General features: G+C 46.0%; 3 protein-coding genes across 7 annotated transcripts in view; 1 reads left to right on the forward strand and 2 right to left on the reverse strand.

Moving 5' to 3' along the window:
- Positions 1-3,672: 3,672 nt before the first annotated feature.
- On the reverse strand, positions 3,673-19,814 carry LOC124470514 (phospholipid phosphatase-related protein type 4). Of its 2 annotated transcripts, XM_047024431.1 has the most exons (7): positions 19,438-19,814; positions 14,667-14,852; positions 10,683-10,812; positions 10,208-10,403; positions 8,274-8,331; positions 7,194-7,367; positions 3,673-7,035 (listed from the first exon to the last, which is right to left on the reverse strand). In XM_047024431.1, the coding sequence occupies exons 1-7, from the start codon at positions 19,513-19,515 to the stop codon at positions 5,437-5,439; spliced, it is 2,421 nt and encodes an 806-aa protein (XP_046880387.1). In that variant the 5' UTR covers positions 19,516-19,814; the 3' UTR covers positions 3,673-5,436. The 2 variants fall into 2 exon arrangements, with proteins under 2 accessions (XP_046880387.1, XP_046880388.1); XM_047024432.1 differs by lacking the exon at positions 14,667-14,852.
- An 11,095-nt stretch (positions 19,815-30,909) lies between these two features.
- On the forward strand, positions 30,910-55,761 carry LOC124470190 (phospholipid phosphatase-related protein type 5-like). 2 transcript variants are annotated; one of them, XM_047023960.1, is made up of 6 exons: positions 30,910-31,329; positions 38,599-38,731; positions 42,211-42,461; positions 47,624-47,800; positions 51,966-52,103; positions 55,380-55,761. In XM_047023960.1, exons 1-6 carry the CDS (start codon positions 31,099-31,101, stop codon positions 55,407-55,409), a joined length of 960 nt encoding a protein of 319 aa, XP_046879916.1. In that variant the 5' UTR covers positions 30,910-31,098; the 3' UTR covers positions 55,410-55,761. The 2 variants fall into 2 exon arrangements, with proteins under 2 accessions (XP_046879916.1, XP_046879915.1); XM_047023959.1 differs by lacking the exon at positions 55,380-55,761 and having other exon boundaries at positions 51,966-52,318.
- An 11,551-nt stretch (positions 55,762-67,312) lies between these two features.
- The window catches only part of snx7 (sorting nexin 7), a 14,962-nt gene continuing 10,185 nt past the window's right edge, over positions 67,313-72,089 (reverse strand). For all 3 annotated transcript variants that reach the window (XM_047023611.1, XM_047023608.1, XM_047023610.1), the window contains one exon: positions 67,313-68,113. In XM_047023611.1, coding sequence (XP_046879567.1) covers positions 68,033-68,113 — 81 coding nt within the window. In that variant the 3' untranslated portion in view covers positions 67,313-68,032. The remainder of the gene's footprint in view (positions 68,114-72,089) is intronic.

A 72,089-nucleotide genomic window follows, 5' to 3' on the forward strand; every position in this document is an offset into this window, starting at 1 on the left:
GCCTGTTCATCCTCCTAGCCCCCCTCCCTCGTGCCTGGTCCCTGTCCCATCCGATCAGGCACAGCCGTACCTACCTTTATAATGACATCACAGCATAAAAAAAAACATCAACAAAAAACAATAAGTATGATCTGTGAATGGTCTTTTCTCTGTGTAAAAAATCTCCATCTCTGTGATCCTACTGTTCCTCACATCATGTGCACCATGAGAGTCGTGTCCCGTTGAAGGAGCTGTACACTCTTGAACAGACGGCATTGGAACAGACGGGGAACGCAATATGTAGATAGGGTGCTCAGTGTCAGAGTGGCGTATTCAAGAGAAGGCTCAAGACACACTTGTTCCGGGAGTACAATGGTACTTAGGAATGGTTTGCTGAACCCAACGCTAGTTTCCTCAAGGTTCACAATGACTCTTGCTTAGACTGTTGCTCTTGTTGGTTGGTGGTAGCTGATTTAAACTGTTGTATTATTTTTCTAGTTAATCCTATTTTGATTGCTTTCCTACAGGTACACCTGCACTTAGAGATTAATGTTGTGTAATTTTTAACTTGTTTAACTACATGCTCTTATGGTTTCTTCCCTTTAGCACTATTTTTTGGTTGTTCACAATATGTACTTCTTGTTTTTGACTACCCGCAATGCTGTGGGGCTATCTTGTTGTTATTATCAGTGACCTATGCACTTTGTGAAGCTCTCTCTTGGAAGTCGCTTTGGATAAAAGCGTCTGCTAAATGAATAAATGTAAATGTAAATGTAAATGTATTCATAGCCCAGAGAGGGTGCTGGAAGTGTCCAATCCTTCATTCAACCCCAGTAAACAACACAGTCCACCCAGCCATACAAGAGCTGAAAGTTGCTGAAGCGGAGAGTGAAATTGTATGCACAGTAAATGCAGTTCAAAGGGCAAATCATTTCCCTCGATGAAAACATTTGGCGTTAGATGCATCAACCCAGCGTTGATGGTTCAGCGGGCTCCAATGCAGAAGCTCAGAGAGACCCTTAGACAAGCCCACAGTGAAGAAGCCATCTGTCCATAGCTATTCCTAACCTACACTGTACCGCTCTGCACTTTTCTGTACTGTAATGGGATACTGGGAAAGACAGATATCATCTTCCTGTTTTATTGTGTGTTTTTTTTGTTTCGTGTGATTTGGTTGGACCCCTCTGCCAACTCATTCTTGTTTTTAATGGGCCGTTGAGTTCCAGAATTGTATACAGTAATTGAGTCGTTCCATTAAACAGCCCCAGAAGGTCATCCGATAATTTAGAAGGACACTGAGAGATGCCGTTGTCTGACTTTAACTACAGTCTGTATGAGACCATTGTTTTACCGCTGTCCCTGTTCGCTCTTCCCTTGGTTACCTCACTAACAGTATCCTAACCTTGACTCTAACGGAGCTCAGAGGTCGCGAGGCGCCGACAGCTTTGAAGATGTTCTTTTCTCCGTTCTCCCGAGGCCCCTCTGAGCCTGTCCTAGAACACACCCAGCCTAATTGGCTGTCCGTTGACTGGAAAATAAACGTGCTTACGTCATAGGTTTGGGAGTTGTTCTTGTGTCGGCACCTTTGCAAGAGACACACGTCCTCAGGAAGACATCCGGCCTCCGGGCAGCGTTCTAATTGCAGTGACAACCGTGTCACGACGGTAACACAAGGCTCTGCTGGCTGCGATGTGTTGCTCATCCGTGGGTTGAGATGGACCGTACTGTAGGGCACTGTCAGAACAACAAGAGGGATGTGTGTTAAGGAGTTCAACTGAACACGTCGCTAATGCTCCGCTATCCACTGTGATTTGAATAGGTTGTTGAGACCCCCCAAAAAGTTATTGTCTTTGCACAAACTGATTTGTGATGTTTTTTTTCTGAGACAATTACATGCCCTGATAGGTCTAGAAAATAATTAGGTGGTAACACTGGAGCAGTTCAAAGCCAATATTTATACTAATACCACCAGCATTTCTACCGTCTACTCTTAACGGAGTGAAGGGTAAATTATTTAAAATGTTTGAATTCATAATTCAAGAGTACATATTCTAAATACCAAGCAAGCTATCTCATTCATAAAGATGGAGAAACTTGACAAATTATTTAAATGTGCATTACCCTCTTTCTCTTTGACCTACATTGAACTGAGGGGGTGGGTGACGAAGAAGATTTAACACTATTGCTACGAGCATCAATAAACCAAGCATGAAGATAAGCATATAATAAAACATAGATCAGTTTGCATTGCTAAAACCTCAAGCCTGGTATAGACCAAAAGGCTTATGGTGACATATGTTAAATATATGATAACACCTTCCTAATCCAATCATGAAAGTCTCAAAATAATCTCAAGTATTTATAAAAAACGAGTATACAGTACATAACTGTTTTCAGAGATTAACCCCTACTCCAGCTGTCAAGTATACCGCTGCCAGATGCGTCCAATGAGTTCATGCCTGGGTTTTCTCTTATCACAGTGACTCAAGTTGAGATGACATCCTTAGCCTTGCCGGGTCAGGTGTTGTCTTTCACACTACAACTCTCCTGTTACAGTTCACCTTGCACTCAGCACCCAGGTATCCACTTTCCACTTGGCTGAACTGACCCTGACAGGCATGCCTCACAGCAGAAGACCCAGAAAGACCAACTGTTCTTACGCCACCAACCTTGGACACTTTCCTCAGCGTTAGCTAACGTGGGGGATGCCACTGTGACCCAAACATGGCTGCCGCTCTGACCAGACACGGCCACTGTGTTTCTGATGGGGATTCATTGTCTCGTGTGTGTGTGAGAGAGTGCTCACCTGTGTGTGTGTGTGTGTGTGTGTGTGTGTGTGTGTGTGTGTGTGTGTGTGTGAGAGAGTGTGCCTGTGTGTGTGGAAAGAAAGAAAGGAGAAAGTGTGCCCTTCTATGTGTTTGTGTTTGTGAGTGGTGTGATGCTTGATTAGTTTACACATGGCTCGGTTGGCAGAAACCATACAGTTGATTGTGTGCTGTGTTGGTTTTCCTAGTTTCTCATCCTCATCCTCCTTACCAAGATAAGCTTTCCCTGTGAGTGCTGGAACCTTCCATTTAGGTCAATTCACTGACCTACTTAGGAGCCAATGATGGTAATTATACATGGCAATGCTTACAAGTATGGCTTCTTATACACAGTGAGTGAAAGCAGTGGGTGGTTCAGAGAGAGGGAGAGAGAGAAGAGAGGAGGGAGAGACAGAGAGAGAGAGACAGAGAGAGTGGTTAGAAAATCAGAGAAAGATTGGAGACGGGGGGAGACAGAGAGAGCTGCATCAAACTGTGAAATTATTATTGCTCTTTTGAACTTTGATGAAAAGGGCAGCTTGGCATATCTTAGGAGAGAACGAGACAGCTTGATTTGAATGATTCGGTAATAACCATAAAAACAGGGATCTCTGTGATGCGTCTGGGAGAGTCTTCTTTGGGAACACTAAACAAAGCTAGCCTTTCATGAGGTCGAACACAGAGATCAGACAATTTCCACGGTTCGCTTGGGGCAGATGCCCAGAGCTTCAAGCACTCTCCTAAAAACTGAATCTAAAGTGATAGCCTGATAGAGGAAAACATTGAGGAAGAGCTGATAGAAGAATTAAATTGGTAAATGATATCAAGTCTACTCCAGTTGAAATGATTTCATCAGTATAAATTGCAAACATTTATTCCAATACTTAGACAACACACAGTTTGCCATCTGCCCTGATAAACGTGCGTTGTATGTTCGGTATGACAGGAGAAGATTATTGATCACCATTTCGTTTTCAGTCACTCCAGTACATTGATTCTCTGGTTTCACAGTCACTTTAATGATCTGAAGTCAGTTCATAGAGCGAGTCCAGCTAAATGTGCAATGGGATGAGCAGAGAGACACTGGATCTGAAATAATAGAATCTTCCCCATAAAAGACTGGTCAGGACAACACAGGGTTAACCATGGCTACAGGGGCCTGCTACTGTTTATAGTACAGAACTATATGACACGAAAAAGAACCAAGTTGTAATTGCATTTACTTAAAAAATACCCTTTGGCATATATTGTGTTGTTATTCACTTCAAAGTCCTAGGTGGAAAATGAATTCATAACGTTTCTTCATAATTACATAACATATGTTGACTCATCATGGGGTGCTAAAATGAAAATTAATTAACTATTTATTAATTCAATTATTTGTCACTGATATGCACAGGATTCGTAACACACTTCTAAGGGTTAGTCACTTCTGATAGCTAACATTAGCCAGGATACAGTGTCAAGGTCTTTGTGAGAAAAGAAAATACTTTTCTATTTTTATCTTGCCCAAAACAACTCACAGTCTGCGGCAGAAATAGATGACATCGAGTGCCTCTTCGAACAATAACACAGTAGAATCTCCACTCCACTCGACGGTGTCTACTCAACTGGTAAACTTACAAGGAGGATCGAACAGAGTATATATCTGTCCTATGCTACAGTCTAACTTAGATTATATATATTTCATAAGGTGAGAACAGTGCTTTACATGGAGAGAAAAATGAAAACGGACTCAAACGCAGCGCTGCTTGGTGAGATCTCTGTTGAACCCTAACCCACCGTCACAGTTAAGAGTCAACCTGGTTCTCACACACCCGACCGAGTATCAAAGAAGGGCCATCCATGTTATCTGAGTGTGACATTTGGACATATATATATACCTGATGTCTGTACTGTGTGCCATAGATAGGATATTTCTATAAAGGGAACACAACAATGTCACTGTCAAGGACACTAGAGTAAAAAATAAACATCAGTGCATTTCACAGCATATTGAAGTCGTAGCTACAGTAAGTATACCAAGCACTTTTGGTCATCAACACAGTTTTCTCTAGGTTATATGGAATTTGTATACCAGAAAGTATCATACAAAAGGTATTTGTCTTTCTGTTATCAAGATAGTAACCATCAATCTTTGCAAAATAATGTAATTTTTTTTGTTAGATTATGTAATTAATCTAGATAGTGCGAGTGGTTTAGCACCAAGTAAAAATACAATATTTACATTAGGAGAAAAGTGCAAAAAAAAACGTTTGTTTCCACAGTTATGGTGCACAAGTCTAATATTTCACTATATCTTTACATAATAGCAATTTGATGTGAAAAGGTAAACATGTTGAATAGAAACACTTATTCAACTCAAACTATGTTTTAAAATGACACTGGCACAATATCAATGCTACACCATTCCTATCATGTGTCAGTGACGGCATAAGTAACAAAGAAAAGTCAAACCTATAGAACACGAAAAGGATTTGTGCTTAAGTGTGAGCAAAACACATGCCTGTTTGGTCAATCAAATACATCTGGATATTGCGTCAAATCACTGACTGTGGCTGTAAACATACTATAGTCAGAGACTGTAACAAATGCCCTCACGTTTATATCGTTACGATGTCACTAATATCCAGTGTACTGTCTCTTTAAGAAGTCATTCCTTAAAAGCAGGGGTGGATGAGGTCCCCTTGTAGAAGATATTCCGGGTCGTATCTGGGCTGGTTCCCCTCTCTGGGATCAAAATGATGTTATTCCCTTTCCTCCGGAGAGTCGAGTCCCGACTGGACGCCACTGAAGGAGCCGAGTCCGAAGCAGCGTATCCGACCCCGCCCCCACCCCCGACCCCACTCCCCTCCACAGGGGTGACCCTTATGGTGGTGATGGGCTGGGCCTGGAGGCGGGGGTCCCCTGGGTGTTGACTCTGGGTGGGGACTGGGGTGCTGTTAGCACTGTGGGGGTTGTGGACCGTCACTCTCTTCCTGTCTATGGTGCCGTCCCTGGCCAACTCGGAACTCTCCGAGTCTCTGTTGAGGTCATTGAGTTCGAAGGACTGACGGACACTACACCCTCCTCCACCACCTCCTCCATCCTGGGACCTCCATCTCCACGAGCCGCTCCCGTCCACGGACGGAGCCTGGACCAGGGGTAGGTGGTTCTCGGGGTGGGCCTCCACCCGCACGATGGCCCCGGTGCTTCCGGAGATGCTCCCCACCGCGCTGCCCAGCGTGCTGGCCGGAGCGCTGGGAGGATCCTGGTCGGTCAGCGAGCGATAGCGACCCGGGCCGGACCCAGCCTGGCAACTCCCTTCACAGCCAATGCTGCTCTCGTCCAGGCTCTTGGAGTGGAGGAGCCCCTGCTGTTTGGACATGGCGATGACCTGCATGATCCGGGGCTGGCCCGGCCCTCCTCCGTTGGCCCTCGAGGGGGCGCCGCTCTTCTCGGCGGCCTTCATCCAGTTGTCGCGGGCGGAGCTGTTGGCCGCCACGTCCTCCCCCGTGGTGCTGGCCGACCTGGGGGAGGAGCTGTTGAAGGTCTCGTGGGTCTCCTCGGGGATGTGAACAAGCTGGGAGGAGCCGGGTCGGGACTGCATGGACATCCGAGCTCCCCCCGTCAGCCCGCTGCAGTTGCTGGGCAGGGTGTTGCTGGAGCCTGCCGCCAGGTAGGGGTGGGGGTACAGGTGGTCTCCTCCGTTCATGCCCAGGCCCATGGCCGAGGGGTCGGGGCAGGAGCGGAGCTCCATGCTGCCGTGGTGGTAAAGGTGCGGCGGGGGGAGCTGGCCCCCCATCTCCGAGGAGGAGCAGGAGTCGGAGGCGTGGGGGCTCTGCAGGGACGCCTTGCGGCCCTCGTTCTTGCTCTTCCACTGGGACAGCAGCTGCTTGGAGCGGCTGGAGTCCATGGTGGCGTGGATGGCGGCGCTGCGCCGGGCCGCCTCCTCCAGCGTTGCCGGCGTGTGCGCCCGCGGCAGGGTGTGGCTGAAGGTCACCAGGCTGTCCTGACTCGGGAGGCCGCGGGGCGAGATGGCCTCCGCGCCGGCGCTCGACCTCTTCAGGCTGCCCGCTGGGTCGTTGGGGCAGTGGTGGAGGTTGCGGTGCAGGATGCCCTCCGAGTGGGACGCGGACAAGCCCTTGGCCTGCAGGTGGCGCCCGGCCTCCTGGCTGATGTGGGGGAGGGTGCAGGTGGGACGCTGTGGAGGCGGGGGAGGGGGGCAGCAGATCTCCTCGTTGGGCTGGAAGTTCCCCACGGCATACATTCCCTGGAGGGGGGAGAGGGGGTTCACATTAAACAAACCCCCTACGTTCCATCCTCAATAGGATCACGGTCAAACAATAGGATCGAACGAGAGTGAGGCTGATTCGGCCCAAAGGGAAGCAACATCGGTCACATGAGAAGTGGCCGGGTTCAGATTCCTACCAGGTAGACGGCGATGCCTCCACCCAGCAGGAAGCCCAGGTAGACGTCGATGGCGTGGTTCTTGTACTGGATGATCCTGGTCAGGCCGCAGATGATGCCACACATGATGAAGGAGAAGACCAGCAAGGGCTTCAGCAGCTTGGAGGAGTCTGTCAGTGTGCTGTTGAAGTACATCTGGAGCACACACAGAGAGGGGGGGGGGGGAGGGGGGGGGGGGGTTAGCACGCCCGGCACTGCTCCATCTGCACATGCTGGTCCAGGGTGGAGAGAAGTTGTAGGTCAGGTTATCGTTTGAATGCAAGGTGTTTGTCACTGGTCACCTTGTGGTGCATTTGTAGGGTTAGGGTGATACTCTCTTTCTCTTCCTCTGCCTCTTTCTCTCTATTTCTCTTGCTCCCTCTACAGTACTCTGTCTCTCTCTCTTTCTTTCTTATTTTCTATCTCTCTCTCTCTCTTTCTCTCTCTCTATCTCTCCCTCTCTCTCTCTCTCTCTCTCTCTCTCTATATATATATATATATATATATATATATATATCCCTCCTTCTGTGTCCTCTCCTTTGTGAAGAGGTCACAGTGTAGCAGAGTGTTGTTTATATTTCACAACACATGAGTCAGCACTCTCCCCCATGGAGGTACTATATTACAGTAGATTTATGGCTTCCAGCCCTCACTGTGGACCCAGCAGTGCTCGGGATTCTGGGTAACGTGCCTCGGACACCAATCGGCCAGCTTCAGGGGTTTGTTCTTTAGTATCTATCAGCATGAACTCAATGTCCTACTAGCCCACACAGGAAGTGGCTGCTGCTGTACTAACCTGGGAGGTTAATCTCGCTTCAGGAAATGAGGATGATGAACCTGACTCGGAAAACAAGCAACAATGGGAGACAGGACTGATTTGTGGGCGAGCTGCTCTATTTAGAACACAGATGATTGAATCCGCAACACCCAGGTACAATGGTTGATTGAATATGCCACATAAAGGCTTGCTGGAGTCATCTGCCAAGTGCGCCAGCCAATCCGGAGGGGTTTGGATATGGCGAGGGGGGGAGGACTGTGGTGCGGTTGGGACGGATAACTCACCGAGACGTAGACGGCAGCGAAGGATGCCAGGGTGGCGTGCTGTGAAGGGAAGGATTTTCTGGAAGAGACGGATGAATAGAAATAACAACGTTGCCGCCTCAGCCCACACTTAGCACACGAGTCATTGGAAACATAAATATCACCCTCACACCAGCTGAATGAGATGCTATCTCAAAACAACATCCAAGGATACACAGACTCACCGACACACTGACACACACACACCCACAAACAATGGAACAGACAGAACACAAACACACTCACACATATTGACACACACACACACTGACACACACACACATGTAGTGAAGTCAACTAGACAGACAGGCACACATATGGAGACAGGTAAGCACACACACACATAACACATCATTATGAAAGTGCTCTAGATTCATTTTGAGTGCAGCGCTTGCATCGTAGATGACTGCATGCCGTAAAGAGCTTATCTGAGGCATTACTAAAAGCTACATAACACCGTGGATAATGTAATTAAACTGGTGCCCCAGTTATTCACTGAGCTACACTTTAATAGTGTACTTCTCCCAAGATCTGACCCTGTTATTGTTTTGGCTCTCCCACTGATAGTGTACACACAGCATCATTTGGTTGAAAGATCAAAATACATATAACAGAACCCTAACCACATTGTTTACTCCTCGTTAATCGTTAACGTTCACCACAACCACACAAGAGATCTGAAAAATAAGGCCTGTCTGTATGATTGACTTAGCTAAATGAACATCACGCATTCTTACGTCTTCACTGACGCATTATCTATCTGCAACCCTCCAACGTGAAAGACAATTCCACTGTTCCACGCTGGCATGTCTCTAGCGGGGTCTGTGGTTAATTAGTGTAGCCACATAGAAGAGCACAGCCTGTTTACGCCTCTGGCAGCAGCTCGAGCGGAGGGTTAAAAAGGTTCAGGAGGAATTTAATGGTCTGTCTCGCCATTTTCTGTTTGTACCGAGGATGGATGCGACGCTTGACGGTGTGCATCCGTCGGCAGAATGACAAAGCGGGTCGGAGTGGTTTCGCACGCAGGTGAGACGCATGAATCAGCGGGACAACTTGGCATTTTGTCTTCCACGGCAAGGGGAAGAAGGATGAATCGATTTATTCTGGATGATACTAAAGTGACAAAGGATGCATTAAGATGGCCAATATCCTACGATAAATGATCCAGTCTAAACTACGGCGGTAGGCTCGAGTTGTTCTTCAGCAACACGGGCTGATGTCTAGTGTTCACTTCACACAAATACTTAGGCTATAGGCTTTAAACGGGCGACTTTAAAGTTTGAACACAGATAGTATCCTTCTAAAAGGGCAATTTATTTTCCCAAGAATTCCATGGACTTTGTCAATATTGAAGGAAGCTCATTCGGGCCTTTGGTTTCTCAAACTAGGACTGTTGAGTGCGAGGAGTTTTACTATTTACTGATGTGCTTCAGCATATTTCTCTTTGAAAGAGACCTCATTAGGAAGAGCAATAGGGCTCCTCTTCTTCCCCGCACCCACTGTTAGATACTAAAATAGACTTGTCTAGTCCTGCGTGTTTCGGTATGAAAATAGAACTGAGCAACCAGAACTGACATTGAGCTAAATTCCTCATAAACCACCCTAAAAACCTGGTTCAGATGGCATTCCACTGCTGCTCTGAAAACCTGCTAAAAAATCCCCAGTAATTGGAAGAATTGTACTCACATACAGCACCAGGACCTAAATTGGCTGCCGATAAAAGACAGCAAGGATACAGACCCTCTTTTGCTGAAGCTAAACTCGTAAAACTTGATAATGCTCACTGTTCAAAATAGATCCCTTGAGTATTCTCCTCTCACAATGGGCCCAGTAATCCAAACCACCAAGTTCTTCCGTAAGAAAAAAGCGACAAACGGCAGTTTACAGGTCAAAGTTGAAAGGTCACAGTGTCCCACCTTCCCTGGTTGATGATGGTGAGGTCGGCTCCGGAGCAGATGTCGTCCAGGATGTAGGAGTTCTGGTCGCAGGTGAGGTTCAGGGTGGTGTAGTTGGGCTTACACACGGTCAGGAAGTAGGGGGCATGGTAGCCTGTGGCCAGCTGGATGATGTCAGTGATGAGAGCTGTGGCACACAGGCCGAACACGTGCACCCCTAGACGTCACAAACACACACATCACACATACACACATCACACGCAAGCACACACCACGCACCACACATGCACAGCACACAAACGCGCACGCAGGCACACGTAATTATGTGTGTATCCCCATGAGCAACACAAACACAAACATACAGCGCACCATCTTGTTTTAAGTGCTCGTCCCACGTCATGTCGTACGTGTTTAATCATGTATATCCGACTCTGTCACACCTCTGAGCTGTTTGTTGGCCGGCTGATGGAGAGAGAAGAAGGACTGAAAAACCTACCGACAAACCTGACTACTCGTCGTATGAAGGAGTTGAAGTTACAGCCGGCGGCGTTGATATCGGCCTCAGCCCCGACTCCGTTCTTCCTCCGGGAGTGACAGCAGAACAGAATCCCCTCTCCGATCATTATCTGACAAAGAGAGACAAGTGTGCGGCCGTGTCAGAGATACCACAGACACAGAGGGGCTGAAGAGATCCGATTCCACCCCCCCTTTCCCTCTCCTGCTTCAGACTGATCTCTCCAGCTCTGCTCCCCCATCTCTCTTTGTGTGTGGAGGGGGGGGGGGGGATGGATCTCACTACCCCAGCTGGGAGGTTAGGGGGAGGACAAGATACTGTTGCAGCACTGTGTGCTCACATAACGAATACCCCAGCTTTACTCGTAGGCACTGGTGACATCCCTTGCTGTACCACCGGGATGAGCACAGCAGGCTAGCTCAGAACTGCAGCAGGCTAGCAACCTTTACTGAAGCCAGACTTGTATCACTTTTCACCGACAAGATCATAACGATGATGGGAACAGCTGCTGGAATTTGGAGATATGGCCGCCGTTGTGTAAACACAAACAGTTGATGGATGCGTTCCAGGGCTCAGATTGCACAATGGAAAACAATGGGCTGTGAGAAATGGTGTGACAGTAGACTTTTTCCACCGACAGGATCCTGGGAAGCTCTGCGGTGTCCACACACACACACACACACACACAGAGTGAGTGGGGTGGCAAGGAAAAGAGAGAGAAAGAAAGAGAAAGAGAACAAGGTAAATAGAGGGGGAAGATGGAAAGACAAGGAGAGAAATTAGAAGAAATTTGTGAGAGGGATGGAGAGCACAGAAGAGACCGAGACAGGAAAGAAGGATGGAAAGATGGAGAAAGGCAAGACGAGAGATGGATGTATGAAATAAGTTGTAGTACCCAAAGGAGAAACTTAAGTGCCGTGACCTGTGAGGGTAAACCTCCGTCACACACACACACACACACACACACACAAACACCCTCCCTTTTCTGACCACCCTACACACTCTCCTGCTGTGTCTGTCAGTCAATATGAATCTCAGATACAGGAGCTAAGACAACTTGATCCATCACGCTCCATCCCTGTCATTGTGGACATGCAATCCTAGACTACAGACACAACATGAAAACAATGAAAACATACATGTCTTCTATCATGTGTCAGAGACTTTCCATGTCTTCCTAAAGTTTTATAATGGTGTTATGTGCTGGTCTAAGGTCATCTGTGAAGCCATCTGTGGCAACGCTTGTAAACGAAAAAAGTGATATGCAAATAGCCCTTTTAATTTGAATAGGACACGCATCATTTTGTCATCTTCCTAGGTCAATGTATGTCAACACTGATTTTAATTATTGGGTTAAGCACACCACACCTTATCCAACCTACTGTACTGTATGTTGTTCGAGAGGAGTTCTCTTTTCCAGTGGGACAGCCTGTTTGATGTCAGCAGGGATCGGCTCCCTGGCCTGGATGGCAAGGTATTATGGGTAGTCGCTAAGACCTTATTGAAGCCTGCCTTCACACTGTGACGCTAGCCTGTTCCAAGATATCACACTGCTATCGCCATGGCAGCACCCGCTCACCATCTGACTGGCTTATTGATCCAATAACCCAGACATGAAACGTGTCTCCTATTTGTTCCTGGTTTCCCCTCCTCTTCCCTCTTCTCAAAGCACACCTGATGAGGTCAGACTTTGGGGCCTTTAGAGGACAAAGAACACCAGGAATCGAGGACAGACTTTCGAGTCTTTGAGCTAGGACAACTGGCTGAGTGGTTGGAGACCTGGCTACCTGCACACACAGACACGCGCGCACACACACACACACACAAACTGAATCCATTATAGACCAGAGAGGGGCATAGTAAAAGAGGGATTTGAACGAGCAATACCTGGAATGCTGATCAATTATCATTTCTATTTTCAGATTTTTCTTAGCTATCTGCATGGGGATCGCAAAGGGAATATCCAATTATTATAGCGTTTATATGCAATCCCATCGCGAAAGCCTGATGTTAATTTGCTTTCTTTTCTCATTCATCCAATTTAGCTTTATTATCAGCTGGTTTATAAATCGTGTTAAGTCTGACAGCTAGAAGAGTGAAGTTGATAGATAAGTATTGATTGGATCTGGGGAGGAATCTGGACTGAGACCAATATTAAATCCCCGCTTCAGAAAGCTTGCAGAGAGAAGATCGCTGAAGTTTGGAGGTATGTGACTGTTTGACAGTTGGACAATTCTAGATTTAAAATCATCTTTCTCAGAGGCACCTTTCTCAGAAACATTTAAAGGGCCCCGTTTTGAGTTTAATTTGATATACATGTAATTTTTGCTTAGTTCAGAGGGCATAACACACAAGCACAACTCAGTCATCTTGACACTTAAAACAGAGGAACTCTGCCTCCAGTACTGAAGGACTATCGGAGTGTGAAGCAATCAGCACATTTCTGCATGAGCAGGCTGCCAACACACACACACACACATCCTTCCTCCCTCTCATCCTCGTCCTCTTCCACCCCCGCAACCACAGTTCTACCACACACACCCGACTACAGTAGATAGTAGATTCCCTATCAGGCCGTTCACCTGAGCACCAACGACTTCATGTCACAAACAGATGCTCGTTCACCAACAGCTGCAGCTGACATTCTTGCCTTGCAGTGCATCATCGCTTGTCCACCTCCCCCACCACGATCCAAGCGCGCGGGGATTGGTGTCAACACGGGGCACTCTCATCCGTCCTGCCCATGAGGACCGCACTAAATCTTTCTTTAGGAGGAAGGCAACATGGGGAAACATTCATTTCCGACTGCCCTATACAAGACAGCCATCAACTTTAGGACTCGTGTTCCCAAGATGCCTGGGGGTGGGCGGCGACCTTACGGTGGCTGACAGTTGCAGTGCCGGAGCGTGCGCGCCATGGAGAACGGTTTTGACAAGACAAGCCTGGAAAACCCCCAGATCCCCTCGCTGTTGGTTGCTAGGAGATCTCAGAGCCAGCCTGCTTCCAAAAAAAGAATGACTTCCACTGAAAAGCATCTGAATACTATACATTCCTTACTGGATGAATGTGGATATGATGTTGGTGGCGTGTAGAGTGACAGGATAACAGGGAATATAGGTGGAACCTCCCAACCACAGATGGTTTTCCACTGTGCGATCCTTCCTATTCACAGTGACAATTTCAGCATTTGCAGACCAATATATAGCTGACCCAGTGTGCTTGAGGTTGTGGAATAATGTGTTTCCAACATTTATGTCATGCAGACGACTGCAGTCTAAACCCAACAGAAGTGGTTCAATGACTTAGGCTTGTGTGGGCTTGTCTTTCCCTGGAAGCAGTTTCATGATCCATCCACTCCTATAAACACTCTTTTATATTGATGGAAGAAAGCGACCAGGCGCTCACAGAAGGCCCTGCCGGGCATGATGAGATAGAACGGCCTGCACATTGTCGGCCCACAAGCACCGCTGACCCCAACCCCGAGGATGAGCATGTGACCTTGAACTGGATAACGACAACGAACCAGCCCTAAAGGTGTCACAACGTTGGGTTGGACCCAAATGCAGGGGAGTACCGAGGCATAGCGAGGAACACAGGTTTAATTCTCAAAACGGGAAACAGACAGGGTACACGCAGGGACAAAGGGTAATGCTAAGACAAAGACTGGACACAAAGCAGGAACCTAAATACACAGAAACAAACAAGACACAGGTGAACACAATGAAACTAACGACAACTGAACGAGACAGGTGACGACAATGACAGGGAAACACTAGGGCAGGGCAAAACCAAAAACAATAGGGGGGCACGGCTGTGGCCGTGACAAAAGGACGCCCTGGGTGAGTCACCTCCCAACCCTGCGCAGAGTCCTCTGTCCTGGTGACCGCTTCTTAACCGCATGACTCCCTGACCGAGGTCATGGTGTGTGTTTGTGTGTGTTTAGGGTGCAATGTGCAGTGGTCTGACCGTGATGGCGGGTCCGGAGAAGGCCAGAGAAAGCAGCATGAGGAGGGGGATGACCTCGTGGGTGGGATCGATGTAGGGCAGGCTCAGGCTCCGGTCGTTGCAGATGTAGCCGGAGCGCACGGGCTTGAAAATGTCCGTCAGCTCCACAAAGTAGAGGCTCACCACCGACGACACCAGGATGGGGAGCTGGACGACGTCGACAAACGAAACAAATGAACGACACGGAAAACAGAGAGACAAGGGGATACAGTGAGTGCCCGTGTTGCCTGTTGAGACTTGAAAACCTCATCAGGGTTATTGTAGCAGAAAGAGCTGCTTTGTGGTGGAAGCGTTGTCACCCGAGGGAAGAGAGGTTCATCTGCCCAATCCGAATGTCTCTACAATAACACTCGGGGTGTCGAGAGCATCAGGCGCTGGATACCCACAAAGATATACCTCGTACGAACGAGAGCAACACTCGATTCTCGTTCATTTGTTACAAATGAAAACAGACAGAAATACTAAGTCACGGCATAGTCGACTGTGGAATACATTGGAACTAAGAAACGAAAGACAGTCAAACCAATGGCTCTGTTTCAACATGTAAACTTTCTGCAGGTCTACTGAGGAGATATAAGCCGTGTCACAACACATGCATTATGAAGAGAGCTTTTTGAGAACTTTGGGAAAGTGATTTCCCTGGCTCTGACAGGGGAGGCTGCATCGCTGGGGTCATTTCACAGAGCCCTGTCACAGAGTTTTCCTGCTCAGCTCAGCCATTCTCTATAAGATCTCTCCTGTGGGTTGGGCCCAAACAGGATATTCCATCACACTGGGCAGACACTTCAGATAACACCATCACCAATGATGAAGAGGCACGACTAATGACAAAGACAAAGTTAGATTCAAATCAGGACCCAAATGGTATTTCACTTGTTAACTTGAAACAATAACACCTAAAACATATTTTAAAATGTTGCAGAGTTGGTCTGGTTGACAATGTGTTTGTAGACCTGCCGTAGAGGTCCATGTCCTTTTGGTCTAATGGTAAATTGGCTTGACATGAAATGTATCAAATGAAAGTATCCATAAAATGTAAGAATAATCAAGCTAATGTTTGTACCTGAAAGTGTTTCTTTTTTATATAGGTCTGAACTATGATAGAACTGAATGTGTCAGCAAAATAAATTGTGGAACTAAACGTACAGTGGCGCGGTATCAAATGTGGGCAGCAATGCAGCTTGGGGTCTGTGCTCAGCCCCCGGCAAACATCCATGCTGCTTTTCCAGATTCATAACTACGTTTATTAAAACATGTACAGAGTACGGTTAATATTAAATCCTCTTGAGAATCCACATTGTGCGGTCACAATAGTTTCGAATGTTGCCCCAAACTGATGCTATTCTTTTCAAAACGTATATGTGTTCAAGGGCACTTCAGTTTATATTAACTGTATTTTTCTGTTTCACCAACCGTCTATGGAGAAGTAGATATTTTTTTTGCCACAATTTTTCCGTTATTTCTTTTGAGTTTGTCCTTGTATTCCTTCAGGGTTTAGGTTGGTTACATGTAGGTGCCAGTCTGTGGGTATTTGTGAAGCCCTCTATAACAGTGCTTGCAACAGGGGCTACGTAAATACAATGTTTTTAGCTTTGACTTTATATAATTTTTTTATGCCAAAAAGGTCGCTTTTGTTGCTAAATAAGTTCATGATGTGATAGGGATGGGATATGGAAGCCCCAGTTATGTGTGAATAGAAGGTCGATCCATATCTCCATCCATCTATTTCTCTATTTATCCATCACCCAACACCCCTGCAGTGTAGCACATACTGTAGATCAAAAAGCGCTTAGCCAGCAATATTTCTTGTCCAGTGATGTTTAATATTCATGACTGGTATATCTTGCAGCTTGTTAGCCCATTACATTGATAGAAGGGGAAATGTTTCATATTCACTGAGTTCAGTCAAAACCTACTTATGACTATGATGACTGACTTTGCCAGCTGAGAATGTTTTTGGTGTGCATTGTGGCATTTCAAAATAGTTTGTCAAATTACACTCCCTTCCCCTTCCATCCCTTACTCTGCCTCCCCCCAATCTCTTCTTCTCGCATACCACTTTTATTCCCTCCGCTCCTCTCCTTTCATCTTCCTCGTCTCCGCTCCTGTCCTCTCCTTTCCTCCTCTTCCCTCTCCTCCCCTCTCCCCTTCTCCCTCTCCGTTCAGCTTGGGGCTCAACCACTTCTGTCTTATCCTCTCCACTCAGATACTCCTCTCTCCTCTCCTCTCAGCAAGTCCTCTCTCCTCCCCTCCTCTCCTGCCGGTCCATACCTCCCCTCTCCTCCCTGCTGTGCCCTCAGCTCAGAGTCTCTCACGTTCAGCTACAGCAGGCTGGCAGGAATATAGGTCAGTGGTACGGGGGGGGGGGGGGCACGCGGCAGAGAAAGACACGCCGCCCAGTCTTATAGGGAGATGAGAGGCAGCACTTCTGTAGTGTGCATGAACATACCTCTTTCTAAAGGTACGAAGTGTTATTAAAATACTAAAGGATCAAGAGAAAAAACACAAAAGGACGATCCGGTTGACGACAGGAGGCACTCGAATAAACTTTCACCAGCTCCGAAAGTGTACACAGCGAGGTATATTTGCGATGTTGCCATGGTCATTAAAAACACATGGGGAGTGATGAGCTTTCTGATCCGTTTCCTCAGATCCCCAGGTGTGCTGTGTAATTGAAATCCCGAGTCATCCTTCTGCCCTCATCACACAGAGCCAAGGGGAAGGAGGGCCTCCAATCTCCCTGGGGAAGGACCCATACCCGGTGTGATTATAGAAAATGAAAGAGAAGCAGAGTGACAGTGAAGTTTGAATAATGGATGTATACAAATGGAAACAAGGGCTAAGGCTTGGTTGGCCGCCGGCTATTTTTAGAGTTCCAGCGGCAGTATGAATGGAGGATTCTCTGTACGAACACACTGGAGCTGTAAGTACCCCGTTGCTGTTTGAAGTTTACCGGGTGTCTCGCACTCCCCGAGACCTGTTAACACTCTCATTAAACCCCATTGACACACATGAAAACTCATAGGCCCCCTTCTGAGACAGACAGAAAAAGACATAAGCGAATAAGCGAACAAGAGAGAGAGAGAGAGAGAGAGAGAGAGAGAGAGAGAGAGAGAGAGAGAGAGAGAGAGAGAGAGAGAGAGAGAGAGAGAGAGAGAGAGAGAGAGAGAGAGAGAGAGAGAGAGAGAGAGAGAGAGAGACTGAGACAATACACAGAAGCCGAGATTTGGGGGCGAGGGGGGGGATGATTGATTCACACAAAGGGTGAATGAAAAAATAAACACATGAATGAAGGGATCTGGGATTCAGCTAATGGGATTTCTCCAGACCTCCCTCAGTTTGCTGTAACAGCGTCTACTGTACAGACAGTATTCTGAACCCAGCCTTCATTAGAGTTTATACTTTATTCCAGCAAGGCACTTCCATTTGTCCCAATCTCCACGGAAGCTGTGCCCCATTGCCCTACATAATGCTTCAGCTCCCTGCCCATCAAGGGAATTGTAGTACAGGTCTTCCCTCAGTCTGAAAGCATTGTTCACAGTTGAGTAAAGTTTTTTTTTTTTTTTTTTACCAAGACATACTTTTACAACTCTGCACTTATGTTATGTACACAAGTTGTCGTTTTTGATGAGTGTCTGCAAAATGAATAAACGTTCATACCAATATCAATGTACTGTTACGCCCACCGAGCCTTACTCATTTAAGGTTAGTTTAGGGGTTTTAGTGAAGCTAGTAGACAAGTGTTCAAAAAATAAGATCTAAGAATTTAATCAGTAAAGAGTGGATTCCTCTGTGTTGCTTTTGATTTAATCTACCAAGTATAAAGTTCTTGGCGATGTTATCTCACATTACTGACTGTAAGCTTCATGCTTCGATTAGTTCCACACTAGGAAAATTAGACCTCAGGCAAGTGGTTTGTTGTTGTAGTACTGGCGAGCAATTTAGCAGAAATATTGGTGATTTAATGATCCTGTGGTTGAGTCATACGACCATAATGAAAAGGTTTTGGCTCTTGGAGAAGCCAGAAATACATTTGTGCGTTATGTTTGGAAGGACTGTAGAGTTGCCGTAGTTCAGTAGACTTGACTGAGGTAGGAATTAAACGTGCGTCGCTCACATGGACATTTGAGCAAACTTGACAAGCGAAACCCGTTTGGCTCAGGGAGCCAATGACAGTCTTTCAGCCTGAAGCAGTCTCCAGACAGCACTCTGCTCATCACGCTAGCGTGATTATCCAACTACCTCTGGTACACAGCCATGGGGGACAGACTGAGGCGACCCACTCTGATCTCTCAACCCCATCTAATGTGATGGTTACATGGGGCACATGATGGTTCGAACGGACCGGCTAAGCAGAGCAGAGCTTGACACTGAACGCGCCGTATCCGCCAACATCTCATAAACCCAGCATTCATGAATGAATGCCATAAACGCAAACCAGTCCATTGAAATCCAATTATTGATTTATAAACCCCCCAAATTCTCAATGTTATGCTATAAGAGAGAACGATTGTGTTATTCACAACACTAACATAAAGACAACAACAATGAATGACAACTAACACATCTGAGCAATTCAGTTAGAGACATCTGATATTTTGTTACGGGATTCGTTTGGATTACAGCATGTTGCATAATCGATTAAACATACACAGTAGTACAGGTCAAATATGGAAACTATCAGGGAAACCTCAAGTGATTTCAGCGGCTGTTGATTGAGATCTTAACTTACCTCCACGAAATAGAAGCAAGGCAACAAGCTAACGCTGTCTTTGGTCATTATTCCTTTCGGTCTTTCTCTCGAGGACATGGTTAGGGCTGCACGGTCGTCTCTCGTCTCTCTCGAAAATGAAACAGCCTTAACCTGTTGGGGGATGCTATAATGTCGGCCGCTGTCACGTCTAGTGTGCCAAGATCATATGCCTGCGGTTGCCGCTTGCTCCATTCTGGATTGTTGCCGGGGTTTAATTCAAATGGACCGACCGGACAAGACAATATTCTGCCAGCGACAAAAAATCTTCAAAATCTCAATCAGTGTTATCGTGTGAAGAAAAGCGCCGTCCCTTCATCTTTTCATATGACTTCACAGACAGTTGCATTGCTGGGACCAGAGCGTGTAGAATCTCGGCTACATTTCATTTGTAGAGGGGCTCCACGGTGCGTGAAAAAAAGGCGCAGGCGCACTGTAGGACACATAAACTCAGAAGGCATTTGACAATGAAACTGAAATAAATTGAATCGTTAACATTTGTCAAAAACCAAGTACATTGCACAAATTAATCCTTTTGATTCACAGAGTGGGCAAACACTACTGCTGAAGTTAGAGTGGACATATTCGAGCTTCATATAGCTTCGGCCACATTAATTTATCTGACAAAATCAACACCAGAAAGAGGAATGCGTGTTCGTTTGACAGATAGGTTAGTGCCTGAGTAAAAAAACGAAAAACACATAATTATGTTTTAGAACCAAAGACAGCGTAGACAAGGAAGTGTCTGGAGTCAAGTGATGTACCCCGCTGTCCGTGGTGCTGAACTTGACCGCAGGCCTAAATCCTAGTAATCATTTAGCAGATCACTTGTTCTGGATTCAGCCAATCCCCAAACAATCTTTCATTCTGTTCATGTAATTCGATTTTATATTCACTATGTATGCGACTTTAATGTTAATTCAAGTTCATGAAGAATGCAGACTATAGTTCTGGCCCACTATAGCTGAGACACAATTTCAGTAGGTTCACCAGAAGCCTAGACAGCGAACACCGCCGTGCATTCTAAAAGTGTAGGTTACCCAAACAGGAGACCTGTTCTTCGGGAAGGAGGGGGGGGGGGAGTTCTAGAAATCATGGGGTGGGGATGGGATGGGGTGGTAGAAAATGATATATAGATATCGGCTTCCCTTCCTTTCCAGGACCGGTCAAATTCAGCAAATAAGTGACCCGAATCGCGCCTGCGCACTGGCGACAGAGCTTCATGCTGCAAGGTAATTAACAAAACAGACACAGAAAGTATCGATGGAATGACTTTATTCTGTATAAATAGACGGCAAAACGTTTTTTATAACGAAATGTATATCGTTGGATGTTAATAGCGAGATCCTTTAGATTTCTAGGTGTGTTTGTTCCTGAATCTGGCTACAGTTATTGTGCTGTTGAGTCGCTAAAACTCCTTGAGCTGCCCAAGGTAGGACTTATCCACTCTTATGCTACGATAAAAGCATTTAGTGATCGTCACCATTTTAGCAACATCAAACCGTGACAGCTTGGCATTACCAATCTCGCAAAGAGATAGGAAACTGTAGAGCACTGCAATACTTATGACAACGACAACCTTTACATGTCTTGCTAACTAAGTGTGTATGCATTCAGCGACCAGAGGAATCATTCTGCAGTTGTATAAGCAATAGTGAGATGAAACGGCACAGTTGTTCACAGTCAGGTTCATTCAGACCACAAAGTGCACTTCTAATTGTTGTCGGATTTTGTGTTGGAAGAAGCCATATCAAACATCTTCGCTTCTTGCCACACTTGAATGCTGCATTATACATTTACAGTAGCCTATCTTGTTAACACAATATGTACTTATTTTGCCAGTTGCAGTGTTTGTCAAGTTTCCTTGAGTCATTAGTTGACATTCTTTATGGTATCTTACGGGACACTTGGAGAAGATAATGTATAACTGATGAGGATGGTGAAGACAATGCTGTGTTCACTTTGTAGATCTCAAAACTATTTGGTGAAAATGTCACAAATCTAATGGCTGAGAGATGACTAGACAGAAAGCTGTGGTAGGTGGGTGGTTAGAGAACAAATCGATACAAGTTGCCTTAAAGCATAGTATTTGTGGAGGTAAAAGTGAAAACCCTCTCCCTCTCCTCTTCAAAGAAAGCAGGAGTATGTGGCCCCCATATGGAATCGCAAAGGCATGTTTTAAACATGAGGCCCAGGCAACGTTTGACCAGAGCAGCATCTTTAGAGAAGAGTCCAAGAATAGCACGAATCCCAATGATTCCCTGTCTGCGCTAGTTTTAACGAGCTATGTCGGCTCACGTCATATCATCCTCTGCTTAGAGGAATTAGAATAAGGTCCCTCTCCAGGCAGCTAGTGGTCTGTGCTGTTGCTGGAGCTGCCTGTTTAGTATGCAGAGCATCAGACTGGCTGGGGCACTGGAGAATGCATGCTGTGTACTAAGTTAGAAAGGCTAAATGTCAAAAGGGAGCAGTCTCAGGCATACTGTGGCAGTGGGGAGTTTTGTAGCATTTTTGGAAAGGCATTCATAATTATGAGAGTGAACAAAAGTTTTATTTGTGTGGTTATGTACCCAAAGGGGAAGATTTACTGGAATGTGTATCATGACATTTTTCTGAAAAGAAGATACTTCAACACATAGTATTAAAACAAGGGTAACATTAGATTTTTTTATATAGTTTATAGAGGATATACAAAATAACTTTTATTCTCTACAAACCTCTCAGCCTGGTTATGTGTAATTCAAACTGTGGAACCAACAATTAGCTCAGCAGTCTGAAACTGTACAAACTGTAGTGACGCTTGTTTTCAATGCCGGTAGGGACATCTAGTGGTAATCCTAGCAGTCTGACATAACGTGGAACTCTGGTAAACCCACTGCACATGAGCACAGGAGGCAAATATTTCCCCACTTGTACCACATTTGTGTGGTCACAGTCTCCACCTAGTGGTTGAAAATAGAATGGACTGGATATGGCTGTGGTTGGTTAATCCATTTTTCTCCCATATGACAGTTCATGTAAACGCTAGGCCTATGGAAACATGCCCCCAGAGAGACAGCAGCACAGAGGTCACAAGAAGTTCTGGAAGTCCAAGTCATTGTTTGCTGAGGTAAGCATTTCATTTCACATTCAAATTGTCTTTATACTTTCATGATATATTTTCTTATCTGTCATGGTGTTTTCTCTCTTGATTGACCTTCTCCAGTTAATATTCATTCCAGCGTATGTCAACTTTAGAAAAGTCATCCTTAGGGTTAGGGTTAGGGTCCATTTCCTGTTCCGCTCCTGAACATAGCATGTTATTAATTTAGCTTAATTTAGAAAATCTGAGGGAGGTAGAGAGACAGACAGACAGACAGACAGACAGAAAGAGAGAGAGAAAGAAAGAAAGAAAGAGAGGAGCAAGACTGTGAGAGAGGGAGAGAGAAGGGGGCCATTATGTGAGAATGTTCCGGTGTATTAAGCAAGCAGCCTATTAAAGCTGAAATGTTCACCTGTGAAGGCTGTTTAATCTGTAGTCCATTACTACAGAGCTTGGAAGAGCATATATTGCCATCACAGTAATTGGTCGATGCACAGAAACCATTCAGACTAATCACACGGCATTAGTTTCTAAAGGGCCACCCTCCCCCTCTCAATTTACTGGAATTATATTTTACCAGCGCTACACTTGGCAGAAGCAAGTTTATGCCATTTACTTTGTGTGACTGTGAATGAAGCTACTTTTATGGCAGCACTAAAGAACTTTTAGATATGGTGATGAACATGAAGGAGTTTACACAGCAATGTACAAAGGGATCATTTAACAGCAGGAGTGTTTATTTGATTAATTGAGTGTTCAAATAGGTCCACTCTCATCATCAGCAACACTCCTGGTGTTCAATTAATACTTTGAAAGGTTGAATTCAAGATTAATTATTTTAATGACAAATGATGAAGGTACTCCCTAACACACCAACCTTTGTTATTTGTTTGCAATTCAGGGTTTCTATGAGTCAATAAGGGGTTCATGGGTTAGCTGTTTGAGGATGTCACAAGAGGAGAGTCTGAGAGGCAGTTAAACACCAGTCCTCGTACAAAAAATACAGCACAAGATCAAGGATCAGAAGTGTTCCACAGTATTTCGGTGGTCAGACTCAAGGAACGGACTGCATTTACTGGCCACGTCCACCATACCTCCTATTCAGCACTTCAATCATACAACACAATGTTCCAGCCGATTCTAAAGGGCTCTCCCGAAGCAACTCTCTGTTCTCTCACTCTCTTCATCTTTCGGACTCCGTCTCGTTATCTCACCCTCATTTTCTCTCGCTCTCTGGCTCCCTCTTTTCAACGCACACACACACAGTTGCACACACTCTCCATTCTCATTTGTCTGTGCCAGCGATGGCAGCTCAAACCCAGGTCTGCTGGAATGACAAAGCTGTTTGTTATTACAGGGACGCTAGTCGACTTTATGCGTGTGTGTGTGTGTACGTGTGTACATGTTTTCTGTGTTTGTGTGACTGTCTGTGTGTGTATGCACGTGTGTGTGTGTGCGCGCACGTGCATGGATGTACTGGGCAACTCCAGCCAAGTGATGATCATCATCATTACCGAAACCACCAGTCTGTGCCCCAGTGGATCTCTGATGAAGAGAGCGTTCAACGAGAATGAGTTTTGGCCAAGCCATGTCAGGTCTGACTTCGAAACTCATCCCCTTTAGTCTTTGCTGTGTGGCTGCTGTCTAAAACACACTTGTGAATTCATTAGGGGGATTTCCAAGGGCAGACGTTTCTAAATATTCTTGATTCGTGTATTTTTTGTTGATAAGTGTATGATTAGTGAAGAACATTCCCCAGAGATATGTTAATGTTTGCACTGACTCAATCTACCAGTGATTTTGAGTGCACTACTATACTCATCCACTAGATGGCAGATTGTTCCTTGTCACTGATAAACATATCAGTGAAATATCACTTACCCCTGATAAACATATTGTCTTTACTTCCCCTTGAACTGCATAGTCCTATAACCTCCGTAACCCTAATGTCAAATGTCATCTCACCTTTTCAACATCAACCTAACCCCCGTTTAAAGCCTGTGTATTAGTCCTGGTATGCAAAGGTTATGAGGTACAAAATGTTCGCAAGTCCTTACATGATCCCTGGGACTTCATGAGACTTGACTTCATTTCCCGCGCATGGTCCTCTGAGGATCTCGCAGTCCTCGAAATAACAGCTTCCCTCCAGCCTGCCTGTCCTGTGTTGTCTAACCTGCATTCACGGTGAGCAGAGCAGAAGCCCTTTTCAGTACCTATCTGTCACGAAGCAAGCAGTCATAGTGTATATTGCGTTACACGGCAAAAAGCTTATAGGCTTCTCTACACGTTCCCTGCGGTGATCCGCCCTTGATCATGTTCTCCCCCAGGTTGACTGGGTTACCAACAAATGACTTCCTGTCCATCTGAGGGTTAAAGGAATCAATGAGTGTGTGTCAGGATGTTTATTATTACAAATTGTTTGTGATCCGAGAGTGTCGCTCTGGTGTAGCTGTGACCCCAGCACACTGTAAAGTTTGTGTTGTGTTGACACGCACACACACACACACACACACACACGTATGCAGCCCCACACACACACACACATCCACAGACAGACAGACACACAGAAACATGAAATGTGAAACAAGATTGTGTTGTGATTTTGCTCATTGGTCTTCTCATTCCAGAATATGACAAGCATTGATGCAGATGGTCCGATCTATCTCTTTATGATCAATCTGAATTCAACCTTTCGTTTTATGGCTTGGTTTTCATTGACACACGTTGTACTTCATAATTCTGGGGCTTTCATCACTTCCAGAAAGGAGAAAGAAGGTGTTAAACGTCTTGAATAAGGCTTGATCTGGATTAGGGAAACGTTCAAAATCATTTTCTCAGCCTTTTCATATTCACCGTATGCTTGTGCTGATGTGTCTCTGAGCTGAGAGTGTAAGGTAAACAGTCAAAGAATAGTCTGTAGCACAGCATTCAACATATTTGCATGTATTAATAATTGAAAGTATTACGACCCCGGGGATCTGCTTGATGAGGTTGATCTAGTTTGTAATTATCTCCTCATCACTCAGCTGGGTGACAAGTTCCTGCCATGAAGGGGGGGATGGAAGGAGGGAGAGACATAGAGGAAGACAGGGCGAGCCAAAAAGAATAAGAAGGAACACAAAGAGAAAGAGAGAGAGAGATAGAGGCAGAGTGAAAGGGGGATCGAGACGGCAGGAACGAGGACACAGTACCTGTTCATCGACATTCTGGCAGGCTAAATGCTTGTCCTAGTTATCCTATCTATGTTCCAGGACAGTTGTAAGGAATGAACGGGGCCAACATTGTTTTAGACATTTATTGATGTGCCTTTCATTTCACTTGAATTTGCCTCAATTCATCTTTCATTTTATTACTGCTTTCTGCAGTAGTACAGTACGTTGAACAAATACTAAGAAAACGTTTCTAAAATATACCCCACTGATGTTATAGCCACAACTGGCGTCATATTCTGTTTAGGCTAGTTTACATTCAATCATGTGGATAATTGACAGACACACTACAGACACAAATTACATCCCACAAGTGTGGGAGCCTCTCTCTATTTCTCCCTCTTACCCTCTCTTTCTCTCTCTCTCTCTCTCTCTCTCTCTCTCTCTCTCTCTCTCTCTCTCTCTCTCTCTCTCTCTCTCTCTCTCTCTATCTCTCTATCTCTCTCTCTCTCTCTCTGCCTCCCAGCTCTCTCTGAGAGCTGTGGTTGGCAGTTTTCTCTCTTTACTCTTGGTCTGCTCAGATTGCCACAAACAGTTTCATTCAAGGAAAAGGCTGAACAGGATTCCTTCAAGTCTAGCTGGATGCGCTGAAGACAGTGCATAAATTTCTTATGAAGCGTGGCACACCAGATAAGCTTGGGCTGCTTGAAGCGTGCTACTTTGAAGTTTCTCGTTCATATTTCTCTCTCTCTCTTTTTCTCTCCCTGTTGCACAAGCCTGTTAATAAATACTGTTTATTCAGATATAATGATGAAATCAAATACATACAGAACAAAGGACTGCTTTCCCTGATATCTGAAGGTATTTATTTATTGGTTTGATTATTAACAATTTATTTTAATAACTCCTCAAAGAACCGTTTGAACAAGCATAATTGATATGCATATCTGAGACGGTATGCATTTGAAAGGTACATCTACAGTTCCTCTTGATGTAACTCATACTGCATGCTTTGTGTGCTGGGTTTCTTGTGATTTTGTGACTCAATCTAGGTCAGAATTTTGCTTAAGGCACAGAAGTTAGTAAAACAAAGTAAAAGCACTTTTCATGACTCATGCACGAAATCTTTATTTATAGAACAATAGATTTCATTTGTATGCAACATATCGTATGTGAGACTAATAACCTAATTCAGGTCCATTGATTTGACACTGCAAAGGCAGTTTTGCTGTAAACAAGTGCTGTGATGATGTCCAATGGGAACGAATCAATAACCGAGGAAAAACTAAGTCCAAGAGATTTATTAGTACGAGCTCAGATCATTAAACCATTCTATCCTAGTGAGTCCTGGTCCTAACGAAAAAAGGAGTTGCAGAGTCTCTCGAACACGGTAAACAAGCACAAATGATTATCTTATGATTCTTTCCATTCTAGGGCACATCATGAGGTGGTCATGGTTTGACGTGCTGTGGAACACTGCCGTGTCCATCTTCCGGTTTGTAGGGTGTACCATGACAATATCATACCTTAACGTGTCCTTCAAGTCGCCTGACTCTCTCCTGACTGTCTCATGGAACTAAACCATGCCCAGAAGGTGGCCTATGATCTCGATGCTACAGGTGAAAAAAAATACTATCAACAAATAATGAATTGGATTGGAAAAGCAAAACTTCTGAACTGTGGTAGTCTGAAAAAGTCTGACTTTTACATTTGCTCCATGATTCTGGAGTTTCTTCTCATGTGTCAATGTTGTCACCAAAGACTGGTGTCAGGTGGGAAGGTTTATGTAACATTGATTCTTTGGAAAAACAGAAAACTCAATAACTGCCACCTAAGGTAGAGCAGATTCCCTGATACTCCCCCCTCCTCTCCCTACTGACAGAAAGATGCCTACAGCATATAAATCCTCTCTTTGATATCCAAATCAACATGTTTTCATCATAGTCCCTCTCCATCATCTTGGTTCTTAATCAGACAGTCAGAAATGGCTGCTTTTACTTGTTGACGGAAAGTGTTTATTATTATAAAATGTTTCACAATTAAAGTCCCTAACCTTGCAGGACAGTTGGATTTGGGAAATCACGACCACGACTCAAATCCATCTTGACAAGTTCCAACATATCTTTTTGTTCCCGAACCATAGGTTCAGACCAATCAGCATCCAATGAGGAACTACTGGCAGCTACAGGTGTGATTGACGTTAGCCTGTGATAGGTGGTGATAGACAGATGTTTCATCCACTCACCTGCCAAGCATTTCTTTAAAATCGCTTGCCCTTTTCCAAACAGCTTCCAAGGACGACTTCCCAGATGGATATGTGTAACAAACGGTCTGTCGAGTCAGATTATACAGTCCCAGAACATTCTATGAACCTGTCTATCAGAGATCTACTACATCAATAAAAAGTTGATTATGGAAGCTACAGCTCAAAATACATTTACATTGAATTCATTTAGCCAACGATTTTATCCAAAGCAAATCTGTAGTTGACATTCATTAAGTTGACATGAGGGCCTGGTTTTCGACGCAACAGCGTGAGCTCCCCAACATTCTAGAACCTCTTGTCTCTCACCTCAGACATCAATCTCTCATGGATTTTCTATCAGGCAGCCGTAGGTCTGACACCAGACATGCAGCAAGCAGATATCGTTCTGTTAACCACAGTCTTCCCTGTTGACTTAAGGAGCTCTGTCGGAGTTCACAGACAGACCTAGATGTTCTCCAGATGCTGGGCTTGTTTCCTCCCATTGCCTCTCTCCATTCTCTTCTCCTCTCTGCACCTCTCTCATCTCCTTTCCATAACTGTCGGCGTTGTTTTTAAAGACTTTACTCGAATGGTGTGTTTTTTGGGGGGGGGGGTTCTCACGAGACAACAAAGTCTACAGTTGAACACAATTTAAAATCGCTTGGACCGGGAAAATCAGCAGGTCCTTTACTGCAAGTCATGCTCACACGCTAACCCTACTTAACTCTGTGAAAGAATGTGTATGAATTGCCTTACATATCAGGATATTTATTATCACTGGATCCGATCTGGATCTGACTGTCTGGCTCCCCCGCAGAGTCGACGCTAAAACGCCTCTGACCTGTAATGCCCATTCTGCATTAGTAGTAATGGGCTAGTGTGGAGATTTAACGGCTTTAGGGTGGGTGTTTGTGTGTGGTTGTGTGGTATGCGCTTGCACGTGTGTGTGTGTGTGCGTGCATGTGTGTGTGTGCGCCTGTGCGTACTGAGGGGTTGGTCCCAAAGGCAGGGATCCATAGAGATTTCCACCCGTGGCAATAATGACACGTCAACGCATCAGCCCAAAAGGCCCATTAATCTAGATGCCTGACAGCTAGATCTGCATGTCTGTCTGACTGACTGTAAGGGAAGCTTTTCAGCATGTATCTCTCTTATAATGCCAGGAATTTGTGTGTGCGTGTGGGCAAATTTCAATGGGTTTTGTTTCCCATGATCATCTCAAGAGCCGGGCACTCTGCAAAGTTCATATTTTGCAGGTGTTCTTTTTATAATGCAATGGAGTACAGTGCCACGATTCACGACGATGAAGTTGTTTGGATAAGCATTTGGACATGATTTAAAAAATATATAATTTACCACCAGTTTGGCTTGCTCTCCTCTCTCTGGACTCAGCCATCTTGAGTTGACTAAGCTTGTTTTGTGCCAAAAACTGTTATAAGACATGAACTATATTATTTACGTCAGTGCAATACAGAAAATCTGAGACTATTTTACTGATGAAATACTGGCTAGCTAAAAATGCTAAATGATATTTAGAAGTGAATTCACTTTTATAACTGATATGGCCAGGTTAGCAGTGCTGACTGCTGGCATATAAATCAGATGCTTTCAAAGGGTTTTCTTTATGGATGAAATGCTGGCTAGCTAACAGAACGGCAATTTAAAGTGGATACTTTCAGTATAGATCACTGAATTTTGTTACATAAATGAATGTGTTTACTGATGTCAAAACTGCATGAACATTACAAATGTGCTACAACATCATAATCACCAGCTGCATCACAGACATGGGCACATTTTCTTTAGGCATGGATATAGCAATCTGCAAACTGACATACGACAGGAAAAATGTTTGTACAAATGTCATCTCTTCGGTCAGTTGTCGTGTCTTATTCATGCAAATTAGATACAGAAAATACAAGATTATTACAGAATTGCATAGCAAAAAGGAAAAAATACAAACGTTTATGTAAACATAGCAAACACCCCTTAGGCAGAACTGTACATGCAAGTACTGTATAGTGAATTAGGCCTACAATCATGACAACTGTCATTGTGCATGTAATGACTTCTGTTATGAACTAAATAACTGTATATGTTTGTGGTGGTTATAAAATTTAAGAGAGAACCAACATAATACATTTTGATCAACATAACATAAGTAATTGATAACTTAGGAAACAGATATAATTTGCATAAATATACTAGAGCATTGGCAATTTGTTTAAAATAATGATAAATTGCTTTTGTGATGTGCATAAGTAACTAGAATAGATGAGGTTGAACAAGTACCTCAGATATGAGAATTTCAATTTTGATCTGAGAAATATAGGTATCAAAGCCACTGAGAAGAACGGTCATTAACAGCTGCATCACAGGCACTGCACTATATATCTATCTATCATTCCAGGAATCTGTGTGTGTCACAGACATCCTCACGAGCACTGTGCCCTATCTGTAATTCCAGGAATCTGTGTGTGTGTGTTTGTGTGTGTGTGCCACCAATTTGATCACGGTCACTGTGCACTATCTATAGTTCATCTGTATTTGTGTGTTTCAGTGACATCTTAAGCACCAACTGCATCACAGGCACATTGCACTTGTTAATACTAATGTCAAACAAGCCAAGGAGACGGTACAGCTAGTGTCAAAAAGCAAAGACAGTCCTAATTAAGTCGATTTAGGTGCACCGTGCACGCATACTGTATTGAGAGACAAGGGGGTTAAGGCTGACGGACAGACTGGTCACCGGCTCCAACAAGTTGTTCTGACACTCAATTCTCTTCCCTCGTGCCTTTTTAAGTTATCTGTCCATCACATGCCCCGGCGGCCAATAGCGACTGCACGAACGTAGTTAGTCGCTACTCGCCAACATAAGCTATACCCGGACGCGTCGCACACACCGACGCGCGCACTCTGTCCCCTCCCCACGTTTCCATTTCTGGCTCGTTTATTGCAGCTCGAGTGTCGGAGGAGAGGAGTGCCATGACAGAGAGAGGCTCCTCGCGCATTACCACCGAGCCATGCGCTTTAACGAGCATTAGTACCGGGAGAGATGAGGGACTGAAAGGAGCTATGGCTCGGCAGCGTTAGGGAGTGAGGGTTGAAGGAATACAGTGGAGACAGCGGCGGCGGGTCTCCCTATCCTCAGCGAAGCGGATTGATAGATGTTCATTCCTCAAACCTTTTCGAACATGCTTTATTTTCAGCTGGTGATCATGGCGGGGACTGTCATGCTGGCATACTACTTCGAGTACACGGACACATTCAACGTGCACGTCCAAGGGTTTTTCTGCTATGACAATGCCTACACGAAGCCCTACCTCGGACCGGAGGAGACCAGCGTGATACCGCCGGTTATACTATACGCGGTGGTGGCAGGGGTCCCGACATTAGTGGTGAGTTTGTACGGAATATTGCTTGACCCGTGAGGTTGGAGTAGACCGCCAGTGTTCCTTATCAATAAACTGTAAACTGTGGTCGATTGCTGAATGTGTTGAAATTGTTTAATTAGCCTGACAATTAAATGGTGATTGGAACCAGACTGGCAAAAATCAATCAATGCAAAAACAGTGCCCTTAGAATTTAAAGTGCTCCGGCCGTTGCTGCAATTGATTCCTCTCTAATATTGCCATAGCAATCAATTACCAGAACCACATGTAACTTGGATTCACACTGTCGGTTCAGCTCATTGCAATTTTGAGAGTAGAGCGAATGAGGAGAGATTGTAAACGTCTGTGTGTGTGTGTGCACGCGCGCGTGTCTTTTCAAACCACTGCCAAAATAGTGATGCTAGACGTAAAGCGATTACTTACAGATTGAACCACATATTAAAACGTACTCCCTCTAGTTCACCATGGCGGGACTGTCTTTGATGGAAGTCTTCTTTTCGGAGCAGGGGTCCCTTTTTGATGTATTATATTATTAACTGTGGGACGTTCTCATTTGAGCTGTCTACTGGCCAAGCATCCAGTCTGTAGCCTACATAGAGAGAAATACAGGCAAACTGTTATGCCTTCACATGACAGAACAGTCAATGACAGAATGTGAATCGATGGCAGCTCTAGTCTGTTTTTTGTGTGTTTTTTTACTGACTGTCTACCTCGCAGATAACCCAGAGCACCAGTCTAGCACCTCCTAAACAAAGAGCAGCACCTACATACAGCCCACACAATCCTGCCATACATGCATTCACATGATCCCTCGCTGGATAAAAAGATACTGCAGACTGTGAAACAGGGATGATATTTAATAGATCAGGTATAAGAAGTGCATGATCTCAGTGGAACTGGTATCAAGGCCAGGTCTGGTGCACTGTGTTAGTCTGTGGAGCTAAAGCCTGGAGGGGTGGGGGGGTTAAAACACAGTGAGTCCTCAGGCAGCAGGCAGTGTCACTCATCATGAAACGCTACCAAAGAATCCCGCTGTTTCTGCACAAAAAAGTGTGTGTTAGATTTAGATGCATATTCACATCGGCTTGTGATTGACAGAGTGAATTCAGGGGAGTGTTTCCCTCGAGTCAGAAGTGTTCTGTGTTCTGGTAGCTCAGAACTTGGGATCCAGACATGAAAGCAGATGCCAGACTATATAGATTTGATGTATAGTTCTGTTAGAAGCTTTTTGCTAGTTTGTCCCTGCAGGTATGAAAGCTGGAGATCAATTGTGTTGTGTCTGCCCTTGCCGATCATGTCATTTGGTTCTCTTGGGGCATGTGTCGACAAAATAACTTTGTGAAAGTGAAGGTGGTGTGCTTGTTTGAACAAAGTGTGAGCTGCAAGGTCATGATTCCACCTTGCAAATCATAAATATGGATTTATTGACTTGCATGAAAAAAATATATATTAAAGTACAAGATGTACTATGCATTTCTATATGTATACTTGTTCTGGATTAATTGTTGTTTCATGTCAGAATTACAGTGTAGCTGTCTGAATTGTGTGAAGCTTTCAGATAGGACATCCAGAAGGGTCACAACAGACGGTTGATTTAGTATACATTCTTTTGCATGTCAGACTTTTGACTGACAAACTCAATTTTACAGAATTGGATGTGGGACTCTTATCAGAACTTGACAGCAATGCAGTTTTTGTCCAAGTATAGACTTGAAAACTATGTTTTCTATCGACTTACGGGAGACAACCCTGAAAGAGAGTATTGATTTTTGTGGTTAAACATGGCTACATTTTCCCAACAAAGTGGCCTCTTTTTTCACCTGCTGAAAGTGTCTGAGAGATGGATGATAATCTGATCGGTGCACATTAAATTCCATCCAGTCTATTTGAAAACCACTGGCTGCCACTTTACCACTCTCTATCTTCCTTGTTCTCTCTTTTTTCTCTTTTTCTCTCCCTCGTTTTCTCTTTTTGTCATTCTCTCTTTTCTCTCTCTCTTTTTCTCTCTTTTTCTCTCTTTTTCTCTCTTTTTCTCTCTTTTTCTCTCTCTCTCTCTCTCTCTCTCTCTCTCTCTCTCTCTCTCTCTCTCTCTCTGTCTGGAATGTGCTGAACAGAGATTATATTTATAGATTATATACTTATAACTCTAGTCAGAATATGAGTCTGATTACTCTCCGTTGGGCTGTGAGTATGGGGCGTGTTTCAACCGAACTTGTAAAACAAATGCCTCTTCGCTAAATTGGATAGACCTACAACCAATCAGAGCAACGTAATATGTTGTTAGTTGAAAACAAATTCAACCTATGCGCTCTTTTGTGACGTGGTTGATTACGTTACTGTTGATCATCTGTCCATCATCGTATTAAGCCCGCCCTGACAATTTCATTGGTCCGAACAGCTCCGGTTCGGGTATAGTTTTTTCGCAACCGAGCTAGCTCCAGACCTAACTTCCGAACACATTTTTTTGTGGGCGGGGCTAAGTTGGGCTGGCAGCCAGGCTACAGGTTTACTAGACACGTTATTGTAAAACAAAACTCACAGACAACACATTAGAGCACCATATACAGTAACAACACACAGTACAGCTAACTTACATTTTTTTTATAAGATTTGAGCTTCCACAGCACTAGCAAATATTTGTATTAGGGGTGTAACAATATATCGTGGAACAATATATCGCAATACAAAGATTTTACAATATGTATTGTACAGTTACGGCAATATTTTTTACAATAGGACGTCCGTTTGATCCTGTTGGTTGAGCTACCAGCGCGCGACCTACTCTGCACCTGCATCATGAGTGCATTTATTCCATTCACAGAATTAGCTTGAACTGAAAATTATTGAAAATGTTTCATGTTTTGGAAATAAATCTGTTAATTGAATTTCAATTTTATTTGAAAATGTTCTTCAAAATATCGTGATACATATTGTATCGTACATCCAGCATCGTGATACGTATTGTATCGTGAGCTGAGGGTATCGTTACACCCCTAATATTCATGCATATGTAACCCAGTAACAGACAGCCTGCAAAATGACCCCTTTTTCAAGATGTTCAAGACTGACAACTCTATGAACGCATTTATCTTGTCCATTTGCTGCTTAATGGTGAGATGTAGGCCCGCAATGTAAACCACATTGTGTGGTGAATGCTCCCTGTGTTTTGGATTAGAGCATTGTTTGGATCATCTACCAGCATTCCCCTGTTAAAGGCTTATCGTGTGTAATAGCTGTCTGGTGATAAACTTTACACAGGATTAGAGATGTGAAAACTGGTGTTTGTGTAGTGTGTGCATGCCTGTGGTTGTTTGTGTGTGTGTGTGTGTGTCTGTCTGCTGTGGATTACAAATGGTAAACACACAGACAGACAGATGCGCACACACACATAAAAACACATACTGCCTCTGTTCAAGCAGGTAGACTCAGTGGGGAATGTGAGATCAGAATGATTGAGTTATATTGCACACCACTGTCAATTGATCAAGTCTAAAGGAGCAGAATCCAATAGAAGACTTCTTTCCTCAGAGCGGGCGGTGGATTCCAGTGGATGACTGCATGGATGTTGTGGCCACCGTGGAGAGACACAGAGTGCTCCTCTACAGCTGGGCTTTAGGCTTTTAATGCTTTGCTCGTGTCTTAACACACCAAGCTGAAAGACTCTATGAATAATGTACAGTAAAGGCTGTGTACGCTAATTCCTTGGGTACGATTGCTGTCGGCACACATTGAAAACCACGCGCCAAAAAAACGGCTTCCTCAACCGAATGGTGGTAATTCTGTCCCATTAAGGTGAGAATGCTATTGCGGGAGCAATTACCATTGACACCTTCAAGGGGAAGGTTACAATTAGACATTCTGTGTTGGCGCCCCATCCGAATGAGACGGAGGGGGTAGATTTAGTCCACGTGTGAACAGGGCTATTCAGCGTGATAACCCATCGTTTCATGACATCGCGTGGTCGGAAACGAATCAGCCAGTTGTTAGTTACTGCACTTGTAATTAGTCATTACCTGAACGTGGTAGCCTATGTAATTATGCATCGCAAAACCCGACTTGTTTCCATTTTCAGCCCAGTCAGTAGTAGTTCTGCTTCAGTTTCTCACCAGCTTGTGAGGTTGGGCGGTAGTTTTAATAACTCAAACCACTCAATCACGACCACAATCATTTATTTATGATTCGCGCATGCAAATGGCCATCTTCTTGTTTTTACGTTCTTCAATGATTAGCATTCGGCAGCATCCAACTGTGAAAAGCTTTCCGAGATAATAGGTCATGCCAGTGACGGTAGTAGTGTGCTTAAAAAGTCGTGAGGGAGACGCCTACAGGAGTCAAGCAAGCAGAGGCTCCCAACAGTAGCCTGTGGCTAGCTGGCCAGTCCAATTTCCCAAGGATTAGAATTCTGAAAAGGATTATTTGACGCTCCAAGCAGAGTCTTCCTAATATGCCCAGTACTAGAGTCTGGTCCTGCCCTTTCCAAATGATTACAGCCTATGCAATCACATTTGAGTGGAGTTATACCACAGGTTGATGTTCTCTGTGGCCTGGGATCTGCATTGGTCACACACACACACACACATGCATGCTTGCACACACACACGCGCATCCATGGTTGATAAAAGCAGGCAGACAAGTGAGGTCGTCGCCTAACACAGAGCTATGAGAAAGAGAACAGTAGAGACACTGTCTATAGTCATCCTGAGTCTCCTGGCAGCAGGCCAGCAGAACAACACGTTTGGTCAAGGATTCTGTCAACAACGGGACCTACGTCGATATGTCTTGATCTGGACCTAAAGCAGACTTGTGGCAGGTCTATTGTCTCCACTCCTGCAGAGGCAGAGGCAGGTCCAGACAGACTGGGCTCACATCATTCCTGCTGGGTGACATCAGCAGAAATCGAAAATGCTAAGTTAGCATAGAGCCTTAAAACATCCCAATGATGTCAATCTTAGCAGAGGCACCACTTAGGGCCACTCATCCATAGAGTGTTTGTTTATGTGTGTGTGTGTGTGGGGAGATTGTGAGGCCCGGTCCTATGTCGTTAGTTGCACTTCCCTCGGACGCCTCGTCCGCTCTAAAGACCTCTGTGAGTAGCGGGAGAGCCAAGCGTTGCTCACGCGGGGGCTTCAGTCGTGAGATCTGTCGACAAACGATGGCCTCTCGAACATGAATGGGAGAAGAGGACGCCACGGCAGCTACAGAGCGCTGTGTCAAAATAAACCCTCCTCAAGATGAAGGGTTTTCCACTTGGCCTGAGCTTAAAACGTGACCCTGGATCGCTCGCGGGGAGATAATGGACATTGTCACCATGACACCGTGATTGGTCGTCTGGCTCCCTTCGCACCAAATGCCATATTTCACCGGACCGATACACATTAATGCCGTTGCAGTAAATCCTCCCTTTTGTTCGACCCTTCGGCTTGCATTAAATACTCTGCCGTACTGAATGCGTGGCCTGCCTTTAATCCAGTCTTTTCGCCTTCAAAATGATCCTGCTCATAGTAATGCATATTTGATACAGATTTTTCTAATCTGCTTACTGACCTTTCCTGTCACTCTCGCACCCAAGGAAGCGTGTCACAGCCAGACGTTCACAGCACAGAAGTATTAACGATGAGGGTCAAACCAAGCTTTTATGCATTGCACAGATGTAGCCTTGTGTGTGTGTGTGTGTGTCTTCCTTCTTGGTTTATTGTGTGTGTGTGTTAGTCTATAGACTCTGGTTAATGAAGCCTTGGCTACTGTATGATGGATTTGGGACACTTTATTGCTTTTGTAAAGAATCAGGCCTTGTGCCAAGGGGGTCCATTGTTCTTTCTGGGGGTTGATACATTCAGCCAGGTGAGACCAGGTGACCCTGAATCACTCACAATCTCTCGGTCTCCACAGACACCACCCTGACTAGCCTCCTAGAAATCTATCATACACCCCAATGACGTAACGGCTAAATTCAAGCCGCGTTGGTGTCTTACAATGTCTGCTGTATCTACAGTATGCTGCTGTGCATCTTAATGAAGGGATCTACGCTACAATTCACCCCCCCCCCCCCGAGGATGTCTTTTGAAGTGAACATGAAACACTGAAAAGAGAAAGTTGTTCACTATTTTTGCTGAGGTGGGATTGGCTTCATCTGTGTAACCTAGATTCTGGGTCTGTGGGCCCCTGCAATGCCCTGAGATATCCTTCAGCCCTCTACTAGAGCCATACGAGAGGGAGAGAGGAGGAGAAGAGGGAAGAGGCTTTTTATCATACATGTCCTGTAGCCTCAGCTGGGCCCCTAAAGAACGGAACTTGACGTTTCTCATATCTTCCTCTTCTCGTAGCTCCTCTCTCTCTCTCTCTCTCTCTCTCTCTCTCTCTCTCTCTCTCTCTCTCTCTCTCTCTCTCTCTCTCTCTCTCTCTCTCTCTCTCTCTCTCTCTCTCCCTCTCTGAGTGTCTCTATCTCCCGCTCTCTCCAGCCCTTTCTCTGTCTTTCCCTCTCTCTCTTTCTCTATGTCTTCCTCTCTCTGTCCGCTCCCCCCCCCCTCTCTCTCTACATCTTACCCTCTCCCATCTCCACCAGTGTTAAATAAATTACCAAGGCAGAACCTGTGTGCTGAGGAGCCGGCGTGTTCCGTTCCTGGTCTGCGGCTTAGAGCCCACAGCCTACCCCAGTCCAGACACAGCTCAGAACACGCTCATCTGGGTGGTCAGTGGAGGGGAAACGGACGTGCTCCAGAAGGTTGGAGGGTCCAAATCCCCGCAGAGACGCTTCTAGTTTAAGTCTGAGGTCCACACTCAGCTGGGATGGGACCTAAACTGCCTTAACCAGGGGGAATGGAAGGCTACGGACACCTTGTTATGCCTTTAAACATCCTGAGATGTTTATATTCACATCCGAATGTTTAATGTCCTCTTTGAAAGGAATCAAAGTGGCTTCCGTGTTACTGTGTTTCTCACTGATGTACCGTAAGTGTCCCTGACAAGGTGTTTTCATTACCATGCGAACCATTCAGCACTACGGTCAGTCTCGGGCTGCAGAGAACACGTCCGCTTCAGAGAGAACACAAACCAAGTTCCTCCATTAGAAAAGAAATGGGAAATATCTGGGCCAACTAGTGCATCTTAGATAGGACTATTCAGGAGGACTAATCTTTATGGATACATTTTTTTATTTGTCCTTTTCCTTCTCTTTTCTTTCTCTCTCTCTCTCTGTCTCTCTCTCTCTCTCTGTCTCTCTTTCTTTCTCTCTCTTTCTCTCTCTCTGCCCCCCCCCCCCCCCCTCTCTCTTTCCAGATCACTGTGACCGAGACCGTGCTGTTTCTGGTGCAGTACACGTCCAAGGAGTTCGACCGCTCGGAGAAGACCGTGCAGACGGGAGACTGCTGCTACCTCAACCCTCTGGTCCGACGCACCTTCCGCTTCCTCGGTACGTCCCCCTTGACCCACGTGACTGGGGTCATCCCGTTCCCCAGGACAACGGACGTTGTCCGTCCCCACATGTAGAAGGTTCTAATGGTCAGATACCAACGTCCAGAGTATTCGTATCCCCCCCCCCCCCCTGCGTGGGCAATACGTGCGAGGTCTCTATGGAGTGTGGAGCGTGCCCTCCCAGACCTCGCACGTGCTTCATCCCAGAGACGTAAGCTATGGTTTATCACCCATTAGCCCCGTATGTTCCCTGTCATCCTTTGTTCAGCGACAAAGCTCTCTGGGCCCTAATGGCACCTACGTAGACCCGATTACCCCCTCCCCCCCTCAGAGCCACGACGAGAGGGCGCTAAGCTGGAGGATTTAGCACCTTGATCCCCAGGAGTCAACCCGCCCCCGCCTTCACCATCCCCCAACCGCTCCCACCCCAACCCCGCCGTTCACACATTCAACGGCCGCCATTCGCGCTCAGGAACCCTGTTGATGTCGCGGCTGTAGTAGGCTCGCCGCTTGCTGCTCGACCTTGAGACTCCATGCGCGCACACACACACACACACACCTCTGCCCCTCCACTCGTCCTGCCGGTGCTCCAGCGGGTGGGTCGACTTGGCAGTGACGTGGTCTTCCCATTCAACTGAACCATCGCAGAGGGAAATATTTGATTCGCTCGTTGGTGTTCCTTAATCATCATGGTTGTGTTGACAGACTCAGTGGTCGCTAACCTGCCCACCAGTGCTAGTGGGAAATAGAGTTTGCCACAGGAGAGGATCAGTGGTACAGGGATTTCAAGACATTAGCCATTGATTAGAGTCAGTGGGATTAGCTGACTTTTCACCTTGGACCAAGGAGCATGACTCGGGCACACTGCAAGTCTGTTAGTATGTTAGACCACACACACGCAGATGCAATTACATACATGTCATGTTCACTTTGGCTGTGTTGTGAATTTAAACCCTCAAAGTAACGGAAGATTCCGTTTGTTTGAGGGGCCTTTCTCTGCTTCACAGCCACCCGTCTCCTGGTCCTGGATTTGAAGACAGTTGCTTTAACACGCACTCCTGAGTAAGGTGGTTAACTACAAGTGGTACAAAGAAATTCTCCGAGAGATAAAAGGCATGGCGGAGAGTGAGAGAGTGCTGTTTATGAGCTGGCTTCTTAAAGGTTGAAAGAGAAGCATTGAAGTGCACTTGTTGGAAGCCTCCTTCAAGTCACAATATTTACAAAAAGGAAATGATTTCACGTGCATGTATCTTGAAAGTTATGACAGTCTCGGGCTTCCTCTCCTTTGAATAGGCGTGTATGTCAATCATTTGAGCTATATTTGCTTTGGTTATTTTTCAGCAGTTCCAAATGGAAAGGGACATTGGGTCCTTACAGCGAATGGAAGTTTTAGCTCTGTTCTGGTCCCAGTTCTAAACATTTGACTTATCCAATCATGATTCTAACCTCATTGATCAGATTACAAATGGGGGCATGACAGGCACACACACACACACATACACACACACATACACACACACACACCAGCCCTATGAGATCTACTGCAGGACACACAGGGCAACATGTTTTTTCGTTACCTTAGAGTGATTCTGCTGTGAGATCCCAGTCTCTTCCTATCACAGTCAGAATGAGTATCCTGCTCGCTCCTATATCTGTGTGAGCTTATTCTGCCCTTGGGTCTACCAGCATTCATGCTTGTGTGTGTGTGTGTGTGTGTGTCCCCAAGTTCAACCCTGAAGACCAGTTCTAAAGAGGGAATAATCCACAGCACACCTGTCTGGTCAGTGTGTGCATGTGTGTGTGTGTGTGTCCTCAAGCTCAACCCTAGAGACCAGTCCTTTTGTAAGACTAATCCACAGCATCCCTGTCTGGTCTGTGTGTGTGTGTGTGTGTGTGTGTGTATGTGTGCATCATTGCTACTACACCTTTGATCCAGTGCCAGAGCTTCTCTCTTTCTGTAGTCAAATGCAGAGTAGACCCAGTCAGCATTCAAATTATCAAGGCCACCCTGGCTGCCCCAGCACACACACACACAGACACACAGACACACAGACAGACAGACAGACAGACAGACAGACAGACAGACAGACAGACAGACAGACAGACAGACAGACAGACAGAAACACACACATTCCCCAGATGACACAAGAAATGTGATCAATGCTCATTGAAAGAGATAGCCTTTGAAGTTCCTCTGATGATTCTTAACCAGGGCTAATTGAATTACATTTGTATGCCCAAGTAAAACATTCCACTCCCCTCAGGCCGGAGCGGATACTCTCTAGCCAGAACCATCCTACTCTAGAATCACCATTCTAACCAAGAACCACCATTCTAACCTAGAACCACCCTACTAACCAATAACCACTCATCTCACCTCAAACCACCAACCTAGCCTAGAACCACCAACCTAACCTAGGACCATCAACCTAACCTAGAACCTTCAACCTAGCCGAGAAACCATCAACCCAGCCTAGAACCACCAACCTATCACAGAACCTCCGACTCTAGAGCCACCAGCACAGTTTCTCACAGCATCGTCCAGGGTATTTTGGTCAGCCCAGTGGGATGTGGACGCTCGTGCCAGAGACTTGTTGTGTGACTCACTCTTGACAGAATGCGTTTGACGGCCGTTAAAACATAACCGACAGCGGCCTCTGGCTCACCCCAGTTTTTCGTTTTTTTTTTTAGGCAGGAATAATAAAAGAAGACGCACTGGTTTGGAAAGTGACATTTTAAGACAAGGAGGGGGGGATGTAAAACACGGACACACACAGACATACACACACAGACACACAAGTGCATATCCATACAGGCTGCCTGTAACAGCGCCTTGGTTCCTATTTTTGTGAATGTCTCTCAGCCAAATGCTCTTCAAAGCCAGAGCCATATTAGGATGCAGGGACACAAACTCTTGACAGTGATTGCAAAAGCTCCCATTGTTGCTCCAACAAATAATGTGTTCTGGCTGTCCTGTGTGTGTGTGTGCGTTTGTGTGTGTGTGTGTGTGTGTGTGTCTGCCAAAGGCTTGTTTGGAGATTTAGTGTGACAAGGCCAGACCTCCTCAGGGGAAAGCAATCATTTTTGATAAGGCCTCTCTATCACAACACCGCGACAAGTGTGTGTGTGTGCTCTTGTCTGCGCTTTTGTAAACTTATGGAGACGGATACACCTATCTTCTGGAGGCCTATTACATGTGTGTGTGTGTGGTGTGTGTGTGGTGTGTGTGTGTGGGTGGCTAACCACAACTTGGGTATAAGCTCTGACTTCCCCCCTCCCCTCCAGCTTCCTTCCCCAAGCCTCTAAGCTGAGGCTTCCCCGAAGCTTGATCCAGCCTATCAGCGGCGAACGAAACGCAATTCAGCTCGCGCTCGGGCAGCAGAATTCGACGGCCCGAACGCACGCAAACTCTCCCTCCCTCTCCAGCGCATTCCGCGGGACTCCCTACTAATGCTGGCCCCCCGCCCTCCCCCTCAGGTGTTTACACGTTCGGCTTGTTCACCGTGGACATCTTTGTCAACGCGGGCCAGGTGGTGACGGGGAACCTGGCGCCCTACTTCCTGACGGTGTGCAAGCCCAACTACACGGCGCTGGGCTGCCAGCAGGCGCTGCGCTACATCAGCCACCAGGAGGCGTGCACGGGGGACAAGGAGGACATCCTGCGCGCCCGCAAGACCTTCCCCTCCAAAGAGGCGGCGCTCAGCGTGTACGCGGCGCTCTACCTGGCGGTGAGTGATGATGGTGGTGGTGGTGATGGTGGTGATGGTGGTGGTGGTGATTATGATGTTGATAGTGGTGGTGATAATGATGTTGATAGTGGTTGTGGTGGTGATGATGGTGGTGTTGGTGGTGAGTGATGATGGTGATGGTGGTGGTGATGATGGTGGTGATAGTGGTGGTGATAATGATGTTGATAGTGGTTGTGGTGGTGATGATAATGATGTTGATAGTGGTGATGATGGTGATGGAAATGATGGTGATGATAGTCAGGTTCAGGGTTGTTTGTTTGTGCTCGACGGTAGATTTGGTTTGGGGCAGGACAAGGTGTCTGTCACGACGCACATTTTAGAGACAAAGGAGACAGTAGACACAGACAGGCACCATAAAAGTCGTATCTAATCGTGGAAGCCATGGCGACAGCAACGAGAATGGCTCGTGACCTCAATTGATGAGGACAACAATGGTGGGGATATTGACGATGATGGTGACGGTAATGATGATGATGATGATGGGGGAGTATCCGGACTCCGGAGGTACGTGATGGTTAGGTCTAGTCCTCCAGCTGGTGCTAATAGTTTCTCTAATTCGACGTTACGCGGAGTCTATTCAATCCATCCTTCATTCCTCATGCAGATAATCCCCATCCCTCCCCTGTTAGTCTTGCCGTGTTTGCGCCGATGTGTTCTCCCTCCCTGAATCCGACATGCGAGCAAATCATCGTCCCCGAGTCCCCCCGTGCTCTGCTATTGGACGATGCTCATCCGCCTGGCCCCTCGGTAGGGATGACATCACTACCGGGCGCTTTGGAAATGCAGATCTTCAGGCAAGCTGAGACCCAAACACAGCAACCGAGGCGGTTTTCAGCTCTCTCATTAGCATTTCCCTCCAGCCAGCTCCATCAGCCTGCACACACACTGCAGGCAGTCAGTCAGGCCTGAGAGATGTGCTGCAGCCAGGTAGCTAGCCAGCCCTCGGGTCTATGCTGTCAAGTCCACTGCACCTCTGAGACCGATTGTAATGTGTGTGTGTTTGTGCGTGCGTGTGAGTTTGTCTGTGTGTGTGTGTGAGTTTGTCTGTGTGTGTGCGCAAAAGTGCTGTAGAATCTCTTTTATTCCACTCTTGTTCATTTTTTGCCTGTTTGTCTAAACAGTCTTGGCTGATTCGGGGGGATTTCTCTTCTTGGTTTTCGTGAGCAAAGCTTTAGCCAAAACCCGTCTGTTTGGCTGGCTGTAGATGTGATAAATAGGTTAATGTAGCATTACAAATCCTCCTCCTCCTCCTGCTCGTCTAATAAGCCTGCTACTTTATTTTAAGATTATCCAGATGATTCGCAACCCTTCCTGAAAAGCTTGATAGTTGTATGATTCAAAGCTGAGATAAGCTCAAGTGAGATCATTCTGTTTTTACGAATGTGTTTTTTGTCACAAGCTGTTTGCACTTGTTGCAGAAGCAGATGTTAGTTAAAAACATGGTTAGGCAGAAAACACCTTTCCGCCATACACGTGCTGCCAATTTCAATGAACAGTCCACATAAATCGAGTTCTTACTTCGTTTATCAAGCAATGAGTCATTGGGGCCTCGAGTGTGACTTTGTCTCGTCTCTCTGTCTACCACAATTTAGCGCTCAAATCAATTTAGGGTTTACGGAATAGGATTAAGTGACATATCCATCTTTCTCTGAGAGAAAATATCTTTAAAATCAATTTGTGAGAGTCTATGTCGTTAATGCCGACCTCTTCTCTCCCTCTCTGAAGTGACCCCCCCTGGTGGAACACTCGTCTGTTAGGAACACGGAGGGCACAGCCAGATTCAGACAGGCCGATGGCTCTCCTGAGGTACTTTTGGGCGTATCTCAGATGTTCCTTTTCCTTCTGGTCCTCTGTCCTTGCCTCCTCCTTCTCCTCAGCAAGTTGAAAGAGAAGGTTTAGGGGGTGTTCCGGGGAAAGCAAAGAGGAGGACTCAAGAAATATCTCGAACACGTGAATATTTCCTCCTCAGGTCCCCACAGTTTACAGCTTAGTCAGATGTTATTATCGGCGTCTGCTTAAAGTTTATTCAACAATTTCTCTAAGGAGAGAGACAGTTAGCCTAGAACAGAAAATGCATTTAGGCTAAGTGACCTCCGTTTCCCCTCCCGTGTCTCTGCGGTTCATCTCCTAAATCCTCTATCAGCGGCTAACTGTAGGCTAATGGCTGTCGTTATGCGTATACTTGGGAACCATTCCCCCACAGTCCACACAGCAGATTGGCTATGTGAGTTAATCTAGGTCAGTTAGCTGAGCCATTTTTTAGCGGCTAGCAGTGTGCTGAAGCAGCATTGATATGGCTCTGTCAATAACACAGTGGACGAAACAAAGTTTCCCTTGGTTCATCACACATGATTACTGAACCCCTTCCACTACTTTCTCAAAGAGACATTTGGAAAGATGTATGCATTCGTTTTGAACCTGGGTCATGTTGTCACCAGACTTTGTCTTCCTCTCGACATGGAATCTTTTGGGTTTGGTTTGGAGGCTTCCGACGTCATTCTGCCAGCTCGGTTAGCTGAACCACCTCTGCTACACTCTGCTCCAGTGCAGCTTTTTTATGGATCGCTTGACTGAAGGGTTGTCTTCTCTGCAGCGCTGTTTGACTTTCTAAATTAAGGGGGAGAGGAAAGCGTCCTGGGCGACGTCATCAGAACTTCTGCGGGGACAGAGATTGATGTTGAAGATAGCGTTGATAAAGGTCCCTGGCGCTACTTCTTGGTGTTCAGCAGATTGGATTTATAGTGTCACTGGCTCATTTCACTGACGAGCCTTGATATAGGGACACTGCAAACGTCGTCTAATGCCTGACGTTAAGTAGAAAATGTGGACTATAGCCTCTAGCCATCTGTGAAACGCTCTTCTGTAAGGCTATTAAATGCTCGGAATCAAGTTCAGCCACTTTTGGTAGATTGCAAGGCACTTTTTGGGAGATGGTTTGGGGGTGGAGGGTGGGGGATGGGGGGTTGGATGTTCATCCAAGTGTAAAACGGATAGATTTTTGACAACTCACAACTTGCTGCCCCGAGAAGGACTAGGAGGGTTGCCCTTGACCTGAAAAGGGAACATTTGACACATACCCATGGACACACTCGTAAACACCCGTTCTCACAGGCACGCACACAGATTCTCGAGGCGTGCGTCCGGTGAGGTGAATCATCGACCGAATGATGGAAGAGACCATTCCAAAAGGTAAGGTTAATGAGTGGGACGGTGAGAGAGGTAGTTGTGGAACAGACCACTTGCTGCAGGCCACACGGGAGTTAAAGGATGGCGGGTGAAGGTCAAACGAAGACCAATCTATATTTTATATTTCAGCTAAATGTTTGAAACAGATCCTTCCATCGTGCTAACAGGTGCAGAGGCAGAGACCGGTGGAATTGATCATGCCTTGTTATCCTTATTAAAGCTTCCATGAGAATAAATGGGTCATTAGCCATGATGGTTCACTATATCAATTTATAATACCTTTGAATGAGAGTCATTCTGCAGGCCCAAAGAAAATCTATATGGAATGCCTTCCCATGGTCTGTACCAGGAAAAGGTTTTAGCTGAATAGTCTGTGAGTTTGGGGGTTTAAAGATGTATAAACATTGCAATCCTCCTGGAACACATGGCCCGAGATGAAGAGAGAGAGAGAGAGAGAGAGAGAGGGAGAGAGGGAGAGAGGGAGAGAGGGAGGGAGGGAGGGAGGGAGGGAGGGAGGGAGGGAGGGAGAGAGGGAGGGAGGGAGGGAGGGAGAGAGGGAGAGAGGGAGAGAGGGAGAGAGGGAGAGAGGGAACAAATAAAATCTGTTTATGCCCCCAGAGGAGAAAGAAAATTGGGTCAGGGTGCAGCCGACCTTTGAGTTCATAACAGTAACAACCTTTTGCGGGAGAGAGAGAGAGAGAGAGAGAGAGAGAGAGCTCGAAAAGGAGAGAGAGAGAGAGAGAGGGGGATGAGAGACAGAGAGAAAGAAAGCGAGAGAGACAGGGGAAGGCGAGGTGGAGCAGAGAAAAGAGCCAAACAGGCAAATAATCGGAAGATGGATAGGGATGTGAGAGAACATGTCCTTAGAGGAGGTGCTCGGTTCTAATGAAAAATACAATTATCTCCTTCAAGTCCTTCTACTGCGGTGACAAGAGGGATTCGTTACAAGGCCTGGCCTCCAGACGAGGCACAACAAAACGCTCCATCACGCTTCCCTGTCCTCTGTGAAGGTTTCTGTCCCTTAACTGGCACAAAGTTGCATGCTTCACTTCTCTCCCCCGTTAATTGAGCTTTGGATGCAATTTATGATGAAGCGAGATGGAGCCAAAATGGATGACTTGAGGCCAGTCTATGGGCCTGGTGAGGGATCGTTTCCTCCGTTTTCCAATTGTATGCTCAACATTTGGTGGTTTCGGATGCAGAATGTGCGCGTCGCTTGCCTCTGTTGGAACCGAGGAAGAAGGAGCTGGGTTTAGGAGCCTGTGTTTGTCATTGTGAGGGTTCGTCTGGGCCCTACTTGCAAAGCTGGTCTATCTCTGTCCCCTGTACCTGGGTCTCAGCTGGTGTGTGTGTGTGTCCATCTGTCTGTATGTGTGTGTGTGTGTGTCTCAGCTGGCTGGAGGATCAGGGTGCTTCAGGGTGTTCCTCCCTGCTTCTTTCACCTTGGCTGGCTGCATTAGGACCGAGGCGAGGCCAGCTGGGGGTCTCTCTCTCTTTCTCTCGGTCTCTCTCGCCGTGCTTCATTATGTTTCTCTATCGCTATCTTCATTTCTCTCTCTCTCTCTCCCTCCCGCTCTGTCTTTGTCGCTTTTTCGGTCTCTCTCGACATTATTTCCCACTTTCCTTTCTGTCAGCTTAGCACAGTATATCTCTTGATACATTGATGTCTCTCTCTCTTTCTCTTTCTTTCTTTCAGACTCGGACAACAACAGTTTCAGCCTCAGGCCGAGAGAGCAGCTTCCCTGCTAAAGTGAAGTAGGAATGATAACTAAAGTGGTGCCTTCTCTCTCTCTCTCTCTCTCTCTCTCTCTCTCTCTCTCTCTCTCTCGGTCTCTCTCTCGGTCTCTCTCTCTCTCGCATGCTCTCTCTCGCATGCTCGCTCTCTCTCTCTCTCTCTCTCTCTCTCTCTCTCTCGGTCTCTCGCATGCTCTCTCTCTCTCTCTCTATCTCTGCAGATGTACATAACGTGTACTGTGCGAGCCAAGGGGACTCGCCTGGCCAAACCCGTCCTGTCCCTGGGTCTCATGTGTCTGGCCTTCCTCACGGGCCTCAACAGGGTGGCCGAGTACCGGAACCACTGGTCTGATGTCATCGCCGGTTTCATCATCGGAGTGTCAATAGCTGCCTTTCTGGTGAGAGAACGGATGTTATAGTGTGCTGGCTGGCGGGCTGGTTGACTGGCTGACTGGCTGGCGGGCTGGTTGACTGGCGAGCTCATTTTCTGTATCCGTCCTGTATCTCTCTGTCTTTACACACTTTACATCTACAGCGTCTTTGTCGATCTTTCCCTTTCTCTCTCTCTCTCTCTCTCTCTCTCTCTCTCTCTCTCTCTCTCTCTCTCTCTCTCTCTCTCTCTCTCTCTCTCTCTCTCTCTCTCTCTCTTCTCTCTCTCTCTCTCTCTCTCTCTCTCTCTCTCTCTGTCCTCTCTCTCTCTGTCCTCTCTACCTCTCAGTGTCTCTGTGCCACATATTGACGTGCAGTGTCAATGATAGCAGCCAACAGAAGACACTCCAGATAGCCTCCTCCATCGGCTCTCAGGCTGCGTGAGCCTAATGGACACTTTAACAGGAAGACATAAACCCGAGAGCTCTCTTAATTGGCTAACACTGATAATGGCGGTAGCTACAACCCATAACCATCTCTTGTTCTGAGTGGACGGCTAGAGGGTGCCTGAGCGTGGCGGACTAGTCTTCTAATGAATGGACGTGATGTCCATAAGTACATTCAGTGGAGCCTCGGCGCGTGTATTCTCAGAAACCACCGAAGAAGAGCTGACGGGTTTTTCCGTAGCGCGTTCCGTGCGGATACACTCGATGTGGGCGGCCATGAAACATACATAATCATGTCATTTTACAGTCTCGGGCACACTCGTGTATGCAAAGAGACACACGCATACCTTCATGTCTGCCGAATTGCTCGGAGCATCAAATCCCGGTTTGTCAGGGCCCGATTCAGTTTCTTTCTTATTCTCCTGCACCTTTTTGGCCCGGGTCCATTTTCTCTCCAGCTCCTGCCCTGCTTAGCCCCCCCCCCCTCCTTTACCAGGGTATCATCCTATGGAACTGCTGCAAGGCCAATTGTGTCTTTCAAGCCGCCAATCCTCATAAAGGAGACTCTCTTCTCAGCCTGAATCCATCACGGACAGGAGGCAAAGCCGAGCTTGCAGACATTCTCGCACACTGTTGGAGATTAGAGGGCTGTGTGTGTGTGTTTGTGTGTGTGTGTGTGAGAGAGGGAGGGCTTGACAGAGATGGAAATGTGGCAAGGCTGATAATGCATCATGAAAAAGGCACCATTGTTGTGACAAAACTCACAAATGCAAACGCACACAAACACACACAGTGCCAACAGCGTTCACACTGGGGCCTGAAGCTCTGCTGTCGCCCAACAGTTTGCTTCTTCTCCCCGGAAGTAACCAGGCCAGTGCCTGAGCTAAGTATCCCAGTGCAGGTTCGTCATGTTGGCCTTTGAGAGCAGCCTCACCCCCTTGGGGGTTCCAGATGTCTGGATCATATCATCCATGGTTCTGCTCATACAGGGACACCAGCCACTGGCCCACGGTTTTGCCATGCTCTACCTCTGGGTCTCAACACCAACCATCTCTTCCTACCATTGTTCCTATCAGTTACTCTTTTGACAGATGTGCAAATTCCTTCCAACAAACACGCCTACAAAGAAACAAATGGAACTACACAGTACTGAACAAAGTGACCCAGTCCCTGTGGGGTGTTGTGTGCGTGTATGTTTTGTATATATAATATGTACATGGTACATGTGATGTGGGTCCCGCTTTCATATGCCAGGTGGACGTCTCCCAGCGCTATGCAGATGGAACAAACAGTGATCGAGCAGGCCCAGTCCCCTGGGCCATATGCCTGTTCCTCTCCATTTTTTGTAAGGATAGGCGCGCTCTACTTCCAAAATAAAGGCGATTTAGGGTGCAAGTGAAAAAGACTATGAACTTCAAGTAGAAAAAGCCGCACTCTCATTGCTCATTTTGACCCGTTTATTCACAGACGCGTTTCGGCCGAAGCCATCGTCAGTGTGTCAATTCTCTCAATTCCCTTCAGCCTGCCTGCTATTTTAGACGAATCTGTGTGGACAGCATGTTGTCTTTCATGCGTGTGCCGTGCCCATCGTGCGAAACACGCCGATCGTGCCGCTGCTCGCGGTTCCCCTCGGCGCGCACATGCATGTGGGCCGAGCGCCGCGACAGAGACGCTGATGAGAGCCCCCCCACTCGGATGAGGCGCGATGCCCTGGATGAAGGAGATGGATTGGCATCCAGGGAGATGGAGTTATCTGTGCCCTCCCTCCCCCCTCGACCTCATGTCTCTTCTCCTCTGCTTTCTTCTCTTCTTCTCTCCATCCCCCATATCAGGGACTGTGGATAACAGGATCTATAGAAGAGAGAGTGGTATGTGTCCGTCTCTATAGAGATGGCTCCATTAGAGCCAGCCCCGGTCCAACCACCGGAGTGCTATTAGCGATTTCGCCGTCTCGAAATACCTGAAACGGCATCCTAGTTTGTACACCTGGTCATTGTCAGCAAGGAGGAGATGTGCTGCCCTCATGAATCCCCTCTCTAGGGTCAGCCCCATTAGCTTTAGAAATCCCATTCAGGGACAATGAGGACAGGGTCACAATACAATCCTGTCATATTAAACACTGGATTTCCAGGAAGGGTTTTACCAAAGCTTTTGTGGACATTGATATAAAATGATTTAAGTAGTCTAATCTCCAATTAAATAACAATACAAAATTATCATTGATACAAAATTGTTTATGATAAAATAAACAATGTATTCAATAAACTGAGTTTCTATATTATTTTTAACAAAGGTTTTTTTTATTTATTAACTTTTTTACTTAACTTTTTTTACTTACACATGTTTAGGATATTTAATCTGTTCAATTTATTCTGAATGTGCTTGGTTAACAGTGCGCGGAAGCAAAGTGGGATTTGCTCAGGCTATTGACGCTGCACTAAATGGACAAGTTTGACCAAACTACCAAACCAACTTTGTTGATTTGCTGAACATGTCAGGACAGCAGTTTGGTTGATGGGCATATGATGAGGTTATGGCTTGTCTAATGAGCCATGGACCAGTTGTGTTGACCAGTGATCATGAGGCCAGATTAAACAATGAATGTAGGGCAGAACTTCGATTAGATGTGTTACACTTTACTGCTCCAGAAAAAGCTGACTCATTTTGGCTTCACGGAAGCCTTGGTACACAGCTAAATAAACACATAACAGGAGACACTGCAGGGAATTTTATGAATGGTACTATCGAAGCACTCTCAAGCATTTACATCCTATTCCAGGACCCACTTACGTACATTTTCACTCTTCGCACATTCCAGCATCGGCCTGCGACATCACCAACTGTCAACAAAGTCAGGCCACCATCTCACTGGGAGTGAATCGTTGTCGCCAAACTCCCAGCTCTGCAGGAGCAGCCTTACTTGTCCCAGTTATCTTGGAGTGTATGCACGTCCTGAAAGCAAGATCATGTATCAGGAGCAATAAGCCGTGACTCTAGCCCCCGTAAAAGGGCTTTGGCAAAAGTGAATTGCGTAACAGAATGGTTTCTGTGGCAGAAAGAAAAGAGGAGAGAGAGGGCTGCTAATTTACGACAACAAAGAGGCTCGGATATGTATTATATCCTGCTGTACCGCAGGGCAAAGGGATGCAGCTTAGCGGAAAGAGGGAGGAAGGGAGGGAGGGGGTGGCCGTGGGCATACACATCGTACACACACGCTCACGCATACTCGGCCACACAAACGTCCCCTCTCTCCTCGCCTCTCTCTCTCTGCTCCTGCAACCCCTCTCTCCCCCTGTGGCCTGTTGACTCTAACTTTAGATTGATCACCTCTTGTTGAACTTCTTCCGTTCTGGTCCCGTATTAGGAAGTCTCATCACGCCCCAGTGCTACCACCTCCATTCGGAGAGCTCCAGAACACGGCATACGCACGCCGTTCACCGCCATCTCCGCCTCAGACATCGCGCACACACCCATTGCATCTGTCCGTTTGACTGTACTCAGCAGTGCCCGCGTACACGTAAACACACAGACAGATGATAGTGATTCCTTTTAGCCCGCTAAGCCACGCCACCCCATTGCGAGTGAGGGAAAACAGTTGTCCTTTCTTGCACATTGTGCATCACTGCTCGGCGATTGTGTTTCGTATAGATACGGCCGAAGCACGCATGCATGCGCCCACACACACACCCCCACACACACACTCTCTCTCCCCGGTCTCTGTCTAATGACCTCCCCTGCTGTGTTCTAGGTGGTGTGTGTGGTGCATAACTTCAAAGGGAAGCTGTTGCTGAATGAAGACCCCCCACAGGAGAGCACGGCCAACCCTGCCATGATGAACATGCCTGGTAGAGTAGAAAGCCCCCTGGAGAAATACATCGCCTCACAGGTATGCCCGCCCTCCTGTCGACCCAGCACACTGGAAAAGGCTGCTTTGGTTTGAATCCTTCTGCTAGGATTCTGCTTGTGGAAGGAAGTTAGTTGGGGTTCTGGGTTGATATCGTTTGAGACAACCGGCTGAATGGAGAGAGAGAGTTGAACAAACACCCCACAATATAAACACGACCAGTTCAGGCACACAGCAGTGCTAGCAAATGTCTCTATGAGGCATAATGGTCAGAGGACAGAATTTAAAGTAAAAAGGGAAAAGCTGATATAAAACATAGAGCCAACATGTTTGGTATTCAGTTATTCAATACTACATCATAGACACGAGATGATCAGAACAGAATATAGGTCACAGTAGGAAAACATAAGAATGAATTACAAGACACATGAACAAATCATATTTATATACAGTATATACACATTATTTTATGACATTATATCCCAGATGTTCTATGGCACAAACAACATGTGTTAATATGCGATCATGTTTAAAGGAATGGAGGAAGATGCAGTAATTCCTGTACTCTGGTAATGAGCAGTGTGAGGTACTTACTCTCCAACATTGCACATGCACACGCAACCCACACACACACACACATCTTTACAGGAGACAGACGACGAGGAGCCTCAGTCCATCACCGAGTACATCCTGAGCTTTCTCCGTAGCTTGTGGGTTTGGCTACAGGAACGGTTCAAGCGGCTGAACATGACAAGGCAATTCAACGTATGCGCCTGTGTGTGTGTTTTCGGAGCCTGCGAATGCTCTGGACCGCTGTCAGAGGGAGAGGCCACACGGAAACAGACCAGTCGGTCAGAGTTGACCAATCAAATATCCAACATGTTCAGATTTAACATGGAGCACATGTTATTTTTGTGCCACGTTTGACGGTCCAGAGTGTTTTGAGCTCACAAAGTTGGCTTTGAAGTGATTTTCTTCTGTTTTCACTTTTAAACTTTGGAGCAGTTCACACATACTGGCCTTGTTTTCCTTTCCTTTTTGATTAAAAAACGAAAAAAAAAGATCACTTCTAAAGAGTTGACTGTCTTTTTTCACGCTTGAAAAAGTCACACTTGTAGAAGTCAAACGGTGTTGATTGAATTCACAACCTACCAAACTCAATTTTAGGTGTCACAAAGAGCAGAAATAGCTTACCGGCAATGGCACCTTCTGTGGCAAATTGCTGTTCTAAAAATAACCCCTATAGACATGTGAAAAGCAGACAGCACAGATGCCAAAGCAATACATGCGTGAATCACAAAAAGAAAACATGAATTCCTTCATTTCAGATGTTCTTGCTCTGACATCAGAGTTGTGCAGCACCAATCATACTCAGATAAACATCAACTCACCCAACCCGCCGAATGCAGCTTAAGAAGTTGTAATTGAAAAGTATCCATTCATCAAGTACGTCAAACAAACAAGTGAAAATCATTTCATCTCAGATTGCTTTGCAGATTTACATGGAGGGAAGATTGAAAAGTTGACGTTCACGTTAAAAACAAAACTGAAATCACTTTCGTGGTTTGATTTAGGGTTACGGCTGGCTATGTTGAAATGCCTGAGGGGAAATTCGTCTGATGTCAAAGATATTTCCTCCAATAAAAATGCAAATGTTCTCCGTTTCAAACTTCACCGTTTCAAGGAACCGAGAGATCTCGATCTTCTTACATTTGTCTTCTTGCTTCACACAACTCCTTTACACGAAGCCATATGTTTGATGCTCTCTGCGTCTCAACGTGTGTGTGTGTGTGTGTGTGTGCGTGCAAGTGTGTGTCTGAGCATGTGTGTGCTCACAGGTAGCCAATATACTTTGTCTTGTACCTTGTTATATTTCACTCTGGGTTTCTCAATGACCCACACCCACATTTAAAGGTGGCGGGTGCATTTGGATGGAAGCCAGTGTGAACACACAGGATCCAATGAACCAGGGTGCTCCTGTCTAATAGACCCTCAATGACTTTCTCCTCAGGAAACACTGAATCTACCTTTTGTCTCTCTCTCTCCATCTCCCTCTCTCTCCCCCTTCTCTGTCTCGCTCTCTCCCCCTTACTCTTACTGTGGATACTTCTCCTCTTATCAGCCACAGCCACAGTATTGACCTGGGGAGGTCTCACTTTATTATTTCCCTCGAGTGGGTAGGAGAGTCAGGTGCCCTTGGCCATTAGTTCTCCACAGGCACATACTTGTCAGCCCGGCATACTAAAACAAATGATAACAGCGCTCTTAATAAACAGCTTCCGATGCAGGTGTCTATATGTGTTTGTGTGAGCGCCCGACGTCATCGCGTGGTGCTTTATCTTCCCTGTGCTGGACGTATGCAGCAATACCTGACTGCGTGTGTACGTGTACGTGACCGAGCCTCGTTTGCTTTCAGATGTGGGGAGCCGACAGGGGTTATATGGCTGTTGAAGCAGATTTCCAAGGTACTGTAGCGTCCAGCTACAGTTCATTCTCTCAATCGGCCCCCAGAACACCCCCCCTAACTGCCCCACCTACAACTGCTGTGCATGGCTCCTGCCCCACCACCCTCCCCTCACTCTGACCCATCCTGCGTTCAAATGGATTATTCCAACCCGCCCCCCCATCCCACGGCAGAATAGGCTGTTCTGTATCCAGGTCTCTGCTTTTGCCCCCCTTCCGGAAACACAGGAGTGCTAAAAAAAAAAAAAATGCACGGCACTCAAATCTGTACGTCCACCCTCTTCTCCTCACTTGTTTCCCCCTGCTGCACTGTCAATCCTTCTCTTTCTGTCTCTGGGAACCCAACCCCCCCCCACATCCTCTCTCTCTCTGTACTGCTCTCCCCCGCTACCACTAGACCCTCTCCCCCTCTGGACACTCGGAGCTACGGGGGAAGTGTCTATCTTAGTGTGCCACATTAGAGAGATACCTCCATGCTGAGGACATGTTTACTGCCTGTGCCTGCGTTGGAGACAGGAGAAACATGGGCCAGCAACACCTGCTTCTCGGCGTGTTGAGCGCATCTCCTCTCCTCAGCTTTTAGCTTCTTAGCTTCTTAGCTTGTTTCATTTGGTGCCTTTCTTTATCAATGACCTACAAATGCTTAACCAACACAAACACTTGATCAATATGGCTAACTGACTCACCGTCAACTCATCGTAACCATTTTGCTTGACTACTTTCGATTTAAATTTGAACATTTTGACAGTTGGTTTGGAAGTTGAAGCATTTGTGGATCCTACAGTTGGAACGTCACCTATAAGATTGTTTCACTGCCAGTTGTCTGATTTCCTTTTTGTCTCCTCTTCTCTGTAGAACCACATCGCCTTCGCTGAGGTCACATGACCTTGAGTCGGCTGTGTGGCAGACCCATTGGACATCGACACTCTTCACGGTCCAGTCGCGGTAGAGAAAGTCGAATGCTAGCTCATCCCGTCTGTCCATCTGTCTCGTCCGCGTTGCTCGTCCGTCCAGTTCCTGTGTCCCTCCCCACGGCTGCTGTCCTGTAGAAAACCACGTCCTGTCCACTTGGGGACAAAGGCTTGCACTTCCTGGATTTTACAGCACTTTCTTTTCCGACCTGATGTTATTGAATTTATGTCTACAAAAAAGAAGCTTGAAATGTTAAATACTGATGTTTAGCACACACCAACAGATATGTTGTAAAGATTAGAAGGCATTGGCTGGAGAAAGAGATCCCAACTCCTTATTGGTTAAAACTTCAGGTCACACTTTAGAGTGTTTGTTATAAGGGATAGTTCATAGATAATGAGGCCCTTATAAGATGCTTATTAACATGAATAAAGATTATATGTGTTAATAATATTAGTGAGGCTTAGGGTAATCAAGAGATGGGAAATGTTAATAGTTAATAAGGTCCCTATAAGATGCTTATCAACATTTGTGTTAAGAAGACTTACTAACTTACGAAGGCATTATTACCTATTAACTAATATTTATTACAATCACCTAAATCTAAAGTGTTACCAATCTTAGTTATTCTGCTTTATGTTTCACTTTATATATTGTACATTGTGTGTCCTTTTAACTAGAATCATCCAAACAACTGGGAAAGAAAGTGCATTTTATTGTTTGTGATATACTTTGTATTAATGCTGAATATATATATTCAGGTACATTAAAAAGGGTAATGTGACCATATTCAGGTAGATGCCATTTAACTCCTAGATTGACAGATTGATGCTATTCTTGTATTGGGGTCCAGGAGGGTTTAGTTGCATGTGTGTGCGAGCTAAAGCCTTGAGCCAGCCAATGGAACCCAATATCCTCCTGCTATGTGCGTCTGTCTGCCACAGTCACAAATCCGTGAAGGGTGGATAAGCTGCACAAGACAATCACCATCTCTCTTTCTCTCTGTCTCTCTCTGTCTCTCTCTCTCTCTCTTTATCCTTTCTTCCCTTTTCCCTCTCCCCAACTATATTTCCCATTCCCCCTCTCTATATCTGTCTTCAGGTGACCCGTGGGTAATAACTGTGGCTAGAGATGTAAATATGGTGTTTGTTCAGCAGGTCTTCACAGTCGTGTTGTGGAAAATAGACACCGGGGCCAGGAGTGAATGCTTCCCATGACACGTGCTCATGGAAACAAGAAACATTTGATATTATTTTCTGTCCTCTTCTTCTTTGATAGATAGGAAAGTCTCAATAGACATATTTTTACCTTTTAATTCGGGGAAATATAGCTGACTGTGGCCGTAACCCATTGTGGGTGACAGAGTACCGTTCATTTGCATATGATTTGACTTGTGTGGCAGAAATCCCAAGCGGAAGACTGTCTCCCTGACTCACAGGCCAGTATTGAGATTCATGTATCCGTAAGATATTCTGAGATGCCTCTATCGACTGCAGTGTGACGGTGTCTCAGAGTTCAATGTTTTTGGGGTTCCAGTTTTCCCAACCCGGTATTGGTTGGTTTCAAGGTTGTGAAATCTTTTAGTTTAAAGTTTTCTTTATGTCTGGTGGTTTTTAGAAGAGAAGATGAGATTACAGTCTGTGTCTCCACATCACAGCTTTATTTCCCAGAGAAAGAGAGAGAAAAAAAGATATATGCACAGAAGGAGCAGTGTTTTGTGATCAGTGTCATATCATCTGGCTTCTTATCGTTGATCAAGTTATTAACGCCTTTGTGAAAACCTTCTCTTGAGTAGCAATAACTTATAATTTTCTGTCCCCGGAGTTTATAAAAACAGACCATCCAAATGCAGTTTTCTCCCCTTAAATCTATATTTTTGTAAAAATCACTAAAAGTACTTAAAATAATCGTCACAGTCCATTGAAACTGAAGAATGGCAGTACTTAAATAAGAACAGGTAGAAATATGAATTGCCGCTAACAAAATGGCTGAACCGTAAAGCTACAACTGCTCCTTAGAAAAATCAGTATCCTGCATCCACAATATTCAGGATTTGTAAAATTAGCTCCAAATGTGCATTGCAAGACATATCTGTTACAGTATTATATTCATATGAACTGAGAAAAAAAAAAGAAAAGTATCTGTAAAATATGTATACACACAGTGAGTTGATGTCCTTTCGTCAGACATTGCAGTCTATTTTCTTATGGTTGTGCGCTGTGTGTGTCCCCCTATTCACAAAATGTTTACATGTTAAATGTTAATTTCAATCTATAATTGCTTCTTGTCATTTTTGCAATCACAATGTTTCACTTATTGTTTAGTAGCCTACTCATAAGTATGTTTTTATACTGTGTTTTGTGAATAGTGTCAATATTCAACCCTATGCTGGTCATTATTATTAACAGATGGTGGTATGTACACATATTTCATACCAGTTGTCTTTCAGAACTTGTTAAAGTTTTACGAAAAAGGAAAAAGATTAGGATGCACTTCTTTTAGTGTGAGTGTTATTGCATTAGTGAGTCATTTTGGATGGTATTGTAGTTTCTGCTTCTGAGTTTTTTTTCTACCATGTTCTCGTTCTTTCTTCTTTCTGTGACCTTTTACACTGTAGAGAAAATGACATTTTCAGTCTTTGAATAATAAAAATAAGAAGAATCCAGTCAAATGTTTGTTTTGCGTGTCTTTATCGGGATGCACCTTTGTTGTGTTTAATGCATGACATACTGCAGGTGCCTGTGCATTATCCTTCACAGATTCACAGACATACTCAGAACCAATCATATGCTTCGGAATGTTTGACAGGAAATGCACCCATCATGGAGAGGCTGTGAGAAACAGGGAGGCAGCGAGTGACTGAGCAGAGTCATGCTATAGGGGACGGACAAACAAACAACCTGTCTGACAAGATGGAGCCCAGCTGATGAGGCCTGTCTCTCACGATCTGGAGGCAGGTGTGTGTGTGTGTGGGGGGGGAGGGGGGGGGGGGGTAGATTGGCACCGTTGGAAACAAGTGGAGTAGAGTGGTTCTGAAGAGGTTTCCCCCACAAATCAAGTGGCAACGAAAACACTGTCCCCTGTGGCTCTATCAAGTGCACCTCACTGCAAGAGGGAGGTAAGGACATGACATCTGAGTCTTCCTCCACCTGGGGATGAGTCGCAAACAATTGAGATCTCGGTCAGACACACGGTGATACGATATACGACAGTCTGTCAGAGACTCTTCCGGTAGCCTAGCAGCAGCCAGACTAATAGTATCTCAATGACTCAGGTTATTCCCCGCACAGCTCCAATCCCGGGGGGACGTGTTTGTCGTTAATTGGCTTTGTCACACCCGTACGACACCTTTACTAACATTCAAAACCGGTGTGACTGTCAGTTTCTTTCCTCGAGAATGTCACACCACATGGGAGTACTCTGTGTATGGACTGCATTGAGGCGTTTTCAAGCATTTAGCTCAAGTGTGTACCGCACATTAGTGAACGTCTTCTAATATTGTGCGCTTTGTAACAGTCTTGATACAATCCAAGCCAAGCTGTTGCCATGGATATCAATTATGTATCTGACAAAAGGGGTGTCCTCGTTTTCGGAAGATTCGGAAGCGCTATCCGTAGGCCTATTACACGACAGAGAACAGAACAGAGACTCTATTCACTGCTCCTCCATTCTCTGTGAAGATGAACCTATAAATAGTTGCGGTGTCCCTGTAATCCGTTTCCTGCTGGAAGCACCTGTGTACACTTGAAAAGATTGGTGTTGTTGTTTCTTGTATTCTTTATATAATTGTTTTTTTGGGGGGGAGGGGTGCTTTTGGGGATTGTTCGACGCAACAGGGGCGTCAAATGAGCGGCTTCATAATGTTCTTTGCACATGGAGCCTCCGCAACGCCATTCAAATTGCAATAATTATGCAAATGACTACTTGTTTTGAAACGTTCCTCTGGAGTTCTTCTCTTGCCGCTGTACGAAGAACACCTTGGCACGTTTGTTCTCCAGTCGGGAGAAGAATGGGGGAGTGAATGAGCACTAGCAAGAGGCGTCGTTGAGAAAAATGGCAGGCACATCTTAGTCGAGCTGACCTGTCTCTCTGTTTGCCTGTGTGATCACTGCAAGATGAGACATTCACAATCGCAGGCGCCGAAATGGACCAGAAAGAGGTCACAATAGCTCATTTGCACTTTTATTCAGTTCTTTTTCACGCTATTGTGAACGGCAGCCGCAATTTCTCGACAATGGGGTGCTTCTGCATGCAAAAGCAACTGGTTGCAGGAGCCCTGCATATTTATCAATTTTTCACCAGACGTTGGTTACCCTTGCCCAGTCTGAAATCCTGACGTCCTTTGACCTGTCTACTTAACCACACAGCCAGCACCCTTCATACCACGAAACACACTACCGCCACTAGTCTAGCACCTTGTTGTTGTTGATGTGGGGATCATTTTTCTCTGTGGTCTTTGCTGGTGGGTCTGTGGGTTGGATAACAGCTTCAAGTCATGGTTCGGTCTGGACCACGTTCTGCAGTTCCTTGCTTGAACCACGTTCCGCGGTTCTGGGTCCATTCCACATTCTGTGGAGCTATACTGTATCCAGTTCTGTTGTTTTGTGTCCCCGGTCCTGAGGTGGCGGGTCTGGGTTGTGCGGCTGCCCAGGGCCCTGCACCTCCATGGTACTGGGTCATCCTCTTCTGACTGGAGCCATGACGAGGATGGGGTCCAGTGAATCAGGGGCAACGTCCTCTTCCCAGAGCTCACGTCTGCAGGTACACGCTTGGGCCTTGGAGCGATGTTTCCCTTCAGAGGCGTAAAATCGCGGGACGTTCTGGAAGGCGCTTGAGCACAGTCGGAGCTGATCCTTGCGAGTCTTTCACAGCGGGGTACAGAGGGGCTACGTCTTTGGGGTCTTTGTGGGAGAGGACTCTGGAGAGAGGACGTATCTAGAGCTGGAAGAAGCCTTCTGCTCTCTCTCCCTGTCCCTTCCACCACTCCCCCACTTCCCTCACCCCCTCTCCTCGGTCCAACACTGAGGCAATTGGGCCACTGGTCGGATATTAAATGAGGTGACACAATGATGTTCCTCACGTCCAAACATCGGCATGTCTGATTGATTGCCAGTCCGTTCCTTTGAATCTTGTGAAAGTCCTCTTCATCTGGGAATAGAAGAGAGAGTGAGTGAGTGAGTGAGTGAGAGAGAGAGAGAGAGAGAGAGAGAGAGAGAGAGAGAGAGAGAGAGAGAGAGAGAGAGAGAGAGAGAGAGAGAGAGAGAAAAGACAAAAGAGAGGGCTTGCTGATGTGTTTGCTGATAAGGACATTAACAGCAAGTTCAATCTGCTTTCAGCTCTGGCTGAGTGCTGGATCGCTCGCTCCCCGTGAAATCAGTTCATCACATACCCACCGGCTTAGACCATAAAGTGGAGCATTTGGGAGTGAAAAAGGCAGTCATTACAGAGTTAATGAGACGTTGGGTTATTGTAACTCTGAGCCATACGAAGAAATCATCGCTGTCCAAGCGATAAAGTTGAATACAGGATTGTTCAAGGCAAGTTCCCATGCAACTTTGATTTCAATGATTCTATATATAAAAAGTCTGGGTTGAGCTGGGTTGCACTACCATGTTGAGGCTGGTCTGGCCTGGCCTGAGTGACCAGGGTAGTCTTCACTGTGGTACTGCTATGCTGTGGTAAACTATACTGTGCTAAGCTATGCTAAACTATTCTGTGCAAAATTAGACTGTGCTAAGCTATGCTACGCTAAACTACACTGTGCTAAGCTATGCTATGCTAAACAACACTGTGCTTAACTACGCTGTGCAAAGATACGATGTGCTAAACTTCTTTGTTAAGCTATTTGTTAAGCTAAGGTAGAGCAGTGCCACATCATTCCCATTAGCATTGCTGTGTAGGCCTGGTGGCATTTGGGTCAATGATGAATCGCTGGCTCTGACTAGAACTGTCAGCCTTGTCCGACCAGCGAGCACCAAACGCTGATGGATGACTTACTCCACGGGCCTTGTTCCGGAACAGTGCTCCACCATGGTGGGGTGGAGGGAATGGGGAATTTCCCCGGAGGGAAATTAGGTGTGCTGTACAGTCCAGGGTTCTTTAACCCTTCACTTGCTAGCTAGGGGTTGGGGGAGGAGAGGGGGGGGGAGCTGTAGTTAACAGACTGAGGAAAGGGACCAGGGAGTCTCACATACAAGTCGTACAATACAACCACCTGGTTTCACCTTGGACAACCTGAGTCCTGATCTTCTCAGCTCTCCTATCTTCAACGTACGAGAGGAAACGGAGGCAAATGATCTTACGCACAAAAGTGAGGTCTTACACTGTGATTTTCAAGGTTCGGGGAAATAGCATGCCGCTGATTGTATCCTGTCACACATCGCTGTCATGGGGCCCCATACCGGTCACGATGTGGACTGAGGGTGGGGAATGACTGCCACGGCTGTTTTCCTCGCACCACACACAATGAAGCCCCGGATCTCAGTGTATCATTTTACCCAGCGGCAACTCCAACCTTCCCTGTGTTATTACTGACTGCCACGCTGTGGCAAGGCCCGGACACACACACACGCACAGGCATGTAGTGCACACACACACTCACGTATGCCATACACACACACACACACACACCCAGGCACACCTCACACACACACGCACGTCACACACACATCCATTCACGCACACACAGGTAGGCCACGCATGCACTCTCCCAGTTCCAGACACTCCATGCGGGGGATACACACACTCCTGCTGTTCCCAGTGAGTCATGCTAAAGTGCAGCTCCAGCTGGGACAACAGTCAACATATGCCTGCTTACCCTCATCAACCATTCATGTCACAGAGGCTGGGTTAGAACACATACTGTACACACACAGACACACAAACAAACACCTAAACACAGGCTTTTCCACAGACTGGCATGCACAGACACGCACACAGAAGCACATATAGTACACACACACAGACACTAATTGCGCATAGGCACACAAACAGACATGCACGCGCAAATAGAGCACTTACAGTACATACACACACACAGACATGAATTGCACACAGACACACGTAAAAGACATGCGCACACACACACGTTTCATTCACATCACACACTGTTGACTGGATGACACAATGACATTTGACACGGTTGCCTTCTTTCAGTCACCTAGGTATCATGCAAATATGTCATCAAAAATAAGTCCATACCCAATATGCTGTTTCTAGGACAGAAAGGTCACTGTACGTGTGCGTGTGTGTCAATGGACCTGAATCGGTTTGATGACTTACCGCTGAGGCCATTATCCATCGCGGAGTCTTCCCAGGCACAGCACACACTCTCCCCTTTCACCTTCCCTGAGAACAGGTTTTCCTGGGGAGTCAGATGGCTGAGCGGTTAGGGAATCGGACTAGTCATCTGAAGGTTGCCAGATCGATTCCTGGCCGTGCCAAATGACGTTGTGTCCTTGGGCAAGGCACTTCACCCTACTTGCCTCGGGGGGAATGTCCCTGTACTCTAAGTAAATTGCTCTGGATAAGAGCTAAATGACTAAATGTAAATGTATTCACAGGTGAGGAGCCACGATCAAAAACATGGTTCCCTATTTGGGAGCGCACACACAGGCCTACCACAACTTGCACAAAAACCACCGTGTAAGGCTGAAAGCGACAGGTTAATCCTACTCCTCTGGTGACATTTTCACAAAGTAAACCCACCTGGGAACGACGCTTCGGGGACACGGTTGCTGTGAGGTCACAACATCCAGCAACTTCTCTACAGGTTTAAACTCTCGTCAAAAGTTCATCCAGCAGTTTGTGGATCCGCCTAGTGACGTGGCCCTTGGAGGAACAGGGTTCCTTTCTGTTGTCTATCCTTCACACCAAATAAGACAACTTCAGCTTTTTTAATCTCTGTCTGTCTGTCTGTCTGTCTCTCTCTCTCTCTCTCTCTCTCTCTCTCTCTCACTCACACACACACACACACTCTTACTTACTTTTCCATGTACTGAATACAACGTCACCAATGCTAGTTTAACACAGACACAACCTGAAAACGGTGAACTTCTGTTACACGACTCCTTTCCTGTCAGTGAATCCAACTTTACAGAGATATCATTCAGGCTACAGCCTACAATGCACACACACACGTTTCATTCACATCACACACTGTTGACTGGATGACACAATGACATTTGACACGGTTGCCTTCTTTCAGTCACCTAGGTATCATGCAAATATGTCATCAAAAATAAGTCCATACCCAATATGCTGTTTCTAGGACAGAAAGGTCACTGTACGTGTGCGTGTGTGTCAATGGACCTGAATCGGTTTGATGACTTACCGCTGAGGCCATTATCCATCGCGGAGTCTTCCCAGGCACAGCACACACTCTCCCCTTTCACCTTCCCTGAGAACAGGTTTTCCTGGGGAGTCAGATGGCTGAGCGGTTAGGGAATCGGACTAGTCATCTGAAGGTTGCCAGATCGATTCCTGGCCGTGCCAAATGACGTTGTGTCCTTGGGCAAGGCACTTCACCCTACTTGCCTCGGGGGGAATGTCCCTGTACTCTAAGTAAATTGCTCTGGATAAGAGCTAAATGACTAAATGTAAATGTATTCACAGGTGAGGAGCCACGATCAAAAACATGGTTCCCTATTTGGGAGCGCACACACAGGCCTACCACAACTTGCACAAAAACCACCGTGTAAGGCTGAAAGCGACAGGTTAATCCTACTCCTCTGGTGACATTTTCACAAAGTAAACCCACCTGGGAACGACGCTTCGGGGACACGGTTGCTGTGAGGTCACAACATCCAGCAACTTCTCTACAGGTTTAAACTCTCGTCAAAAGTTCATCCAGCAGTTTGTGGATCCGCCTAGTGACGTGGCCCTTGGAGGAACAGGGTTCCTTTCTGTTGTCTATCCTTCACACCAAATAAGACAACTTCAGCTTTTTTAATCTCTGTCTGTCTGTCTGTCTGTCTCTCTCTCTCTCTCTCTCTCTCTCTCTCTCTCACTCACACACACACACACACTCTTACTTACTTTTCCATGTACTGAATACAACGTCACCAATGCTAGTTTAACACAGACACAACCTGAAAACGGTGAACTTCTGTTACACGACTCCTTTCCTGTCAGTGAATCCAACTTTACAGAGATATCATTCAGGCTACAGCCTACAATGCACTGTACTACAGTATACAATACTACAGTAAAAGGGACACAAATCAAAGAAGTAAACATGTGATCAATGTGATTCTTCTTGTCTTTGGGCTGGGTTAGGCCAGAGCACTTTGTCGACATCACAAGCAATATTTCCCCACCTTCAACAACCTGTTTGCTCTCTGAACTGGCTTATATTGGTCGTGTCACATCATTTGAAACAAGTAAAATCAATTTTGAGTGGTTGTGTTTAGTCAATGACATGTTTTCTCTATTTGTGTTTGATTAATGCCATTTGTGTTTACCAGTATGGATGACATGTACATTAGAGTGCAGAATGTGTTTTAAAAATAAGAATGTGTTTGGAGTTTTGCTGAAAATTCTAAGTGAGATCTGCAAATTGTGTTTTACCATGTGTAATGGTTTAAGGTATTGACAACAGACAGGCACAATTAGCTACACGAGTTCAGGCAACTGAAAACTTTGTTCAGGGTTTTAGTGTTTTAGCAATTGAGAAAACCTGTCATAACAAGATGGACGCTACTTCTATCTCTAGGATACCCATGGGGACCGACGATTTGCAATAACAATAACGCTCCATCAATCTAATAACCAGCACCGCAATCATCCTAAAACCTTTAATGGTCCATTTACACATATCGAACACTCAATACTGTTGCTGGATTAAAGCCTGAAGTGCAAAGCAGGGCCTCAGTATAATGTCCATCTTGCAGACGCAATTACAGAAGCACTCTGAAGAGTCTGACTTAATGCTAACGTAGGCTACGATTTAAGAGAGCAGTAATAACTACGGCTTGTATGGTTTCACTGTGAAACAAGATTGTACAGTTAAAAACAAGATCAAACCTGTAGGCTAGTGTGTATTTAAAATCTTGCAAATTCAGTTATTAGCAAACAACAGGAAGCGCACCGATTACCGGAGTAGCAACACATTATTTAACCATTTCTTTGTATCGAGATAAGCGCAGCTCTGATAATTTACATGGGCATCACTGCCCTGGTGATGTCAAGAGCGCACCAGAGGTCTCGAATCCTTATTTCCTATCACGTCACGCTGACAAATTTCGGACCCCAGCATTAGGTCACCCAGCGTGGGCCAAGCAGAATATCATAGCCCTATTGTTATGACTATAGTCAAAAATTGCCATTCAGTAACAGCATGGACTGACTTTCCAGCTGTTAAGATAGATGATGCTCTACATCGGAAAGGCCACCAGTCATATTTGATTTCCTGATTTAGCCTACATTCCTAGAAATAAGGTCAACCGACGAATATGTGGAAATCTTTTTGCGTTGTATTTGTGACACATGATCCAGTTAAACCAATATTCCACAGCGGTAGCCTATAGGCTAAGTCGCGAATTAATGATTATAAAGTCAAACTAGGCTATAGGTTGCTGCTGTTGGCATGCCGATGCTTGTACCCACCTCACCGCCTCTGAACATCAAAATGTTCTGCAGATTAAGGTCGACGTCCCTCGGAAAGGCTTGAATATTATTTCACACAGGCTACTACTGCAAAGTAAAGTAATTACCGCAACGAACAGTGGTAACCAGGAAGTTGGTGACGGCCAACTTGTCACTCCCTTCCAAAGGGATCACTCAGAGCTCAGTGACAAAGAACGGCCAATTTCAAGAAGCCAAACAATGACAGTAGAATATATCGTATCTAATTTCTGTCTCCAACTCAGCCTTTCCCCTCTCCCCTACCCTATCCGCTTTTATTCGTTTATTATTCTCCACATGGTCTCTATAGGTCTGGGTTGAAGATGTGGTCATGTGTGTTAAGAAGTAGCCAGATACATCGTTCAATAATTCTCTAATAATTATTCCACGGATGTATACATAAATTAATACATACAAAACAATGTACATGCATATACAGGCCACAGCCCTCTCCTTTCTTGACATGGGGTCTTGGGTTTTCCATTCTGCTACACTTGGCTTGTTCTCTATCTGGGCTACTGGAATATTCATCTCCACGTGGCTAGGGCCAAGACATGGGCCAACATCTAGCTACCGAGAAATCTGTCTCTCAGACCACCTGAATAATGGATCTACTCTCACCTCCAGGATTTACTACCATCAGCCAAGAGAACTACCATCAAAAGGCATCGACCAGAGGAGAAATGAGCGGAGATGCCGATAAAAACGCAACAGCCTAACTGCGCAGTGGCCCAATCCCAATTTTATTGGACGCGAAAGCAATTGCTCAGTGCCACAAAGGAGATGGACGGTTGTTAGCGTCAGCTAACATGCATGTGGGTCTTCCTTCGTTTATTTTAGCTTTTAATAAACCCCTGATAAAGGCCCTAATTTCAGAGCAATGTGTTATTTAAAGGGAGCTCTTGAATGTTTAATGCGATTAGGCCGAGAGGGTAACCTACTTTACTATGAAACATGCAGCTCGACTGTCTGTTCTCTGCCGCACACCCGTGGTGAGAGAAAGAAAAAAAATCCCTCCCTTCCTACAAAGAATAACACAAAAATGCATTTATAGCTTTTTCTCAAATGGGTCAATAACATGGAATTCTTTCAAATACCAACAATGGTCTACTTAGAAAAGCCAGATTGTGGTTGCATGATTTTTTTTTTTAGAGAGGGCATCATTCCTGGATAGTAAATACAATCGAAGCCCAATTGCAAAGACGTTGAGTTGACAAAGGGGTATTTCGGTAGTGACACACAGCTGTTTAAAGTTCAATGTACCAATTCATCTTTATTAAACCGACATCTAAAAAAACCTGATCAAATGATTTACATGTTCAATAACAATGAGAAGAAAAAAAATGTATAAAGTATAAAACATTTGGTTTCCATTATCAAAATACTATTATGAGTTATTGTAAAATGATTACACAGGAAAATATCAAACACCTCATTAGCAAAGCTATAAATCAATCAATCACCATATCAGTCAAATACAACCAGATGAGCTGAAAAGGTGCTTTGAGGCTGTACTTTTGGGACAACTCCGCCCCTGTCGCAAGCACAGCACACTAAATCAAGTGCATCCCAAGTATTTTGTACTTTCAAACCGTATCTGCCCCAGGTCATCAACCTACGCCTTGGGTGAGTTTATCAGAGCCTTGGTGTGTGCATATGCATACCAGACTAGAGAGTAATGACTGGAACTATGAAATGAGACGGGCAGAGATTAGGACAATGAGATTAAAACGGTGGTGGGTTTAAAACCAGAATATGGTTGTAGGAATCCTTAGTGTAGGATGGTCTTTGGTGTTGGGTAGAACGTAAGGGAAAGGTGCATTGGGGGTGGATGGGCTTAGTTTAGTAGGGGTGTGTAAGGTGAGTGGAGAGCAGGACATCCATGGTTGTATGCTGGTGGTGGGGGGGGGGGGGGGTTGGATTAGAAGGTCCATGGTCTAAGGAGATGAGGTAGAGGGGATCCAAACTGGGGGTTAAGAGGTCTCATCTTCAGCACCTTCCTGGAGACCATCAGTCTTCTGAGACAGCAGGAAGGTCTCCCACACGGCCAGGCACTAGAACACACACACACACCATAAGGAAATGATCGACAGCTAAGGATGTAAAATATACCCACAAAGACAGAAAGTTGACAAACAAGACATACATGTGCAATCACACAATGCAAGCAAGCAACACACACACACACACGTACGTTCACCTCGGAGCCAGTCCATTTTCACATCAACATTTTTTTCCAAAACACTCCCCTCGCTTGGCAGTCGAAGGTTTCCTTAAGTAATAGCTGTCCATTCAATGGCGCCCGGACGCACCTCGCGTCTCAATCCAGCCTCACCCTTTTCTTCAAGAGCCTCCGGTCCCAATCTATGCGTTACTTGCCAAGTTTGTGATTGATATTGTGACCCCCACACAGAGGGGCTCCCTCCCCTCTCCTCTTCTCTCTCTCTGCCCCCACTTCTGTCTCCGGCACTCCCCCCTCACGAGTCCAAACACCAGACATTGGCCCATCCCTCTCCTCCCTTCAGTCCTGCTCCATCCATCCCCCTGACTCATCTCAATCTGGACACTCTGTCCACACACACACACACACGGATACATGGTCTGGGTGGCTTCGGGGGGAGGGGGGTGGGGGCTGAGGGTGGCGCGGGAGTGATGTAGGGCTGGAGGGGTGCTGGGGCGGGCAGCTGACTGGCCTGTCACAAACGCTTAATCAAGACGGCACCTCGCCACAGGACGCGGACACACTGTGACCTTTCACCCAGCAGCCACTGCTCTGACAGGTCCCTGAGAGGGGAGGGGGTGAGGGAGATAGAGGAATGTCCCACGGTCCTGTGGTCACCCCATTTACTAAGTTTGAGATTGGACAGGCAGCGTGGTGTTCTGTGAACGAAACGTTTGGCACGTTTTCTCCAATACCACGGTGAGATTTACAAGGTTTGTCCTGCTCACCATTTGGACATGTATTTGAGTCGGCCTGGGGGGGTCTGTGAATGTGAGAAGATAAAAGCACACAACAGGAAATAATGCTAGAAAACAGGAAGGAGAACCCAATGGTTGGCTGACCTTAAGTTCTGTTTATGAGGTCCATCTATCCCTGTGGCTAGCTACTGCGGTTAAAAAAAAGTCAACGTTTCCAGAATGTTCATCACTGAGTAGACAAATAACATTTTTGGGGAGATTTTAACCTTATCTGTGTAACTGTAACTTTTCTGAATGGATCCTGTTTCCAAGTGTCTGGCAGATATGAAGCTGTTGAATCAAACTGAATCAGGCATTCTGGAGGGCAGTTTAATCGATTTAAGGACCTGGCAGTAACAGCCTTGCTGACTCAGCGCTGTTCTATCACAGTAGATAGAGAGATGACTAATCTGGCGCGCACACACACACACACACACATGCGCGCACACACACACACACAGACCCACACACTATACTGTACACATATACTACACTTACCATGTAGACACTCACTAACGTACACACACACACACACACTTGTACTAAACTAGAACTCGGGAGTTCAAACCCTATTTGCAAATAATACACACGGTATAACACACTGTGGCTAACCCGTAGCGATAAAACCCATGTACACGCGCCCGGCATGAACCAAGTCTAATCTCCACATAGATGCCACGCGGTCAATCTCAGTCCTTGATGGTGGACCTGTGTGCTAAACAGGAGAACACAGTGTCTGGTACGATGGCACTGATTCTAGCAGGGCTCACAGACTCTGCGGGTGACTCATACTTTTGTCTGTTCTTCAAGCGGACCTGAAGTGAGTTCTGAGTGACTCTGTACAGTCTGAAGATGACTCAAGCTACTCCTGGAGGAGTAGAACGACCTCGCTGAACCCAACAGGGGGTAAGAGGTCGGGGGATGTTTGGTGACTAAACCGTGATTTTCTATCTGTCCTATCCCAGGACTCCTTTGGTTTTGTTGGTTTGGGAAAGCCGTGTGCCGTGTGTTCGATAAAGCTCTCTGGAATGTTCCAGAGCCCCGGGTGTGGAGCCGGTAGCCTCCGAGAAACCCAGGCTAGCTCTGATCACATTCTCTAGACTCAAGAGAGTGAGCGAGGAGAAAAAAAGAGGCAGAAAGAAATGGAATGACAGAGAGAGAGAAAGAGAAGGAGAGAGAGAGAGAGCGAAGAAGAGAAAAAGTGAGGCGGAAAGCCAAAAAGCATTCTTTATTTCCTGTGGAGGGAGCTAAGAAGCAACCCGGGTGGACACCAACACCGAGATGCGTGTTTGGAACTACTCCAACCAAACAGAGCTACAAACGCTGGTATGTAGCCTCCAGAGCAGCTAGCCTGGGTCTTTGGGGGTCCCTGCCATCACGAGAAAAACCAACACCTGGCATGCTCTTCAGGGCATAAGGACCCAGTCAGTAAAGTGGCAACGTATCTCTCCGGTCTCTGACTGAAGCTATCACTGACGCAGAGATCAACGGGGGGGGGGGGGGGAGATTAGCTCTCGTCCAATCGCAGGCGGCGTTGGAGCCTTGCCAACAATTGACATCAATTCAGAACACACACGCTCACCAGTTCTCGCTCTCTCTCACACACACACATCACGGCATCACACTGGGAACGGATGGTGTGTGTGTGGCAGCGCGGGCATCTCTGACACCGCCTGTCTGCCCCGTGACGGCTCCTGTCCAGGCAGGGTAATGGACCTGGCGTAGCCCCGGCGACGCGGCCAGCGGGCGGATGCTGAGGCGCTAATTATGGAGCTCGTTAGACAGCAGAGGTGGCGGCTCATTGGCCATTAGCCTTCCTGCACGTCGTCTGGCCAGGAGACAAGTAAACAACCATCATCATTAGCATCGCCGTTGGACACATTGGTGTGCGTTTGTGTGAAAAAGGGAGAGAGGTGTTCGGAGGGGGTAAGGATATCACAGCGTACAGTAATAAATAGCAGAATAGAGTAGAATATGAAAGTATTCATAAAATACTGACAAGGTTCCTATGAGAGAAAAAACCCACCAAGAAAAACCCAAAAAAAACACAGCCAAACAACATCTTTGCCATCTTCAAGCAACATCCTCGTTGCCATGGAGTCACCATGGCAATCCTCTGAAGTTTCCGGTTTCCACAATGCACAGCGCAGCTAACATATGCATAGCACAAAGCGCAGAGCGCAGCCAAAGCACTCACACACACACACACACACACACACACACACACACACACACAGATGATATTTGATATTCAGCAATGCCCGATGCTCTCGCCTACTCAAGGCCATTGCATTAGAATATGGATATGCAGCTTTATCATAGCATTATGTGTGTGTATTAATAGCACGGCCTGTTCCACCCAGAACTCGACCGAATCTTTGCTGAAGTGTATTTCGCGAGAGCAGACTCATTCAACTTGGCCGACTACTGCGCCGCGCAATACACCAAATGTCAATTCAAATTCACGAGCCCAGCGGGCTGAAAGTAATGCTCATCATGTAGGCCTCTGCCTGTCAACATTCTGGCGGAAGCGAGACGTGGCACGGGCGCGTGCATGAATACGCGCGAGAACCATGGGCTCGCTCTCTCTCTCTCGCTCTGTCTCTCTCTCTGTCTCTCTCTGTCTCTCTCTCGCTCTCTCTCGCTCTCTCTCGCTCTCTCTCGCTCTCGAGTCCTGTCTCACTCCTCCCTCACGTCTTCCTCCCCCTCTCCAACTCTCCCTTCATCTCTCCTCTCAGGGCCCTTTCCTCCACGCCCACCTCCCTTGGTCACTCCATCTACCCCTTATCTCATCAATATCTCTCTCCCTCTCTCCCTCACATCCCTTCCTCAGCTCCTTCTCCCTTATCTGTTCCTGTCTCTCACCGGCTCCTCCCTCCTTCCCACTCTTATCAGTGGGTAGATTATTGCAGTGACAGTGGAACAGAGAGAGAGAGAGAGAGACAGAGGGGGTGGGTGGGAATGGGAGGGCAGTGACGGGCGTGGATTGGTGGGGAATGGAAGGGGGGGGGTCAATGTCAGTGAGATAGCACTCTGAGACTTTGTGCTGCAACACACACACCCAGGCAGTTA

Source organism: Hypomesus transpacificus, chromosome 8, assembly GCF_021917145.1.
Source record: "Hypomesus transpacificus isolate Combined female chromosome 8, fHypTra1, whole genome shotgun sequence".
Taxonomy (NCBI): Eukaryota; Metazoa; Chordata; class Actinopteri; order Osmeriformes; family Osmeridae; genus Hypomesus; species Hypomesus transpacificus.

Bases quoted from the DNA above. Each gene is read 5' to 3' on its own strand.
- LOC124470514 (XM_047024431.1), bottom strand. From the start codon at position 19,515: ATGTCCTCGAGAGAAAGACCGAAAGGAATAATGACCAAAGACAGCGTT. The intron at 14,853-19,437 runs GTAAGTTAAGAT...GACGTCGTCCAG, and splicing joins CTTGCTTCTATTTCGTGGAG to CTCCCCATCCTGGTGTCGTC. The intron at 7,036-7,193 runs GTAGGAATCTGA...TCCCCCCTCCAG, and splicing joins GAGGCATCGCCGTCTACCTG to GGAATGTATGCCGTGGGGAA.
- LOC124470190 (XM_047023959.1), top strand. From the start codon at position 31,099: ATGTTCATTCCTCAAACCTTTTCGAACATGCTTTATTTTCAGCTGGTG. The intron at 31,330-38,598 runs GTGAGTTTGTAC...CTCTCTTTCCAG, and splicing joins CAGGGGTCCCGACATTAGTG to ATCACTGTGACCGAGACCGT. The intron at 38,732-42,210 runs GTACGTCCCCCT...CCTCCCCCTCAG, and splicing joins ACGCACCTTCCGCTTCCTCG to GTGTTTACACGTTCGGCTTG.